At 44.4% G+C, this 72089-nt stretch overlaps 1 protein-coding gene and 2 long non-coding RNA genes across 4 annotated transcripts; 2 read left to right on the top strand and 1 right to left on the bottom strand.

Annotated features, from left to right (window-relative positions):
* The first annotated feature begins 31161 nt into the window (after nt 1-31161).
* Nucleotides 31162-52204, top strand: LOC139358523 (uncharacterized). The gene is made up of 3 exons (XR_011613626.1): nt 31162-31333; nt 50293-50512; nt 51936-52204. It is a non-coding gene; the product is annotated as an uncharacterized lncRNA (long non-coding RNA).
* On the bottom strand, nt 31771-56548 carry LOC139358522 (uncharacterized). The gene is made up of 4 exons (XR_011613625.1): nt 56470-56548; nt 33814-33933; nt 32252-32350; nt 31771-32085 (listed from the first exon to the last, which is right to left on the bottom strand). It is a non-coding gene; the product is annotated as an uncharacterized lncRNA (long non-coding RNA).
* LOC105486774 (forkhead box A2) lies at nt 54355-58687 on the top strand. 2 transcript variants are annotated; one of them, XM_011749832.3, is made up of 3 exons: nt 54355-54571; nt 55578-55647; nt 56686-58687. In XM_011749832.3, the coding sequence occupies exons 2-3, from the start codon at nt 55579-55581 to the stop codon at nt 57988-57990; spliced, it is 1374 nt and encodes a 457-aa protein (XP_011748134.1). In that variant the 5' UTR covers nt 54355-54571; nt 55578; the 3' UTR covers nt 57991-58687. The 2 variants fall into 2 exon arrangements, with proteins under 2 accessions (XP_011748134.1, XP_011748133.1); XM_011749831.3 differs by lacking the exon at nt 54355-54571 and having other exon boundaries at nt 55267-55647.
* The last annotated feature ends 13402 nt before the right edge of the window (nt 58688-72089 follow it).

Genomic DNA, 72089 nt, shown 5'->3' with positions numbered 1-72089 from the left:
AAAATTTAATGAAAAATATTAATCTACATTACCAAGAAACTCAATGAACACCAAATATAATAATCTCAGAGAGAGCCATACCTAGACACATCATAATCAAACTCTCAAAATCCAAAGACAGAGAGACTTTTGGAAGCACAACAAGAGAAGCTACTCATCATACACAAGGGATTTTCATGAGATTATGCACAGATTTCCTCTCCTAAACTATGGAGGCTGGAAGAGAATGTAATGACACATTCGAGGTGCTGAAAGAAGGCCAGGCACAGTGGCTCATATCTGTAATCCCAGCACTTTGGGAGGCTGAGGTGGGTGGATCAGTTGAGGTCAGGCCTTTTGAGACCAGCCCGGCCAACATGGTGAAACCCTGTCTCTAGTGAAAATACAAAAATTAGCCGGGCATGGTGGCACACACCAGTAATCCTAGCTACTTAGGAGGTTGAGTGGGAGAATTGCTTGAACCTGGGAGGCAGAGGTTGCTGTGAGCCAAGATTGTGCCACTGCATTCCAGCCTGGGCGACAAAGTTAGACTGCCAAAAAAAAAGACAAAAAAACAAAGTGCTGAAAGAAAGAAATTGTCAACCAAGAATTCTATTTCTAGGAAAACTATATTTACAAAAGTTAAGGTTAAGACATTTTTAGATAAACAATTTGCTTCTAGTCCTACAAGAAATACTAAAGAGAATTCTTACAGCTATAATAAAAAGACATTAGGCAGTAACTCAAATCTACATGAATAAAGAAAATACAAAATAACTACATAGGCAAATATAAAAAGTAGTTAAGGTGTATGTCTTTTCTGTAACACCTTCAATTCCTATCTTATTTAAAAGGCAACTACATGAAACAATAATTTTAAATCTATGTTGAGGGATATGTACAATGTATAAAGATGTAATTTGTATGACAGTGACAGCATAAAGGAGAGGGAATGGGCTATATAAGAGCAAAATGTTTGTGTACTATTGAAGTTAAATTGATATTAATTTGGACAAGATTGTTATAAATTAAGATATTAATTGCAATCCCCAGGGAAACCACTAAGAAAATAACTCAAAATAATATAGTAAAAGAAATAAAAATGGTACCCCGAAAATATTTATTTAACACACACACACAAATATTTATTTAAAAAACAGAAAAACAAAAAAGACATGAGACATATAGAAAACAAAAAGTAAAATGGCAGGCATAAACCCAACTATAGCAATTATAGCATTAAATGTGACTGAATTAACAACCAATCAAAAGGCAGAGGTTGAAAAAATGAATTAGGAAATGATCCAACAAAATGCTGTCTAACTGAAACTGTAGATTGAAACTGTAGGTTGAAAGACACACAAGCTGACAGTAAAAGAATGGAAAGAGATATAACCATAAGAGAGTAAGAATGTCAATACTAATATCAAGTGAAATAGACCTTTAGACAAAAATTGTTAGTAAAAATACATAAACAGATTTTATAATCATAAAGGCTCATTCAAGAGGATCTGTCAATTATAAACATGGATCCACCTAACAATAAAACCCCAAACTGGAAGAATTGAAGAAAAATGGACAATTCAAAAATAAAAGCTTTAGACTTCAATATCCCATTTCAATAGTGATATAACAACTAGGCAAAAGATTCATAGAGAAATAGAAAATTTGAACATTATAAACCATACAGGTTTAATAGATGTACCTATATATATAGAACACTCTACTCAACAACAACAGAATACACTACAAAAATATTATGAGCTAATAAATGAGTCAACAAGGTTGCAAGATACAAAATTAACATAGAAAAATGAATTATATTTCCATTCACTGCAATAAACAATATGAAAATGAAAATTTTAAAAAATTTTATTTATAATAGCATCAAAAATAAATACATGGATATAAATTTAACAAAGAAGCACAAGAATTGTACACAAAACATTACAAAACAGCAAGAACTATAGCACAAACAAAGCTGCTGTGATATACGATGCTGTTTTCTTCATTTGCCTTTTTTGTCATCTATTGGTTTATTAAACAGAAGTGATACAACTAATTTTGAGTTTAGAGTTTGTTCCAACTCAATGGCTTAGAGTATCACTTTGATAAAAATCAGCATCAAAAGCATTCCTAATTTTCAAATACTATGTATGGCCTTTTCCATTGAAAAATGCTGAATTTTGTTTGTTTTGTAAATCACACCAGGTAATGCAGTGCTCTTTGAATGCTGTTTCTTAATGACTCATTTTAGCCCCTATTTTCAGGGGTAGTGAGATAATGTGGTTTCGCCATTTTTTTTTTCTATTATTTGCTGTCAGATTACAGAGCATTATAATATTCTACTGTTGTCATATGTGCAGGTTTATGTCCCACGTAAGGAGACTTAGGGGGAGAGTAACAGAATGCCTGAAGCGCCTAATTCTGAGCTTTTGAGGTAGTCAACCAGTTTGTGATAGAATGATAATGGAATTTTCCTCAACTGTTATCAACTGTCATGATGTACTATCCCTTCCTCCTTTACTTAATTAAAATTGTAGGCTGACTTCTTTTTACCTACAATCTTCTTAATAATTTTTGATGATAATGACTCCTCATTTCTCTTTGCCCAAGGACCTCATTCTTTAAACAAAACTTGTGATTTTGCCGTTTTTCTAATAGGGACCAATATACTTGTGTATCAGCACAGTTTTTGTTTCACATTGACTTTATAAATTCCATTGACTTGGGTTATAATATTATAGTTTTATGATTTTTACTACTTGGGTAGGTCATTTGATTATCATCTGTGACAGAATAAGAGAAGTTCAGTAATTATTAAACTCTGAATTGAAATGGCTTTCAAGGAACTCATGCATTTAACTTAAAGATAGGAGCACTGTTACTTTCATCCAGTGTATTTGTTTATGGAAAGCAAAACCAAAGGCAGGCTGAGAAAGAAGAAATATTTAGATATTGTTAAATGCTCTGTATTGCTGTAATTTTAGAATTTGCCCATTTACAGGCTCCAAAAATAAATTTTTAAATAAAATATATTAGTTGACATAAATAAAAAACTGTGCTGTGACAACTAGTCACATGCAAAAGAATGAAGTTGGATTCTTACCTCACGCCACATATAAAAATTAACTAAAATTGAATAAAATGCCTAATTAGAAGAGCTAAATGTATAAAATTGTTAGAAGAATACATAGGCGTCAATCTTCATGACCTTGGATTGGGTAATAATTCCTTAAATGCAACACCTAAAGCAGAAGCAAAAAAATAAAACAAAATAGATAAATAGATGGATCTCATCAAAGTTAAAAACTTCTGTGCTGCAAAGGACACTATCAAGAAACTGAAAAGATAACCACAGATGGGAGAAAATATTTGCAAAGTATATATTTGATAAAGGACTCGCATCTACAGAACATTTACAAATCAATAATTTAAAAATGCAATTTAAAAATTGAAAAGATATTTGAAATTTTTTTCAAAGATATACCAATGTCCTGTAAGCACATGGAAAAATTGAAAACAATGTCCACACAAATGCCTGTACGTGAATGTCTATAGCAAATCCATAACACAGAAACACAGGAAAAAAACCAAATGGAGAAGTAGGTAAACAAAATGTGGTTAATCCATACAATAAAATTACTAGACAGCAGTAAAAATGGAATCAAGTACTGACACATGTTAATAGATGGATATACCTTTTAAAAGTTATACTAAGCAACTAAGAAGTTAGACACAAAAGCCGTAGGTTGTATGATTCCATTTATATGAAATGTTCAGAATAGGCAATGCAGATTACTGGTTTCTGGACCCTAGCAGGGCAGCAGAATAAGGAACGATTGCTAATGGGTAAGGGGTTTCTTTTGGTGATGATGACAATGTTTCAGAATTAGATCATTGTGACGGTCCCACAATTAGTGAATATACTAAAAACCACTGAATTTTACATTTTAAAAGGGTAAACTTTATGGTGTGTGAATTACATCTCAACAAAGAAGATCCTGAATGTTCTTGATATATCTGCCTTTTCATATCATTCTGCCACCATATCATCTTAAAATCAAACAATTTGGTGTGAACCTCCATTTATGTCACCACTCAAATCTCAAATTCAAAGGCAAGAGGAAAACCATGCCCATGATTTGCCTTGCACCATTAGGATAGTTTCTGGGACATTGAGCTCCTCAGCTTGCTTCCTAAATGGCTTTTAAAAAACAATTCCCCCTTCTACAACACTGTCATGGGCTCTTGTTCTGGGAAAGTTCACAGTGTCTATTAATTGTCTTGAGGCTTAAGAGCAACCCATCCTCATTTCACAGGTGAGGAAGTAAGTCTTATTCATTTTAGAATCATAGAACTTTAGGGCTAGTGTGATTTGGGAGAACATACAGCTTTTTATTTTATAGATGACAAGATGGGCATTTGGAGAAGTTGAAGGTCACACGAGAAATTGCGTGCCTCTCAATGAATCAGGGTAGAATTCTCCTTTCTGCCGCAACTCACCAGGTCCTGCTGCATTTTCCTCCACTCTTCTCTGGCTCATTCTATTTCAGCCCTAATGGTCTCCTTGCTGGTCCTTGAACATGCCAAACAGGTGCTCACTTCAGGGTCTTTGCACATGCTGTTCCCTCTGCCTGGGGTACTTTCTGCCAAGATATATTCACATCATCTGGATCCTGCCTGGATCTCACCCCTCAGAAAGATCTAAATCTAAAATTCCTCCCCCTAGCTTTTTTCCCTTCATCCCTTTAGCCTGCTTCATTCTTTGTCTTGGAGGGCACCTGAGACCACACCCTTGCTTGGTTCCTTCCCCATTCTCAGCCAGCTTCACTTCCTCCCAAACACTGCTCTCCTGAGAGCCCTTCCCCAGTCAATCCCAGGCAGCAGAATGTCTATCTCTATCTCAGACACTGCTTCTGGGGCCCACTGAAGACCGTGTGCAGGAGGGAGGCAGAGGTTCGCTGAACAGTGCTGCCCACAAGTGCTCTCTGGATATAGACTAACCTATTAAGAGGAAATGTTTGTGAAATAGCCAATGAAACTGTTAAGAAACAATAAGCAAGCACTTAAAAATGAAATCAGAGCCTGATCCGATCACTTTGGTAATTACATGATCTTTGGTTTTTAATGCCAAATGTCTGTTTCCGGAGATGCGTTCAGCCCTCTGCGAATCATGTTTACCTAACTAAATGTGCGAGGCGATGGTATCAAAGCCGAGGAGATCACGTGAGCTAGAGCAAACAGTCAACAGATGCATGCTATTTATTTTGTTTTTTAGTCTTTTCATATTTTTTCATAAACCACACAGTCATTTTGCTTATAGGTTATTCCAAATTAATCTTCACTGAAGCATGTTTCCTAAACTGATGACAATATGGTCTGCAAGGCAAGGTACACATTACAGGCAAGTATCTAAACTATGTCATATCCTTTGATAGCAGTGCACACCAACATCTACTATGACTTGCTTAGTACACTACACTATAGCATGGCAAACATGTTATTACCACCTTCTGAAATCTCTCTGGGGATATAACTGTTGCTTTAAAAGTCACACATGGTTATAGGTAAAATAGTCTCTGTTTTATTTTTTCTCTCTGTTCAAAAGCCTAAAAATAATATCTGAAAAATAACACGGTATATATACTCAACAATTGAAACAAGTAATTTAATGAAAACTTTCAAAGGGAATGTTCTTCAGTGAAAGAGTTGATTTTTCAACGAAGAGTTTCTTCAAATTCAGAATTTCTGATCCATGCCTGGATCCATCATTCAAACTTCCAAAGACCTGCCAACCTAACCATCACGGGTACACTGTATGACCGACTAAGCTAATGCAACTGCCAGAGCCCACCAATATATTTGTGGGAACTCAGTTTTAAAGGTAACAATGACCACGACAAAGTAAAAATGTGAAAATCAAAGTAAAACGCAACTCCTATCCTTAAAAATACATTTGCACAGTGGTTTGGAAATACATGCATATTTTTCCACCCAAGGCATGTTCTCTAAAATAGTTGTCCCTCAGTGTACTCCAGGGGGAAAACAATTATCTGGACCCTTGTGTTTGGAGAGGATTGAGGCCCATAATCCCCTTCAAAACACATAAGCACATTCCTGATTCTGAGCAGTCATGGTATAGGAAGGAGGCCCTTTTACTCTTATTTGACACCAAGATTCCCAAGCTTTCTCAACCATAGAACCCTTTTTTTAAGTAGTGAGTATTTAAATATCGCTTTATTTATTTATTTATTTATTTATTTATTTATTTATTTATTGAGACAGAGTCTCACTTTATTGCCCAAGCTGGAGTGCAGTGGCATGACCTCAGCTCACTGCAACCTCCACCTCCCTGGTTCAAGTGATACTCCTGCCTCAGCCTCCCAAGTAGCTGGGATAACAGGCGCTCGCCACCATGCCCAGCTAATTTTTGTATTTTTAGTAGAGATGAGGTTTCACTATGTTGATCAGGCTGGTCTTGAACTCCTGACCTCATGACCCACTCACCTCAGCCTCCTAAAATGCCGGGATTACAGACGTGAGCCACCACGCCTGGTCAAGTATTTAAATATCTCAAGGGATAAGTGTTTTAAATCATACTTTTGTATTTGTGATCATAGAACTTTTTAAGATTCTCCCTTGATACATTTAAACAGAAATTGGATGAGTTGTACATCATCAATGTGCAGATTGCAATGCTGCATCCATTTTCAAAACTGGACACTTATCCACTTTTATTTCCTTTAGAGGAATAAACCATCAAGTTTTACAAAAGGAGAATGTTAAACATTATCACTTAACCCTCTGTGAATAATTTTAAATTGAAACTCTAAAACTCTGATCAAAGCTGGAATTATTTCACACACTTGCAGTGCAGGTGGTTCAAATACACTTTTTGGCCTTTTTCACGTTAAATAAAGAAAAAGAAAAAAAGTTTTATTCAAGAATTGTTCCGTGACTAGAGGAAAATAAAACAATGGAAAATCGAAATCATAAATGTGAATATTTAGGTGCCAAGCATATTTGATTTTTTTCTCTGCTTAATGTTTTTCTAAACCTATGTCAAAAAAAAGCATATGATTATGTTGATAAAAATATACTATATATACAAAAAGAAATGATCTGAAGTGATATTTGGTATGTAGACCTCCCGAAGAAGTAGTTTTTCAACTGCATGTATTACCTAAATCAAAAATGAAAAATGTTCAGTAGAGTTGTGGGCCTCATAGAAAGTTCTTATAGTTGAAGCTCCCTTTGGCCCTCTTGTATCTGAGTTATCCAGGGAGCTGAGAACACACGCCACATCAAGCAAGCCTCAAACTTCCATGGCTCCAGTATTTAAACCTCATTTTTTAGCTTTTAGTTTTAATCCCCTCTGATAAAGGCACTTCCAGAAAAAATAAAGAAATTGAAGAGGTACATAGCATAAATTTTACTATGACTAAAAATCAAGCAAGCTTTACAAAAAAGTGAGCAATAATTGAAGAATCACAAACTTATTATTTTCTGCCTTTTCATTGATTAAACCGATGTTTCCTTTATTAAACCGATGTTTCCTTTGTACTATTAGGCAGAACCTACTACGAATCTTGGTTGAATGGTTTACAGTAAGATTAATAATGTGTGTAAAATTACAAGGTTTATGGTGGGTTGAAAATAAATGTTCAAGAATAAGTAAATATTCAAGAATGTGTAGTCACACGAGAAGCAAAATAGCCAGGTGAATTGCCGAACCTTTCAAGATGTCAAAGCATTTTGCCTGGCTTCGTTTCCTCTCCAGCAACTGCCATTCACCCCCAAAGCTGGGAGAGGGAACCAAGCAAACACCACCACCAGGAGTGGCAGGTGGCAGGGCCCAGCTGGCCTTTCTGCAGTGTATGTATCCACACTCAGCCCCTGCCAAATGTGCCTGCTCTGTGTTTAATCATGTCATGCCAACACTGATTCCAGCATGCAGAAGTGCAGGACAACAAATACTTACGATGAGGATTTGTTGGGGGGAAAAGGCAGAAAGACATGGGGCTGTCTTCCGAAGGATTTTATCTTAAAGGAGGCCCTGGATTCACATGCAAAACTTGACTCCAAACGTTGACTTCAGCTTTTCTTTGATGTATTTACACATACATACACACGCACTTAAATGCACAGATGCACAGGACTAGAGTGTGTGTCTCACATTTGTGAGAAAGAAAATCCCAGAACAGGCTACCTTTCAGCTTCAGTCTCTGTAAGCAACTCAGCCTGTTAGAGCAAGCAGTTCAGATCACTGAATAATGCTGTTTTGTTATTTTCTTTGACATGATGATGACAAGATTGGGACAAATGCTAACTTATTATTTTAGTCATTTATATGACATGTTTAATTGTGTGTGGTGCATCAAACTACTGTGAAAAGGATAAAAGGAATAATTTTCTCATGGTCAGAGACAAAAACTTGAATTGACCCTCATAGTATTTAGTCCAGTTGGCTCTTAAATTACTGTCTGCTAACTATAAGCTCATCAGTCCTAGAAATCAAAAGCCATATACACACACATAGGCACCTGCATATACATAAAATAAACATCTCTCTCTCTCTATCCCTCTCTCTCTCTCTCTCTCTCTCTCTCTCTCTCTCTGTGTGTGTGTGTGTGTGTGTGTGTGTTGATCTTGTGGGGAGCTCTAAATTGTCTGTGAAGGAGAAGGAACTACTTCCTGTCTAGCGCCATTAACAACTGCATTAGCATAGAAATGCATTGGGTGACACATTTTATAAATGCATAAGAAGCGGGAGACTGACGGTGTTTAGAAGGTTAAGGGACAGGAAAATCTGATCAGTTCTGAAAGTGAAATCAATAAGGAGCTCACGCCATCCACACAGTGCATTCTTAGATGCTTCATGCAATGAAACAGTCTGGAAAAAACAGGAGAAACCAGCAGAGGCAGCCCCGCTACCTCATCCAGGACAACCCATGGAGCACCTGGATACACACTGTTCCCTGAGGATCTCCAGACTAATGGACGGAGAGCCCCATGCCACATTATTAATCATTATAGTTATACCACCTACCTATCTTGTTGTCCCTTCCCTGAACCAATGCAAAGGTTTATCCCTCTGAAAGCTCTTCTGCTCAAATTAAAACCCATTTCTCTGGGCTCCTTTTAACTTGAATGCACAGAAGAACTCTGTCTCCTCTGCAGAGCATGAGGATGCCATTAAATGCAGCCTTTGGTCATTGACCGGACTGAGCAGAGCCTCCGCATCTGTCTCCGCCCAGCCCTAGCAGACTCAGCTACCACAGGACACAACTGCTGAGCTCCCTCCAAAGGGAGGCTGGAACATGTTTGTCCCTGTCTGAAATTCTCTGATTTCTTTATTATTCCCTGTGAGAACAAAGACAGTTAGGTTTCTAACAGCTCAAGGGGAAATCTGCCTTAATGAAATTTTTACATTATGTATAAAAATTTCTCTCTTCTCTAATCACTCTCCTTTCTTTGTTTTTTCTCCAGCAAACCTAATTAAGGGAGAATTATTTGGTCTGGTATAATGCCATGTAACTATAAAATAATAAATAGAATTTTCTGTCCCTTTTTCTTCCCAAATCATTTTTATCAAGAAGAGTCCCTATAACTTGGTAGGGCAGCATTACAGAGGTTGAGGAAATAGTTCTGATTTCACTAGGCCAAATGGGTTTCAGGTGATAAAAATCTCCCAGGCCCAGCCCCTGCAATTTTTGAGGAGTCATTTAAACGTGTGCGCAACACACCACACTTCTGCTTGATCCAGAGCATTAAATCCTCTGAAAATGTTTTTCATGAATTAAGAATAGCCATTAGGTGGCGAATCTAATTAGCAAAGACTCAGCTCTGGAGTTCTTCAAATAGCTGAGTAAATATTACCGTGTGTAATTGTGGTAATTCCCTATCATGCCTGCTCATACATCGTTAGTACTATGGAGCTAGCTTCACAGACCAGGAAGATGTTGTGCAAAACGAAGAGCATCTCTTCTTTCCATACCATTTTCTGATGCCAGGCCACTGGGGGAACCCCGCCTCCTCCATCACAAATCTCCACTCAGTTCCTCATAAAAGGTACATGCACTTGTTGAAAATCTCAGATTTCCAGAAATTACTCTGCATTTCTTTGAAGTTTTATATTCCTCCAAAAGAGATCTGAGGCACGGTGTCAATGGCTTTCCTATTTGTGTTTTATCAGAAACATCTGATGCAACAACCCTTCTGCTCCCCAACCGCATTGTGACTTTGTGGCCACAGTAAAACTGCAGTTCTCCTCAAGGTCATTTCTTAATTTGAAAGGAAATTCTACATTCTACTTGTTCAGTTGAATCTATAACAACTTCAGGTTTTTTAATTGTAAAATTCACTGAAATTTTAGAGTCAGTTTATTCCCCAGGGGTTGTTCTTTCCACTCACCCAATCATTTTGCCTCCACAATACTGGGCAGTGGGACAAGGAGCAAGCAGGAGACAAGCCAGAGGAGTCCCACAGTGCTAATGAGGAGCAGCACAGTGCTAATACTTTGCACCAACCTCCACCCCCAGACAGTGGCCCCTACACATTCTCTGTCACTGCTTTGCTGGAAAACAAGGCTGAGATGCCTAAACCTTCAGCTGCCGTAGTTCCCAGGGGTCTATTAGTAGTGGGGGCTGGAAAAGATGCCTCACCTCCTTTCACTCTGCCCTCTGTCAGCAGAGCCACCCCATGTTGCCAGCAAAGCAACTGGCATCACCTTCGCGCCCAGCTTCTCCTCTCTCTAAGGCATAGGAACGTGACCCCAGTGTGGGCTACAGGCAGTCAGACTCCAACATTTAGATGGAGGACCAAAAGGCCAAGATTAGCCAAAATCTCATGAAAAGAAATAGCAAGACCAAGACGGATGCTGGAGGGCTTGCCTTACCAGTTATGGAGACTTTAATGTTATACAGACTAATAAATCAAAATTCCAAATATTGCCACATGTATTAGAACCAGGAGCTTCACTGGCCAAGAGCAGAAGAAATGGATGTCCCAGATCAAGAAGAGAGTGAATTCTCCCTTCCACCACCATTTTATTCTGTTCTAGCCCTGGAGGGATTGGACAATGCCTGCCAACACTGGGAAGGGCCATCTTCTTGACTCAGTTTACCAATTGAAATGAGCATCTCTTCTGCAGACAGCCTCCAATACTCCCAGAAATATCTTACCAGCTATCCAGGCATCCTTTATCCCAACTAAGTTGACATATAAAATTAACCTTCATACTACAGGAATAGAAAAATAAATGACTAGGTCTAATGGAGCCAAGACATTGGCCACGCATATATGGAAACCTGGTGTGTGAAACAAGAGCCAGCGAGATGATACTCAAAATGCTAGCAGCAAATGCTAACCTAAGTGCCTCTATAGTCCATGGAAGTCTCAGGACTTTCCTCACAGTAAGTCATTGAATCTTCACAGAAAGCCTATGAACTGGTATGGAAGGCAGCCTGTAAGGAGGCTCCCATGGGTTCCCATCTCCTGGCATTCACACCCTGAATAACCCTCACTCTTTGAATGGGAGCTGGACTTATTAGGAAGAGAATATAACCTCTAAGAAATAGAGAATAGCAGAAGAAATGGAATGTGAAATGTATCTCTTTCTTCCCTACTTTAAAAAAATTTTTTCTAATTTTTTTTTTTTTTTTAGATAGGGTCTGGAGTTTTTCTTTCTGAGGCAAAAAATTCCAACTCCAGTTCAAGGATGTTTCTAACACTGATCCATGATAGAATGTTTTGCTGTTGTTTTGTTGTTTGTTTTTTGAGACAAAATCTTGTTGTCAGTCTGGAGTGCAGTGGCACGATCATGGCTCACTGCAGTCTCAACCACCCAGGCTCAAGTGATCCTCTTGCCTCAGCCTCCCGAGTAGGTGAGACCACAGGAGGGTACCATCATGCCTGGTTAATTTTTTAAAAAATTTTTTGTAAAGAAGGGATCTGACTGTGTTGTCAAGGCCGGTGTCAAACTTCTGGACTCAAGTAATCCACCAGTCTTGGCCTCCAAAATGCTGGGATTACAGGTCCAGTCCTGGGATATCACTTTCAAGATGAGGATATAAAAGGGCTATGGATGACACCTGAGATGCCTCTCTCACTCTCTTGTTCACTCACTTTGAGGGAAGCCAGCTGCTATGTTGTGAGCTGCCCTACAGAGAGGCCTGCATAACAAAGAACTAAGGGAGACTTCTGGCCAACAGCTAGTAAGAAACTGAGGCTTTTAGCCTGATTACCCATAAGAACAAAATCCTGCCAACAACTACATGAGTAAGCTAAGAAGAGGCTCCTCCCCAGATGACTCTTCAGATGACACTGCAGCCCCATCAGGACCTTGCTTTGCAGCCTTGTGAGATACCTTCAGCCAGAGACAGCCAAATCCCTGACCCACAAAATCTGTGAGATAATACATATTGTTTTAAGCTGCAAGGTTTGGGGGTATTTGTTACATGGCACTGGAAAACAAACACAGATAGTTCCAGTTATCACCTTCATTTTACAGATAATGAAGGTCAAGGACCACAGGACCACTCAATAAATGGGTTGGGAAAACTGTGTATGCATTTAGGCCAAATAAATTGTTCCCTACCACATACCACTTGTAAATTACAGTTGAATTAAATACCTGAATGAAAATAATACACCTTTTAAATTATTGGTAAGAAGCTATAGAAAGAGATATAAACACAGACTATGGGATTACTGAAACTGATAAAAAAATATAAATTATTAAAATAAAAGTTTGATGAATTCGAGTACATTAAAGTTCAGTACGTCTCTGTATTTCAAAAGACAACAAAAGTAAACCTTCCAACTGAGAGAAGATACTTGCAGCATGTTTAACAGACAAAAGGAGAGCATTCAGAATATGTAAATTAATAAGATAAAACACAACTCAATAAAAAAGGAGGCCAAAGACATGAACACTTTTCTCAAAAGAAATAGAAAAAAAAAAAACAAAACCAATAAGCATACAAAAGAAAAATGCTTTAATTAATAATAGGGTCAGGCCCTGTAGCTCATGCCTGTAATTCCAGCATTTTAGGAGGCCAAGGCAGGAGGATTGTTTGAGGCCAGGAGTTTGAGACCAGTCTGGTCAACATAGGAGACCTCATCTCTACAAAAAGTTTAAAAATTAACCAGGTGTAGTGGCTCATGCCTATAGTCCTCATTACTCAGGAGCCTGAAGCAGGAGGATCACTTGAGCCCAGAGATGGAGGCTGCAGTGAGCTGAACTGTGATCATGCCACTTCATTCTAGCCTGAGCAAAGGAACAAGACCCTGTCTCTAATAATAAGAAGAAGAAGGAAGAGGAGGAAGATGAAGTTAAAACCACAATAAAATCAGATTTATACCCAACAGATAGGTAAATATTTAAAGATCTGAGATTTCCAAGTCTTGGCAGTGAGGAGGAGCAGGGGCTCTCCCACGTTCTGCTTATGGGAATGTAAACTAGTAGTATTACTCTATCTGGATATTGGTTGGCTAGTTCTCAGACGGTAAAACTGTTGAAGATGTTCATACTCTTCATCCCAGCAAATTCTCTCCTACTTAAGTACCCTGGAGAAACTCATGGAATAATGTTTTCAGTAGTAATCATCATCATAACAACAAAAAACAGAAACCCAAATGTCCACGACATAGAGAAATAAATAAATTAAGGTATGTAATACTAAACAGCTATGAAAATAAAACACACATAGACACATCAATGTAGATGAATCTGAGAAATACCACATTGTGTTAGTCACTTACAGAAGAATATATATGGTGTGATTTCAGTTAGATAAAGTCAAAAACAGCATAAAACTAAGCGATAAATGAATGACATTTCTGTGGCACCTTGGGTTGGGAGGGTGCGGTGGGGATCTCTGAAGTAGGATTATGTTCTGTGTCTTAAATCTGCATGGTAAATAGGACTTTATTATCATTCTTTTAAGCTTATATTGACATGACACACATCCTTTTGTACATATGACATATCTGATTAAAAACAGTAAACCAAAAAGGAAAATGGAAGCCCTTTTTTCTGTTGGACTTAATCTGAAAAGTATCTGGATAGCGTCTTAGTATCCTAGTCAAATTGAGTAGGGAAAGACATGAGGAGGCGCAGCAGAGACAGGGAAGTAGGGAGGGAGGGCAGGGGACAGGAGAGAGACAAAGACCGAGGAAGATAGACCGTGTTCTGGAGACTTCATTTCAGTTGCTGATTCAAGCCATGCCTAAAGCCAGATCTACCTTCCTGGAAGTTTCAGTCACATGAGCCATTAACTTCCCTCATCTGCTTGAACTAAAATATGATGAGAATTTTAGTCACTCACACAAACACACACACACACACACATACAGACCCCTAATTGATCTAGAAGCTCATTTCTTTCTCTTTTTTTCTTTTTCTTTCTTTCTTTCTTTCTTTTTTTTTTTTTTTTTACGGATAGGGTCTCTCCCTGTTACCCAGGCTGGAGTGCAGTGGCTCCATGATAGCTCACTGTAGCTCTGAATATCTGGGTTCAAGCAATCCTCCTGCCTCAGCCTCCAGTGTAGCTGGGACTACAGGTGTGCAACACCATGCCCAGTTAATTTAAAACTTATTTGTAGAGATAGGGGTCTCACTATGTTGACTAGGCTGGTTTTGACCTCCTGGTCTCAAATGATCCTCCTGCCTCCACCTCCAAAATTGCTGAGATTACAGGTGTGAGCCACTGCACCTGACCCATTTTTCCTCTTAACCAGCCATTAATAACTTTGGTGGCGTAAGAGAATCACTTGGGAAGACTTCAAAAACCCAGTTATCTAGGCTGTAATCCGACCAATGAAATCAGAAGCTCTGAGGGTGGGACCAGACAAGGGCATGATTAAACCTCTACAGTTCTTACCAAGATGCAATACAATGTTATACTAGATATAGGCAAGATTCCAGGCACAGAACAGTGCCATATAACTGTGCCATTTGCTTGATGGAGGCAGAGATACATAAGACGTGTAGCATGTGAGGAGCATACAGTCTGCAAGATGGAAATCCCTATAGTGTACGTGCAAAATGTGTGCAGAGGCTATCATGAAGTGGAATACTGGTCCATTGTAAAAAAGATGGCTATTGCCCAGAGTAATCTATTTGTCCCTTCCTCCACAGTAAGGGATCTGAACTGGTCACGTGGGTACCCGACTGCATTACATCTCCCAGACTCCCTTGCAGTTAGACGCAGCCATGTGACCACACATTCTGAGTGGAATGTGAGGGGAGGTGAAGTGCATGCCTTCAGGAGTAGTCCTTAGGACAATGACTTGCGCCTCTCCACTGTCTCCCTCTCTCACTGTCTGAAACCTGACCACAGGGGCCATCGAGCCTTGGCCGTGGGGCTATTGATGATGTCCTTGTGCCTAGCAGAGGAACAACTTGGAAAGAACCCGGGACTCCTGCCACCTAGGCGAGTCACACAGGAACTGTGACGTGAAAGAGAAATGCACTTCAGGTTAGTGCTTATGGTTAGCTAAGCCACTATAACAAACACTGCCATGAAACCCTAAGGTGGACCTTTTAGTTGGATGCTCTGCCCTGATCCCTCTTCAGTAAAAGTTTTGTTGCCTAGCTGCTGGATGTGCTGGCCGCAGGCAGTCTACAGCTGCTGAGCCCTTCAGGGGTATCTTGCTTCCAGAAAGCTGCCTCATCCAAGGTCAGGGCCATTCCCAGGGAGACTCACATCCCAGGACTGACGGTGGTAGGCATCCTTGATCTGACAGTGGCCTGGCCTGGCCACCTTGATCTGAGCAATTCAAAAGGTTGTTCTGGTCCCAGCAGTTCCCATACTGCTGAGCTGGCAGCTGCTTCCTCTGCCTACTCCTGCTTCCTTCCCCCTGCCTCCACACGGCATTTGTCCTGAAGGAGATCCTTAATAAACACCATTCTTCATAAACTCTACCTCACGTCTCTTTCCTGAAGAAGCCAACCTGCAACCCATAGAAAGTGCTCAATACAAATGCCTGTCAAATGAATAAACAAAGAAATAAATAAATGAAATGAGCCTGGGATTTTCGTCATGCCAAAGAGAGAGCTGAATATAAAAGAGTAAAATCACAACTCGGGGTTGCTGAGTACTTATTCCTAACAGTAGGAAATACTCTCAGATCTTTAGTGTTTTAGATCTCTTTAGAAGCTTGTGTAGGATGAATAAAAGTTGAAGCTATTAATATTCCACATTAAGTCCCAAATATCCCAAACTGGAGAAGCTAGGTTAATGTTAATAAACATCGAAAACTATTTGCATGTTGGCTTTATTTGGGGAGAACTATTTCCAGGAACTACTTTTTTTCTTGCCATGTTCTGGTGCCAAAGATAGAGGGGAATTCATAGGTAGCCAAGCTCTCATGAGATCAGCTGAGGTTCTTGTACTGGACAGCCCCAGCCTGGAGCTCGTGGCTCTCTCTCCAACCTCCATGGAGTCTCCTACACTCCAAGCTTTCAAATCCGGAGGCACAGAGCTGGAGCACCACCATCCTGGATTAGCCTGTTGGTGGAGGACAGGAAAATAAATGCGGCTTCATTAAAATGAGGTCTCGGTATTTTCTATGGATTTCAGTTTAGAGTGATCTTTAAATCAAATTCCATAGGGACCAATATTTAGTGATATTCTAACTTAAAATTTCTTAAACTTTCAGACACCCAATGAGACAGAGACTGTAGGTTATTCCTCTAATAGTCATCTCTAATATTCATTTACTGGCCTTCCTTAGTAACAGAATCTAGTTCTTATCTGTATACATTGTCACTTAGTCAAAAGTGACATGCTCTGTAGTCCTTAACAGCCTGCAGTGGCCATGGACTAGTTTAAGTTAGTAAAGTGTGAATGGAAATGCCACATGAGCAGTGAGTCCTCCTTCCCCTTCTTGCTGCCTAGAATGAACAAAGAGCATCATCTTGGATGATGAAGGCGAGACGACCCACTGGGGATGGTGGCTTGGAGAGCTAGAAGAACCTGGGTCCTGAAAGATCTTTGTTTTGTTTCGTTTTGTTTTAGAGGCAGTCTCACTGTCACCCAAGCTGGAGTATGGTGGTTACTCACAGGCTCAATTATAGCCTACTGCAGCCTCAAACTCCCAGTCTCAAGTGATCTTCCCACCTCAGCCTCCTAAGTAGCTGGGACTGCAGGCGCACACCACCACACTTGGCTCCAGGAAGATTTTTGACATTCCCATACCACTTAAAACATTGACATTTAGGCTACTTTTGAGGAGTCTTTGTACTCACAGATCATAGAAATTACTAACAGATTAAACTTAGAACACAAAAGTACAATATTCTTTATGTAAAAAACTGAATAGAAAACTGCTTATAAAAGTAACATATAATTTGTTTCTTTTAAATTAAATTAAATTTATATTTTGGCATTTCATAATTTTTTGTAAAACTGGATTTGTTTTTCAACTTGTTACTTGAGGGTCTCTTAAGTAAACACCAGTGTTTCTCAGGGAGCATTTTGGAAATCTAACAGGCGTGCTATGCATGGTGTATGTGGGAAAATACAGCAGTTCAAAGGACACGCTAAAAGGGGACAATGTGCTTCATGTGATGACATGTATGTAAAATAGACCTATTTTGAGTAATGTAGTTTCCATTACACAAAGAAACACACAGGACAATGACTTGAGTGGACATTTATCTCAGTGAAAAGGGATGGCACCTGGGGGTGTGTCATTACCGGTGACATTTAATTATTTTTTCTTTTTGCCTAGCTCTATCTTCTAGTTTTTGGACAATCGGCTTGTATTTCCTGTGTCATTTGAGCATATGTCCTCTTCCCAACTGAGCCCTTTCTTGTTGTCCTCTGTAAGATGCAGGGAATTGAGCAACTGGGCCAGAGTCCAAGGTATACTCCAACCGGACGGCAAACAGATTTGGGGAAAGAACCTGCGCTCACCACCTCTCAGAAAACCACCTTCCCTTTTTCTTAGGTTAAAAAAGTTCAGCTAATTTTGTTTGTCAGTCTGCTCTTTCCATTTCTGGGCAACTGTGTGCTTCCTGCTTTTAACTACGTGGGCAGCTTAAGCTGCCTGAACCATGGAGAGGATGCTTGTGGCTTGTCAGGCACAGACAGAATCTGCAGAGGAGAAATCTCCAAAAGTTTGTATGTAGAGAGGTTTGCTGCAACCCGAGCTAAATGTGAGTAAATACAAGCTGATGACTGAGGCTCCAGCAGGCTGGGGTGCAGGGCCTCTCCGGGCGAGATTCTGCCCGTGGCCTGCCAGCCTCAAAGGTGTGCCCCGTATGTGGTGAGGTCTGGGCTGGCTGGTGTTTGACGGTGATTTAATACACAGCTCTACACACTAAGAGACTTCAATCAATGTTGTTGACTGACTGCCTGACTGGCTTTGACCTCGCCTGAAAGGGGATGAGGGATGCTAAATAAACTGAAGGTATTATCATAATAATACCTGCTGACCAAGAACGTTGTCAAGATGAATGAGTTCCTTTTGAAGGGCAAAATGTGCTTCTCTGAAGAATGACACCAGATGAATACTAAATGTAACATCATTTGAATAGAACTTTATATTGCTTCAACCCTGTCCTGATCACAATATCAGCTAGAGGTCTTCTGGAAATGCAAACACTCTTGTTGAGAAAGTTCAGACAAAATGTGACCTATCTTGACACCAGCGGTTTGTTCGGTCTTTATTATCCTGGAATCCCAAGATGGAATGGATCTTGGAAGATTGAACACGTTGTCACACCCCCAAGGCCAAGACTGCCCCGAAATCGTCTAGAGGTGAGTCCCTCCCTTCCCATTCCCCTCCCCCAACCCACCCCAGGAAGAGAAATTCCCCAACTCTCCTAGGTAACGATCCCCAGTGTCTGCCCCATCACCGCTGTCAGGATGACCTCTTTGTGTTTAACCTTAATCCTTTGAGAAATGATTTGTCAATTCCTTATTGTTTTGTCTTTAGTGGAAATAAAGAAAAACCTAATACTTTGTGCTTGTATTGAAATTCAGACAGACGGACAGACAGGCAGACAGACACCCACATATACACACACACACACACACGTTAATTCACCAACCTGGCACTTTAAAAGTTGATTTTGTCCTCAATTCAAGATAAACTCTAGCTCTTCACTGTGCCCTTATCTTTCTCTCATCTTTCTTGTGCTCCTACTACCTAGATGTTATGTTTAACTCAATGCAGAACTTGGCACTTGTTGCAAAAAACTGACAGGTAAAAAATGACATATGTCAAAGAACTAATGCCTTAGTTGTTTCACTTGGGTTTCTTTTCCCTTTTTTGCTTGGGATGTGGGACAGGCCTGTTGAAGGTGCAGACATGAAAGATAATTCTCCCGTGAGCCCAGTGATAGGATTATTTGCTGAGTGAGTAATGGCTCCAGGTCTCAGGCATGTGTCACCTTTGCTGACTGTAGCTCTCTACAGAACCCAGGAAAACCATTAAACAGTGAAATGAAGTTAGCCAATTATTTTATATGACTGAGGAACCTAACATTTTTGGCTGAAGTTTAAAAAATTTTTTTTGTATCAGAATAGTTGAATTGAATAAAAATGCACCCGAACATCAATGATTTTCCACTAACTGATATGTAGCTATACTTATCCAATCTGTCTCACGCATTTGTGATGTATTATATGAGCACCAGAATCAACCCGCTGTCATTATCTCTTGAAGTGCCTTACAAATGAAAACTGGAAAGAACAGTGGAACACTTGGTCAAGAGACAATGACTGTGATGATATAAAGAGGCTTAGGCAAAACTGAATCTGCTCCTTCTTGATCTTCTAATTTTTATTCTTTGGGAATGGCATCTTGGAAGAAGCTTATCTTGAGGTATGTGAAGAAGACTACTAAATTGTAGAAAGCTAATTTCGTTTGTATGATGGATATGTTTGGGATTACATCAAGGAAAGAGCAATTTTTTTGAATGTATTGATTTATAACTTTCAACCGTTGACATGTGTGGGTGACGGACAAGAAGACCGTTGTCTTCTCCCAGCCCGAGGTGCCACCGAGCAAAAGTTCCGTGGGAGGTTTTAATGACTAGGTTACAGGAGTAAAAACAAAAGCATCAAGGACAACCCAATGGCTTCCCTTACAGGCAAAAGATTTCCACAGGCTGTCAAAAGTGGTCAGTGATGTGTTGTTTTGCTGAGTTGTCATGCTAAGCCTTTCTGGAATGTTTCTATTAGTATCCCGTTTTCTGTATTTTTATCTATTTTTATCTATTAAAATCCCGTCTTTTCAGAAAAAGGATTTAAAATGTTTCTTCTGCAGCCCTTGAAACAATCTGGCTTATATATTCAGGTTATTTATTAAAATGTGTCTTTTCAAACAGTCTAGTTGGTACATTCAGGTTCTTTATCCAAAGGTATCTTCTCGATTATCTTCTGAGCTTTGAGAGCTATAAATCTCAGCTCCTGTAGTAGCTCCGTGGACCTCAGGAATTCATCAGCACAGTGCTGGGACCGGGGAGTCAGCAATCAGGGGATTCATGGTCCGTACAAAAGTTAAAAGCAACAATAACTCAAAGTATCATCACGCATTGAAAATTCCAGACATTATTTGTGATAAAATATGCCTACCTGGGGAGAAAGAATTGCTGATCTAAAACAAGTTCTAAACAATTACTGTGATTACTGTTTAGTTTTAATAGCATAATACTTAGGTAAATGTCAAATTAGCACATTGTTGTTATCCATCCTTTAGTAAACATTTTATTTACATGAGTCTCGGTCAATCATACAGTCAGCCATAGACATAACATACATGGACTTAGCTAAGTGCACTGATGTCTAGAGTAAGATCATTAGGGTTCAGAATTTTTTGAGCTACTTTGGGTGCAATTGGAGTCTCTGACTTCTGCATTTGAACAGTGGTCTGGAGCCAGGAGAAATGATTAAAAACTGATAATAAAGCTGAAAAACCAGAATTTAAATTATTTCAATTTTGTCATTTATGCACAAATCATTCTTTGAAACTTGCAGAATCCATTCTTCTGTATTTTTTTTCCAAAATATACATTCATTCTATTTAAAAGAATTAAACTATTTCTTGTTCGCTTTTTTGCACTTTGCTATTATTATTTGTTGGCATGATTAAGTGTGCAAAGTTCATTAAAAAGTGTTCCATGTTCATGTTTCTTTTCTAACCACTATTATTACTTGATTTATTTCATGATTGGTACAGAAAATAATTGTATCATAAGGTCCGTGGTTAAAAAATGACCAGCTTGAGGTGTCAAATCTGCCAAGCATTCCTCTACCTGGGACGGAGAAAGCCCCCAAATCCATAGTAGCTATGATGATGATGATGAATAGTGTTAGTGTGTGGTGCTGTGTAACCACATCCAGGAAAGACTTTTGTTCGTAGGCACCCACAGTAGGTATCAGAAATATGTCGCCTTCCTTCTCCATATCAATGCCTTGCCTCTGGTTCACCCTCCCCTGGCAGATATGATTCAGCACGCAGTGTTTGTCGAGTCCTTTATCACTGGCTAGGAGCTGTGCCAAGAAGCAGCCCTGCAGAGGAAGGCCAACTCAGGGCTGCCCGGTGCAGAGATAAGGAAACAGAACTCCACCGAGGAGGCCAGCCTCTCGGTCAGGTGTCAGCTGAGTGGCCTGGGAGCAGATTTTAGCTTCCTGGTACAGGTTATTTGTGCACACTTGACAACTGATATCTACAGAGGACGTCATCATCTTAAGTTTACAACTGGAGAAACAAGGGAACAGAAGAATTAAGAAATGTAAGCTGAAGGAAAATAAATCATAGAAAAGCTAAGAACCAGTCAGTGGTATTAATTTGGGGGCCGAAAATTTCCCTTAAGATGTTAATAATAGCTAGTTGTTATGTCTTGCAGACTTGGAGTAATTGCCTCTTGGCATGTAAGTCACCTTCTGCCACAAGCATTCCATAAACTCCAAGTGTTTATATTTATCGGTGTTTCTATTCAGACTCATCTCTGCATCACCTTTCCCACTCAGTGATGTTCCCTTGCCTTCCGATAACCTGCTCAAACCCAGGGTTTATCGTTTTTGAATCTTATAACATGCATGAAGCATTGTGATGGGCATGAAGATTGCAAAGAGACAAGCCTGGCCCCCTGCCCTGGATGGGTCATAGACAGATTGTGCCTCAACCACACAGACAGTTAATAGAATGAAATGTGACAGAACAGAGAAAGAGTGGTCTTTGCCTAAACTAGGTCTTGAAAGAAGGCTAAACAAAGAGGAGAGTGAGATAGTATGAGAAGCAATAAGAAGGCATTCCAGGCAGGGAACAGGAGGAACAATCACTATTTTGAATGCTGGTTTTATTCACGCTGAAACACGCAACACACAGCAATGTCATTTATCCCATCTCAATCTATGTAAGTTATGTTGTTTTTTAAATCATCTGTTCTTTTAAGTTTTTAAGATAATAAAACACATGCTCCCTTGAAGAGTTCTGAATTTTTAAAATTCAGAGCAGTATAAAGAAAGCAAGAGAAATCACCCAAAATTATGTAAACTGAACAACCAGTGTTAGAAGTTGGTAAATACTATCTAAAACATCCATCTTTGCATATAGACAGAAAGATAGATAAACAGATAAGCAGACAAACAGAAAGACAGCTAGAGAGAGATACACAGATGATCTCAGAAAATTGCATCACTGTATTTATACCGTTTTAATTGAATTAACTAAAGTATTTTTACTTTAACAAAAGAAAAATACGTTAAAGTAAAACATGATAAATCGCTAGAATTCAGATAACATTTTCCCACTGCAGGAAGTGATCATTTCTAAACAATTCTTTAAAGTTAAAATAAAATGAGTATGAAAACCTTCATGAGGTTAGGTGTGGTGACTCACATTTGTAATCCCAGTACTTTGGGAAGCCAAGGTGGGTGGATCGCTTGAGCTCAGGAGTTCGAGACAAGCCTGGGCAACATGGCAAAACCTTGTCTCTACAAAAAATACAAAAAATTAACCAGGCGTGGTGGTGCGAGCCTGTAGTCCCAGTTACCTGGGAGGCTGAGGTGGGAAGATCATTTGAGCTCAGGAGGCAAAGGTTGCACTGAGTGGAGATCACACCACCGCACTCTATCCTGTGTGACACCGCGAGATTCTATCTCAAAAAGAAAAAAAGAAAACCTTTATGAAAGTTTGGCATGGTGCAGTGCACCTGTAGTTTCAACTACTCAGGAGGTTGAGGCAGGAGGATCGCTTGAGGCCAGGAGTTTGAGACTGCAGTGTGCTATGATTGTGCTGGAGCATAGCCTCTGCACTTTAGCCTGGGCAACATAGCAAGACCCCATCTCTAAAAAAAGAGAGAGAAAGAAACAAAGAAAAGGAAAGGAGAAAAACCTTTATAAGATTATAGTCATTATTACTGAGCATACATTTCAACTTTTCACAATATCTGACTCTGGCTGTGAAAAATGAGGACATTAGCAAACAGAGTGTTTAAACGTAAGTTATTTGCCTTCTATATCTATGATGTTTCTGCTAATTGTCTAATTATAATTAATTGTCATTATCTCAGGCTTTTTCTGGGTCACTTACACAGCTTTTAGCCCTGTTAGGTATATTCTTTATATATTCTATATCTAAAACATCCATCTTTGCATATAGACAGACAGAAAGATAGATAAATAGGCAGACAAACAGAAAGACAGCTAGATAGAGATACACAGATGACCTCAGAAAACTGCATCACTGTATTTATGCCATTTTAATTGAGTTAACTAAAGTATGTTTACTTTAACAAAAGAAAAATATATTGAAGTAAAGCATGATAAATTGTTAGAATTCGTAATTCCTGTTATATAAGTTATGGATAGAAGTAGTTTCTCAATTTATGCTCTTAGCTTAAAAAAAAAAAAAACCTATTTCATACAAAGCCTTTGCTGGTGGGGAACTTTCTTCTGCTCCCTGCATTATGCCTTTTCCAGTCTGGCTTCTTCCTCTCCCTTTCCTGCACATGGTGCAGCCATTGTGTTTGCCCTTGTGTTGCTTATTTGGGCAATATTCCAGCTTTTTTTGCTTACGGAACCCCAACCTTATTCAGGCCTTTAGGGGAGATCCTTGATCTCAGATAAGATGTGCCAGATCAGTGGGCTGTAGTTATTTGTGACACAGTCCTGGCCAAAGTGACTTAAGGCAAATTCTGAGCTCTGCTGGGAAGATTCTGGGAAGGACTGATTCTCTGCAATGAGAGAATAGGAAGTGAGCAGAGGAGCACAGCCCCACATGGCCCCTACCCCTTCCAGTGACGGTGCCATGGGGATGTGATGCACTGAGCTACTGCAGTCATTTAGCGATCAGGAGGCCAGTTCTGAGAGAACTGCAGAGCTGCTGACCCAGAGCACTGGGGTCAATCAGTTGCCTACCTCTGGACTTGTTATATAAGGGAAAACAATCCCTGTTTGTCTAAGACATTGCTTGCCAGATGTTCAGATAGTTGCAGCTGGAATCATACTAATAGACAGAGCACATTATGTCTCTTCTTTTTTGCTGAAGCTTATTTGCATAGTTGCTTTTCCACTTTTCAGCATACTCATGAGTGAGTGGTTCTGTCTGGACTTTCTACCTCTGGCCTACTGTGACTACACTGTCACTGACTTTCTTCCCATTTTATTTGAATCCTAAGCATCCTACCCTCTATAGTATAATTTAGGGGCTGAGGATTGTAGTCAATCTATATGTCTCCAGAGATTTATTTCTGCAGAGATTTCATTTTGTTCAATGGGAAGTTATTGGAGAGCTTTAAGGATGGAAGCGATATGATCAGATTTACATTTTTAAAGATTCCTGTCTGCCATGAGGCGAGCATAGAAGAATGCTTACTTAGCAGTTCCAGTGGTCTCAAGAACTACAAAGAAATAATAGATAGTTTGGACCTTTAGGGAATCAGCTGGGGGGATGAGAGGTGTTTGAGGTTTTCATCAACAACTGTTGCTCGTGGATTGGACATGGACTATGTGGGAAAGTAAGAATAAAACTTGGGCATGAGTGGAGATGACATTTAGTAAAAATGAACATTGGGGAAAAAGGAAGATTGGGCAGTGGGTGGGTGGAACGAAAAACAGGAGTTCTCTTAAGCACAAGTGAGGAAGAAGCAGCCAGGAGGGCTCACTCTGGGGATTTTCTTCAGTTCCTTGGATGAGGTTTCTCTCCGCATGGGTTCTTCTTCTGTCTTCCGGTGTTGCATGTTGTGGCAGACAAGGTGGTTTTCTACACACTGGGCAATGTCTCCATGCCTCTTCCTTGCTAACAGATTCCCAACTTTGTACGAGTCCTAGGGAGACACTGGTCTACCTTAGAAACCGGTGGGATATCCTGAGGGTGAGGCTGGAAGTACTACAACTTGACTTCTTACCTCCTGTCTGAGAGGGTACTATGTGAGAATTTGTTCATTAAATAATAAGCCTCTAAAGACCTTGGGAGGTTATCACTTCCCTTTACCCTCAATTCATAGATAAGGAAATTGGAGTTCAAAGAAGTGAAGAAAGTCACCCAAAGTGACACAATCCAGAAGTGGGACAACCAGATGCAAGCCTGTGTCGTGTCTCACTGTGGGTTGTTCTAGCACACAGCATGTGTCTCCAAGATGCCACCAAGCCCATGGGAATGCTTCGTTCACCGAAAACAGCACCCAATTACCCCCTCTACATAACTATTTGAGACATACCAGCCCAGTGGAAAAATTATTCCCGCTGTGAACTTGCCATCCTTGTCTCCCAGCCCTATGGGACAATCTGTGTGGGGATGGCGCTGGGCAGTGATGCCCTCCCCTTCTTTAGAAGGGCTTCTAGCAGACTGTCACCCTCAATTCTACCCTCACTCCCTACCCACAAACAGTGAAGAGGAGATAGCAGGTACACGCTACTGAAAGAAACCATTACTTTTCAGAAATAGAAATAGACTTTAAAAAGAAGGAGGTCAATGAAAATGTATGGTATATTTTAAAGACTTAAAATTTGACGGAAAATGTCCTTTCTTATCAATGTGAGAGAAGATATCTGTGACTAAGAGCAAGAAACACTGGCCAGCTCAAAGAAGGCCTGTGAGGTGTGGACCTTCAGAAAGGCCCAAGCACTCTGAAGTGTCTTTGTTTGAACGTGTCTTCTTGTTACAGTAATGAGAAAGGTGTTGCCTTAATGAGCCATATAATGCAAATTTTAATGGTAAAATTAAATTTTGAATAAACACTAAGAAAAATCAAATATTAGAAATCCATTTCTTAAAAGCTTACAACGGTGACTTGTCAATGTGCTAGGTGAGCTTAAGTAAGATCATTTCAGATTATGTATGCAGTGCTGAACTATTTCAATCTAATTATGTTAAAATTGTGTTTTCATTAAGGCTTCTTCCTAATGCAAGAATGCTATTAAAATTATTTTCACTGACATTCGCCTAATAAGCTGGTTTAGAAATTGCATTTACATTTGACCAGGTAGCTGTTTTTAGAATTAGTGATGCCTCAGTGGGAACCAACCCCACCTCCATCCAGGAAGGGCTGGTGTGAGGATTAAGGGAGACACTGCCACAGAGGAAGCACAGTGTTCACAACCTGGCACACACTGAGCACCTTATGAGGCTGACACATCATTACTGCCATTCTCAATCTCCGTCTATAATTATGCCCTCTGTGGCAACAACTATGCAAGTAAACAGGGGCAGTTGTCAGGCTCCAAATTTTGCAGCTATTTCTTAGTTACAGCCAGACATTTCTAGCCACTGACCAATGCAGAGACAGAAGATGGGAAGCCACTTCCAGGGTCCCATCCCACCCCCTGGGCTGATTTCCTGGAGTATGTCTTAGTCTAGCCATTGTAATCCTCAATGATTAGTGAGAAGAGAGGGAGGGATAAGGAATGCTTAGGTATTAGTAAGACAAAAGTCAGTAACACTAAGATTGCAAGGTTTAGGTTCATAGCCATATAGCTACCTAAGCAATAGTTGTGAGAAATGACCCTTAGGACCAGAGCAGCAGTGGTGCTTCCTCTACCTACCAGATTCGAAGGACACATTGATTACTCAATGACTAATCCAATTATTTATTTCACAGGTACTTATTAGATGTTTATCATGTGCTAGGAGCCACTCCAGGTCCTGGAAACATTGCAGTGGACAAGGAAAAACAAGACCCCTTCATCTTAACCCTCTAGAGGGAAAGCAGATAAAAACAAGACAATAAACTTCAAAGGGTAATGGTCTTCCCTGTCATAGCAAAAGCATTCAGTTATGCTCTGTGGAACACCTGCTGGATTCCAGACTCACCTTCCCAGAAAAGTTCACCAGGGAACTTAAGAGGATGATGACTCTTACAAGAAAAGAAAAGAGGAAACGTAACATATTGTGAGTAGCAGTGCAGGGGTGCAGTAGGCAAGCTGAACCTGACTGGCAGGAAGGTGACACTTGGGCCAGGAACCAGACCCAGAAGGAGCCCACTGAATGCCATGTAATCCCACCTCTCCTTGCTCCCAAGCCACTTCCCCCAACCCTCAGGATACAGGTGAAGAACAAAAGGAGGAAAGGCTGGAATTAATCTTTCAACACAGGTTGGCATCATCAGATGAAGCCCAGAAGAAAAGGAGATACAGGAATGAGCATAAGGTGGGTGAAGAGTGGTCTGGAAAGACCCCAGGGAAGTTCTAAATAAGTGACGAGAGGAGGAGACCCTTAGCGAAAATCATTCATGGTTATTAGACTTTCCTGAAGGCATTCCTTTTAGGCTACCCGAATGTCAATCATACAACTTCCTGACAATGGCTGATTCTAAGGTGACCCCCAATTATTCCCACCTCCTGGTATTTACACCTTTACATAATCCTCTCCCCTTGAGTGTGGGTGAGACTCCTGACTTGCTTCTAACTGGTAGATGAGTCACACAAGATTATACACAATTGGAATATCCCTCTTGCTGGTCAACTCTGCTTTGCTGGCGTTGGTAAATTAGCAAGGAGTATGTTGGGGGCCATGTTGGGAGGCCCACGTGGAAAGGAACTGAGATGGCCTCACCCAGCTAGAACCCAGCTAGAGACTGAGGCCCTCAATTCAACAGGAGGCAAGGAACTGAATTCTGCTAACAGCCTCATGAGCTTGGAAGTGGATCCTCCCCTGGCTGAGCCTTGCAATGAGATCCCAGCCCCAGACAACACCTTGAATTCAGCCTGTTGTGGGTCCTGAGGCAGAGGGACTACTAAGCTGTGCCAGGATTCCTGACCACAGAAACTGTGACAGAAAAAAATAAAAATAAAAATAAAATGTGTATTTCAAGCCTCTGAGTTTATAGCAATTCGTTATACAGCAATAGAAAATGAATACGGTGGCATTCACGAAGGTTGATACAGCTGCTAAAGTGTTCAGAGAACCAGGAGAGCATCACCGGGAAGGACGAGGTCTGGAGCCCAGGGAGTTTCACGGAACATAACGTAATGTTTTTGATATGACAGGAAAGACCTGAGCACAGCAATGCTAAGAATTTAGACTTCTCACTTGTGCTTTAAGAGATTGTCAGAGAGACTGAGGTGACCAGGTGGTAAACAAGAAGTAGTGTGGATTAATTTAGGAAATGTAGAGTCAAGGCCACAGATGGAATTTTTTGCTTATTAAGAAAAAAAAAAAAAAGGCTGGGTGCAGTGGCTCATGCCTGTAATCCCAGCACCTCGGGAGACTGAGGGGGGTGGATCTACTTGAGGTCAGGAGTTCCAAACCAGTCTGGCCAGTGTGGTGAAACCCTGTCTCTACTAAAAATACAAAAATTAGCCAGGCATGGTGGTAGACTCCTGTAATCCCAACTACTTGGGAGGCTGAGGCAGGACAATTACTTAAACCCACGAGGCGGAGGTTGTGGTGAGCTGAGATCATGCCACTGCCCTCTAGCCTGGGTGATAGATCAAGACTCCATTTTAAATAAATAAATAAACAACCCTGATTATAATAAGATAACATACAACTATGATTTTTTTTAAAACAAAGTTGTACAAAAGGGTATAAAATAAAAAGCAAATTCTTCCTCCTCTCCCCTCAGATTGTCAGTTCCATAACTGAAAGATTACGAGTTGTTATAACTTATTCTCTATCCTCCCAGAAATTTTCTGCATGTATCTATGCATATGTGTGCCTTTGTCTGCAAAGAGGAATAGACTATATCTCCCCTTTCCTTTTCTCGTGGCACTGTGTTTTGGAGACCCTTTAGTGCCTGCGCATTCCAATTAGCCATCCTTTTTCATGGCTGCTAAAATTCCTTTGTATGAGTATGCTTTATGTAACTAGTCTCCTGCTGATTAGCATGATGTTTCCATGTTTTCACTATGACAATAAATGTGACATGAAAATCTTTGTTCACTTCTACAGTTGTAGGATGAAGAACTAGAAGCAGAATTGTAAGAGAAAGCATGGGTTACCAATCTATCCACAAAAGCTATACTGATTTTATTCCCACACCTCTACAAAAGCATATTTTTAAGCAAAACTTTGGCCACTACTGCATGTTAACAAATTTTAGAATCTTTGCCAATTTAACAGGTAGAACTAGTACCTAGGGTTTTAATTTGCATGCATCTGATGTTTTCGAGCTTCTCACAGTTGGAACCTATTTAAAGGATCCAGAATCCAGGACAGAAGTTAGACACTAAGAATAAGCCTTTGGCCAGGTGGGGTGGCCTATACCTGCAATCGCAACACGTCGTGATGCCAAGGGGGAAGGGTCACTCAAGACCAGCAGCTTGAGACCAGCCTGGGCAACATAGGAAGACCGTCTCCTCCCAACCAAAAAAAAAAAAAAAAAATTAGCCCAGCATGGTGGCATGCGCTTGTACTCTGAGCAACTCAGGAGGCTGAGGTGGGAGGATCACTTGAGGCCAGGAGTTTGAGGCTGCAGTGAACTAGGATCACACCACAGCACTTCAGCCTGGGCAACAGAGTGATACTCCAACTGAAAAAAAAAAACAAAAAAATTAAAGAAAGACATGCTTTTTGATAAAGGGAAAGAAGAAACAATATCATTTCAGAGCATCTTCTCAAGGGTAATGTACCCAGCACGCCATGGGTGGTCATGATCTTGGCAGCCACCTCATGAAAGCTTAGAAACTTTCTTCCTTATCTCAAAATTGCTACATACTTTGCTTAGAGTAAGATTAGTGCATTATGAAAGAAGCAATATGCATCAGGCACAATTAAAACATATATTTGAGTACTTGATGAATGTCAAAAATGATTTGTAATCAAAATGTCCTTCTACAGAGTCTTCAGGAAAGAACTTATGATTCTCAGGTGATCATCCTCCTAAGTGTGGCCGTGCTTGAAGGTTAAAAGAGCCTAGACACTCTTCTTAAACTTTTTGTTCTTTCAAGCTAAAACTCCATCCAGTGAAAATTGCTTAACGGGGTCCCTCTATGTAAACCAATAGATGTTATTTAAAAAAAAAAAACAACTCACAGATTTATATAAAAAAGGAAATGCTTAATTCACATGTATTCAGTTTTGGTTTTGACTGTTTTCAACAGCTTTTGAAGTAGCCTATGAGCTCACAAAGCCCTCAGCTCAGTGCAACACAAACATACAGCGAAAGCAAAGGGGCTACTCAGGTCTCTCCGTCTCGGAGAAAATGTGCCAAAGACTGGATTATTTTTTAAATCTATTTTTGCAATGAAAGGAAGCCACAGGCATCTGAATACTGGCTCTCTAGCTTGACACCTAATTTCTGCCAGGGCATGAAGAGCTCCCTTCTGAAACGGCACCTCTGGAATTTGGGTTGGTTTAAAACGAGATTGGAGCATTTGGGTGGCTTTTGTTTTTGTTTCCCGGTTCTCCTTCAGGCTGGTATTTCTTTCCTCCAAAGGACACTGTGTACTCACCACAGGGACTCCTGATTATCCCAAAACACAAATCCTGATTCATTTTTTAAAGACTCATGATTGAGGGCTCGTCCTGTATTTTTGTTTTCCCCCAGCTATAGTCTACCTGAGCCAACAAAATGAGTGTATTCATTTTATTTTTAAAAACCTCCTAAAATCTTCAGTGACTCTTTGAGTATAAAATATTCATACCTTGACTCCAAATTACAGTTGGGAGCATAACCACTCAACAAGTACTTTTAGTTCAGATTCATTTTAGATTCATACAAGCAGAAGAAGGAAACTTGGGAAACACAAAGTCTCCTTTGAAGGAAAGAAATCCTGAATGAAGAAACAGGGGGATATACTGCCATCTTAAACCAACCCAAACGCCTCTGCCGCAGTCGCAGTTATTTAGGGTGGAGGAGCGGGCTCTGGCAACTAGAGAAGGTGGCCGCAGCACGGGGACACCCGAATTGAGGAGCTGTTTGAGCAATAAGCTGATTTAGAGAATTAAGGTAAGTCAATCAAATGTGACTGTGTTCCAGCTACATCGACTTTTATCAAAAGTTATTCAGCACTTGTGGAAGCTGTTCTGAGAGTTTAGCCACATCTACTGCAGACAGCTAGAAAGATGATTTTACTATGAATTTGGATGCCAAAAAATATAATCTAGATATTCAAAACCCACTTTTTGATTTCCGTGAAGTGCTACCTGGCAGGTCTGGTTGCAAATCATTTTGCAAATGCAAATCCCAGTCTCAAAAGTTTCAGGAGTTTTTCTTGTTAGTAATCCTCATAATTATTGCAATCCTGGTATAGATATTTTTAGAATAAAAAAATAAAGAAGGCTCCTGGACTTTCAGAATGGAGACATTCTGCTAATTGGAGATGGGATGTTTTATTTGACAATGGTTTGAAAGAAATTCACCAGCATTTATGCAGTCTGCTGGGCTATGAGGTCTTTAAAAGGTACAAACATAGTAAAAGGCAATTTTTTTTTTCTGCCAACAAGATTAGACTTTGCTAACACTTTAGCCAACCTAACTAAAGTCTTACTGGGAAAGGTCACATGTGGATGCCTTTCAGGGATCACATAACTGGAAGTCCAGAGGTAGGGAAGGTTTTGAGTTTGTTTGATACTGGGGCCCAGTAAGAACGTCAAGGCCTCTGGATTCTGTTTTTCTCGTCTTCTTTCTGTGTGGTCAGCATCATGCAGGGTTGCAAATGGATCCCAGCAGCTCTCATGATTATACGTTTCTTCCACCACCTTCAGGAAGGGAGAGCAGAGATGACTTTTCAGAAGAGTACTACAGCTGTTTTTCTAATACCTGCAGCCCCTGTGGCTTACATAAAGAGTTCACTCTTGAGTTTATACCTGTGGCCAGGGGATAAAGTTGAACCCATTAGTTCAAGCGTGGGCCCAAGACACTTACCAGCACCAGAAACTCCAGGCAAAGCCTTCTTCCTTAGCAGAAATCTTCTTTAGGGCTGAACTAGAAAATCCAAACCAGGACACCCATCCATTCCAGTGCCTAGAGGAAGAGCAGCAATTTGTAGCCACCAAAATCTTCATCAAGAAATTAGAATGTTAGAGTAAGAAACACAGAAATCCAAGACAGCCAAGACAGCATGCTGGAGGCCCTGTTTGAACAGGCTAATATGGAATAGATGGATCCATCTCAAGGGGCTAGAACCAGGTAGACACCACGTCCAAGGCCTTATCCCAGCCAGTCCTGCAGTCTTAGTTCTCGTTCCTCATAGAGGGCATTCACCTCACAAGAGTCACATGACCCAAAGCATAATCTCTGTGCAGTGGAACTTCAGCCAGTGGGAGGACAAAATCTTTGAGTGCAAATTCAGTTAGCCCAACACCACATCCCTTTGTGCCAATGCTGAGAGTAACCAGCAAGACAATTGTCACTCACTATTCTAGCTCTTCTACTGACCCACTGATTTCCCACTAACAATAACACTCTCTATCTTGATTCTCAAGTGCTGCTATCTGGAACTGAGTTCTAGTATAAATATGCTAATGATGCTCATTCAGCAGAACCAAAGAGGTTTGTCCTGGGCAGCCACAGAAAAGGCAGAAACCTCCAGCTTTTCACTCTCCAAAGCCTGGCAGGTAGCAGCACCATGAAGGGCGCCAAACTATGGGAAAGTATTTAATTTACCTAGAGATGAAAAGGAAGCTGCCAGGTCCCAAGCATCCTCTCTTCTCCGGCTCCTGGACGCCACCCATTCCTGCCCCCTTCTCAGTTGCCTTGCATCTGGATTACTGCAAAGTCCATCTATTTTCCTATTTCCAGTGCAACCTCGCTCTACATTCTAGATGTTTCTGGCAGGTTAATCCACCACTTTAATCATGTGACTTCAAAGCTTTGAAAAATTCCATTACTCCTCATTTCCTATTAAAAAAGAATCCAGGATTTTGGGCCTGGCTTTCAAGGTCCAGCACAATCTGGCCAGTCCCTGACCTCCCTGACCATCTCTCACCTTCCCCTTATGCTCTGCCCATGTTCCCACCCTACTATTCGGTCACTATTTCCAGAACATGTCTACATCTCTGCTCCGTATTATTTCTCCTGCATTCCTTCCAAATGGGATGTTCTTCTGTCTCTCCCATCCAAACCCAGCTTAAATGCCACTTCGCTGAGCTTCCCCTCTCAAAAGCAATTTGCTTGCCTCTCATCTGGCATCCCGAACCGCCATGTGTTGGGTGAATTTATAGGTGTATGTGTGAGGGAACAGATCATGTGCACCACGGCTCATCCACAGAAGGGCCCCAATCAATATTCATCATATGAGTCGGCAAGAATGTACCATATTCTAAGCCATCTCTTATCAAATTACTGCTGAGTTCATCACTTCCTGCAAAGGGAACATTGACATGTATGTCTAACAGGTATATTACTCTCTGTATTCAATTGCCAGGGCTGCCATAACAAAGTACCATAGCCTGGGAGGTTTAAACAACAGAAATTTATTTTCTTACCATTCTGGAGGCCACAAGTCTGTGATCAAGGTGTCAGCAGGGTTGCTTTCTTGTGAAGCCTCTCTCCTTGGCTTGCAGATAGACGTCTTACATGTTCTTCTCTCTGTGTGTGTCTGCATCCTAATATTAAATAGGCCCCATCCATTAAATGACCTCATTTAAACTTAGTTACCTCTTTGAAGATTCTATCTATCTCCAAATATAGTCACCTTTTTGGGTACTGGGGGTTAGGACTTTAACATATAAATTTTAGGTGGACACAACTCAGCACATAACAGCATATATATCACACACACAAAGTGCATATACACATTCACGCATAAACACATATTTGCCATTTTTCACACTAAATGTTAACAAGGTTGAATATACCAAAATAAAGAGTAAGAAATCTAGACAATATATGGAAATATGTGTAACACAATGTTCGGTTTTAAAAGACGATAAATATCTCATTTACTGTCATGGTTATTAGGTAAAATACATAGTATAAAGCATATGAATTAAATAATTTTATTTTAGCATGGTAAGATTTAGTTTTATTTGTGTCTTGATTAAATGGTACTATAGCAGGACTGACATTCCACACCACTGTTCCCACGTGCCAAGAACAAATGAGTTCTTTATTTCCTATAATCGGACTCGGCTTTGAAGTTCCTCCCACTTTTTTCCCTCTAATGCCTGGGGGAGGCTGCACAAGCTGGCTTGTGGAGAGAAACAGCCTCCTCTGTGTAAGCCACATCGGTCAGCCTCTTAGCCTATCTATTCTAAAGCCACCTTCCACTACAGCTGTTTATCCTTCTTGTGCCTCTTCAAGGTGCCTCCAGGAAATGCTTATGTCCCTTCAAGTGTTAGGGAGGCCTGGTCCCTATGCAGAGCTCCTGTATTTGTGGCTCCCAGGTAAAAGGCATCTCCTCTCCCCTGGTTGAGACATTATCTTCTGGTGCCACTGCAGAGTGCCGGTTCGGTCTGGTTCTTTGGGGGCAACTATGTGAGCTCCCTTTGCTGAAGTGTCTGTCGAGCATGGGCCTGGTTCAGGACTACTGGGGGGAGGGTCCCTCTCACTTTGGGGGGACTGTGGATGCAACCCACAACAGGCACAATGGCCTCATCCCTCAGGGACTGCACTCACCGCCACAGCACTCATAGCAATGCCCGGCTCTCTTCCTCACCATGGAGGACGTGAGGAAGACTCAACACACAGTGTCAAAGCCCCGCATCCCAAACCCATGACCGTCCTTGCTGTTGTAGAGCTGCCGTGTTGGGGAGTCGTGCTGGGGAGGGAACCAGGAGCATGTGTTCAAGTGTCTCTGGAGTCTCACAAAACACCTCCTAGATGTTTCCACACCTTCCCTTTTCCTGAGATCGGCCCTAAGGAAGGTTGGCCTGGGCCCCAACTACTCCTCTCCTTCTTCCTCTGGCCCCCCTCTCAGAAATCAGGGAGATGTTCCTATCTGCTTCTTGTTGCATGCATGCTTTCACATGGCCTCCTGTAACTTCCCCTTGCCATGGTTCATGGAAAACCTCTAGGGTCTGAGTCTGTCAGTCCTCATTCTGGATATGTAAGGGAGGAAGTGGGAGTTTAAAATTTTTTTCTCTTTCCCCAAAACCTAGTTTTAAGATTATTTCTCTGCTGTGGGCTCAAGAAGGAGAAAACTAAACCTCAAAGTAAGTCAAAGGCATTTTGTTCTTAGCCTTAGACTCTCAAAGAGTGGCCCCTGGAATAGGAGATTAGCATCGCCTGGGGGCTTATAAAAAATGCTGACTCTCAGTTCTCCCCTCCTCACTCCAGACCTTCTGATTCAGAATGTGTAATAAGACCTCTGGGTGGCTCCTGGGCACTAATGCACTGATCTAGGAAAAACTCAACCTGTCCCTAATGGATTCCCTTTCACTTTTATAGTGGATGGGTTGAAAGAGAATATGGCTGATGAGGCGACAAAGGCACTGGTTTAATATTTTCAAAAATAAAAATTTGTTCTCCTATTCATCATTAGCAGATGTGTATCTCTGCAAGAACCAAATCCCTGGGAAGAACCAAACCCTTTCCACATCCAGAAAGGTTTATGGTTTTTGAGATGAGTTCTGAGACCTGTTCAGCATGCACTTCCCTGTGTCCATGGCCCCCAAGCTGTGGGACAACCAGAGCCTGGCAAAGCTCCTACCCTTTCCTGATCTCATGCCAGCTTTACAGTCTCTGGACAGCCGAATGTGTTCACTCTATTTTAAAAGGTTAAGCTTCTGAGCCTCAGTAAAATTAACCAATTCGCTCAGAGTCACCTAGCTGCCAAGAGACAGAGCTGGGGCAAAGCTGGGTCATTTGAGTCTATGTCCAATGTCTTTCCCAAGCTGTTGAGAAGGAGAATGCCTAGAGTAAGCTTGTTTCTCTTTCTTTAGAAATAACCACTAAAAGAAAAAAAAAAAAAGAAGAAGAAGAAGAAAAGAAATGCTTTCCTTGAGTTAGAGCAATTCATCTTCTGTGTAACTCAGCATTTTCTGCGGGAGAAAATGATTGCCCTCTAAGATATCAACTTAAAATGTTAGGATTTTCCTTCATATAATGATGATGTTGATGACAACAACTAGTTAAGGATCCAGTTTTACTGGAGGAAATATTAACCACCCTCAAAATAAATACACCCTTGGCACCCTTTTCTCCTCCTGGAGCAGGCATCTGGCGGCACAGGTGAGTGCTCCGGAGTTTCAAGGCAAGGCCTGTAGCTGCCGTGGATGACATCTGTTTCATGATCCTCCCTAAGGGAGCTTCTCAGGCACCACACAGCATGTGGTGTAAGTCAGACCACTTCCAAACCAAGTGAAGAATCATTCAGCTACTCTACACCATGAAATAGCCAACATACAGAGAAACCCTATTGAGTGTTCTGGATACTGGTTAGTATCTACAGCAGGCCCATTCTGAGTCACCACCATGTACATTGCAGGTCTGATCTCCATGATGCCTGGAGGAAGGAGAAAGCATGATCTTGTTTGAGGAAGGCGAAGAAACTGAGGCGTAGGGAGGTTAAGTACCTGCCCAATGCTACTCAGTTCATAAGTGACAGAATCAGACTCAAATCAAGGTCTTGAGTCTAAAAGTCATGTTCTTTCCCACTACCATCCATCAATTTCTCTCTTCAACCAGTGAATACTGTTGGTTTAGACCACCTGTTAGGCTAGATGAGAAGTCTCAGGGAGGAGCAATTACTAACAGAACCCTGAGGAAAAAGAATGCCTGGCAGGAGGCTGACAAGAGACCCTTGGGGATAGGGAAGCAGAGCTCCACAAACATCAAAGGTAGTGACTAACAGAGAAGGTCCTGCCCACTGTGTTGACACAGTTGCAAGGAAAAGGTGATGTTGATGAGTAAGACCAAGCTAAAGCAAAGCTGAGCTTTTTCCCAGCCCAGTCCCAGCTCCTTCTCACACAACCCTTTGAGAAACAGTGCATTCAATGTGCAGGACTGGTGTGCCTTCACCTTTTCTTGTCAAATTTTAAGTAAACCCAACCATAACCCTTCTAGGTACTTGGGATATGCTGCAGTTTTAATAAAGACAGACCTTGGAACATTGTAATGTAGAGCTTCCTACCAATCTGGTGGCCAAAGGTAGTTACCTTCACATTTTTTCTCACAAGAAAATGTGATGATCCATGCAATTGCAGACTTAAAATCAGGAAATTGGATCCCTTTGGGTTTTGAACTCCTAGGAAAGGGGGTTCTCTGTAACAAATTGTTTAAGGGGAGGAACCAACTTCACCAGCCATCTCTCAACACCTGCAAACACCACCTGTCCACCAGCTGGTGCAGCCTGCAAGCTATGCCATCTACCCTCTCTACCCTCCCAAGTCCAAGCAAGATGGAGGCCTCTGCTCAGATGCCTTATGACTGGCTGCTGCTGAGCACTGTCATCCACTCAACGTCCCCAGAGAACGCAGACCCCGCCACAGACATCAATGGTGGAGATGAATAGCAATTCCTCTGTGAAGACCCTTCAGAATTCATTATGTGGGTTGTTCTGAACACTCCTTTAAATATGCAAATCCCTTCAGTACCGCTGTACTCGTGATGGAACAGAATATGAATCAAAGGCTCAGCTCTTTTTATGCTCAGATCATAAAGTCTGAAACATATTAGGTTTATGAATGGGGTTTTTTTTTTTCAACGAGAGGGCATAGTTAAGGCTTTACTTACTCAGTGCTGTCCGAAAGAAGCTTAGGAAAGGGGAAGTAGTACTTCAAATGTTATCTATTTTTAAAAATTAAAATGATTAATGTCTAGAACATAAAAGTCTATTATAGAAAAGGCCATTGGGACGGTGATAAAAATGCAGAGAGGGTGGAATCTCCAGATAAATTCTGAAGAGTCTGGTGATGGATTTAAGGTCCCATTAACCTCATGGGGATCAAATCAAAGGCTTTTGGTTAAAAGTAAATCTGAGACTCAGGAGTGAGAGTTCTTACAAGGACAGGAGAAATTCCACCAGCACTTTGTAGCAATGGCCCTGAAAACTGGACGACTCTTCTCACACATGGTGGGAATTATCACAGTCCTGGTATTTTGCACAAAAGTGCTTCTGCTCAAATTATAAGCGCTTTCCTCTGCAGTCTATTTGTGCCCCTGAAGGGGACTATACCTGATAGTCCCCTTTCTTGCCTCTGGTGTTCAGGGAAGAGCTAGATATGCAGCCTTTCCTTGAAGATTTTCCGTGATGGTAGTATCTTATCAGGAGTCCCTATTCGCTGCAAGTGAATCACCACATCAGGAAACTCAAAGCAGGGCAATCATTTACCTTCTATTTAATAGGGAACACAGTTCACCATTACTCAATACTCTAGCTGACTCTTTCACCACTGAGCATTGGAAATGCATAGTTCTAGAAAGTTTCTGTTCAAACTGGGCATTTCCATCTGCCTCCTTCAAGTAATGATAATAATAATAAAATTAAATTAAGTTAAAAAAAAGCCTTGGCCAGGCACGATGGCTCATACCTATAATCCCAGCACTTTGGGAGGCCAAGGCAGGCAGATCACCTGAGGTCAAAAGTTTGAGACCATCCTGGCCAACATAATGAGTGAAACTCCATCTCTACTAAAAACACAAATATTAGGTGCTGGGTGCAATGGCTCATGCCTGTAATACCAGCACTTTGGGAGGCCGAGGTGGGCAGATCACCTGAGGTTGGGAGTTTGAGATCAGCCTGACCAACATGGGGAAATCCCGTCTCTACTAAAAACCCAAAAAAAATTAGCCGAGTGTGGTGGCGCATGTCTGTAATCTCAGCTACTCGGGAAGCTGAGGCAGAAGAATTGCTTGAACCCAGGAGTCAGAGGTTGTGGTGAGCCAAGATCGTGCTATTGCCTCCAGCCTGGGCAACAAGAGTTAAACTCCATCTCAAAAGATAATAATAATAAATAAATAAGTGAATAAATAATTAACCAGGCATTGTGGCACACCTATAATCCCAGCTACTCGAGAGACTGAGGCAAGAGAATCATTTGAACCTAAGAGGTGGAGGTTGCAGTGAGCCAAGATCTTGCCACTGCACTCCAGCCTAGGCGACAGAGAAAAACTCCATCTTAAAAAAAAAAAAAAAAAAAAAAAAAAAAGGCCTTGGTCTCAGTGAGCATCTTGAGGGAGGAAGAAGGGTTCTCCATCCCACATTCAGCTACTGATCCTCCAGGTGGCACTGACCTCACTGTTCCTAAATGTTATCCCTAAAAAATGGGGCAGTAACGTTTCTGAATGCTGAGATATCTTTCTGATACCTCATTGAATAGGTCCAGAGGTCATTGGCAGAATATCACTTTTGATGAATGCCGGTGACTCACCACCCATGACTCTGAAGATTCAAGTTTGAAAAGTTGATTCTACCTTTTATTTTATTTATTTATTTTTTTGAGACAGAATCTCGCTCTGTCACCCAGGCTGGAGTGCAGTGGCATGATCTCGGCTCACTGCAAGCTCTGCCTCCTGGGTTCACGCCATTCTCCTGCCTCAGCCTCCCAAGTAGCTGGGAGTACAGGTGCCAGCCACCACGCCAGGCTAATTTTTTGTATTTTTAGTAGAGACGGGGTTTTACCGTGTTAGCCAGGATGGTCTCGATCTCTTGACCTCGTGATCCGCCCGCCTTGGCCTCTCAAAGTGCTGGGATTACAGGCGTGAACCATCAGGCCCGGTCAAGTTGATTCTGATTTCAATGAGTTGAAGGGGACTCGTGGCATCTCCACACTTGAGAATGCAGTTTGGGGGTTCAGGAAATGTGATTAACATTATATGTCCACTGATCTCTCCCTTCAACTATTCTTAAGGATATTATTCAAATTTAAACCTCACAAAAATTAAAACACAGGTATCATTATCCTTGTTTGATGACTAAAGAGCTGAAGCTCTGCATGGATGAGGCCTCTAAGCTCTTGCCATTAGGAAATGGAGACTAAAACTTAGATAATATCCGAGCCCCGATATATCCCCCATGCCTACCTTCCACCTGCCAGCATCTGCACCTTTGTGCTTCAGGGTAATTTCTAGCAGCAGAACTCTATCCTACCCACAAAGGACTGGAAGTACCTGGAGAATTAAGACACCTGAGCAGCCACTATCAGTCAGTGACTGACAGGAGTTGGTGCATAAATACCTCAGCTCTCCTACCCTTGCAAGGGACAACTCTGAGGCACATATTCTACTCTGGCTCCCAGAGGTCCCAGCAGAGTTAAGCACCAGTGTCCACAGTAGTAACCCACCTGATGGCAGGCCCCTGCCTGGCTGCCTTCCCTTTCCTCTCTCACCTCCTCACTCCCCTTCCAGCATTTCCTGGCCAAATATCCTGCTTGCACTCAAATCTTTGCATCAGGGTGGATTTCTGAGAGAGCCAAAACTAAGACACAGAACTTTTGAGCCCAGGTTTTAAGTTTTCATTTTACCTGACACTATCCTGTCTGTGTGGGTTTGGAGTCTGGAGAAATCATCAGAGGCCTGATCTACCAGAGAGGTATATCTCTCCTTCCAGAACTGAGCTGTGTCCAATGTGTGCAGAAACTGGAAGAGATGTTCCCACACCCATCCTCTCTACCGGAGTTAGTGCTACAACCTCCTGAGTGGTTGTCTCAGCTGGGCTCCAAAAAGGCAGCCTCTCAGTTGGAGTTTAGCATGAGGTATGTTTACAGTCAGTGGGATCAATTGGCAGGGGTTGGGGAGATGGAAAGAAGGCAGGAGTGAGCAGAGGGAGAATCTGGTCCGCAAAGCAACCTTGGCCCAACCGTATGGTGAGCTCCAGAGCTAGTATAGTTCTCAGAGCTGTCTGAGTTTGGCTGAGATGGCCAGACCCTTGTAGCCTCTCATCCATCAGGACTGGATTTGGGCCACCCTAGAAAAGACCATGACCTCAAGAGAACTGCTCTCTGCAGTTGAGTTGACCCCTGAAAGGGCTGACAGTTGAAGGCAGCTTGTGGTCTGTCCTCTCAGCAGCAGACCCACAAGCCCAGTGACACTTCAGTTTCCACTGAGTAATGATCCTGGTTTCAATCTCACTTCCCTCCACCTTACTGAGAGAGGAGCTATTGCAAACCCATCCTGGGCATTTCTCTCCTGCTTGGAACACTCTGTGACTCTCCATGCCCGAGAGAAGAGGCCAAACTCCCTAGCCTGAAAGCTCCTCAGACCAATTTTCTCTCTTCTCCGAGCTGTTCTTGCTGCCCTTCCCAGGAAGCTCCTGCCCTAACACCCACTGCCCAGTTGCCCTGTCTTTGTGCTGGCATTGCCCCCCAACCCCAACTCCAGGAGCCCTGTGTCACTTTCAGCCTGGCAAACTCTTTCTTTTTCTCCAGTGTTTGGCTTAAATATCAGCCCCTCAGGCAAGAAGCACCCCTCCCTTCCAGCCAAGGGAGAGTGAATTGCTATTATCTCAGGGGTACACAGTCCTGCTGCTGCAATAATGAATTTTGTTGTGATCATACCTATTTCTGGTCTACTCCCAGCCATGTGAACTCCCGGAGGACATTCATGCTGCCTCATGAGCTGTGATGCGAGCTCATGGGACATCCTAGAGATTTGATATTTGTCAAATGAATCTTGGCTGAGCTTCTCTGGGAAACAAACAAACACACCTTTAAATAAGAGCTAAGGCCAACATTAGGTCACACCCCTGTCACAACTGTGGCTGAAATTGAAAAGGAGAGGGCCATCTGCTGTGGGGCTTTCAGCAAGTTTCTGCACCTGCAGCTCTTCATCATAGACTGCCCTTGGGGGCCCAGAGCCACCTGGTATACTCTCATAGACAGCTTCATGTGCCTGGATGTGTGAGACCCCTGCCCCCAGGAGGGCCCTTAAACCAATGATGGGTGCAGCAGTGAGCCTTACTCACACACCTGAGTCCCCTTCATGACCAGTCTGAAGCTCCTCTCTGCCAGGCATGGCCTGAGATGGCCCATACTGGGCTTCCCTGCCTTTCCCACTCTCTTATAGACCTCTCTGGGAAGCACACTGACTTGGTAATTCTCATGCACAGGAGTCCTCTCCTCAGGCTCTGCTTCTGGGGAACTCATCTGAGACACCAATAGTAATAGACTGACTAAAGAACTATGGAATATACACACTGCACTGCAGTTAAAAAGAAGAGGTCATTCTATACGTGTGAACCTGGGAAGACCTCAAGTCATACTTTTGTGTGGAAAAGCAACTTGAAATCTGATAAGTGAGTTAAAGTACTGTTTAAGGAAAAGAAAACAATGAGTAATGCTATTGGAAAGTTAAGAAGTGCATTCTCCTCAGCAAAAGAAACTACCATCAGAGTGAACAGGCAACCTACAGAATGGGAGAAAATTTTTGCAATTTACTCATCTGACAAAGGGTTAATATCCAGAATCTACAAAGAACTCAAGCAAATTTACAAGAAAAAAACAAACAACCGCATCAGAAAGTGGGCAAAGGATGTGAATAGACACTTCTCAAAAGAAGACATTTATGCAAACAACAGACACATGAAAAAATGCTCAGCATCACTGGCCATCAGAGAAATGCAAATCAAAACCACAATGAGATACCATCTCACACCAGTTAGAATGGCAATCATTAAAAAGTCAGGAAAAAACAGGTGCTGGAGAGGATGTGGAGAAATAGGAACACTTTTACACTGTTGGTGGGACTGTAAACTAGTTCAACCATTGTGGAAAACAGTGTGGTGATTCCTCAAGGATCTAGAACTAGAAATATCATTTGACCCAGCCATCCCATTACTCGGTATATACCCAAAGGATTATAAATCATGCTGCTATAAAGACACATGCACACGTATGTTTATTGCAGCATCATTTACAATATCAAAGACTTGGAACCAACCCAAATGTCCATCAATGACAGACTGGATTAAGAAAATGTGGCACATATACACCATGGAATACTAGGCAGCCATAAAAAAGGATGAGTTCATGTCCTTTGTAGAGACATGGATGAAGCTGGAAACCATCATTCTGAGCAAACTATCGCAAGAACAGAAAACCAAACACCGCATGTTCTCACTCATAGGTGGGAACTGAACAATGAGAACACTTGGACACAGGAAGGGGAACATCATACACTGAGGCCTATTATGGGGTTAGGGGAGGAGAGAGGGATAGCATTAGGAGATACACCTAGTGTAAATGATGAGTTAATGGGTGTAGCACACCAACATGGCACATGTATACATATGTAACAAACCTGCATGTTGTGCACATGTACCCTAGAACCTAAAGTATATATATAAAAAAAGTGCATTTTCCTTCTGAACACCCACCCGTGTGCACTGCAGCCCTGGGCTCTGCCTCCCCTGTCTGGTGACCAACCTGTCTTCTGTGTTTCCCAGCAACGAGCAAACCAGCTGTTGATCATGGGGACCTCTGCTCCCACTCGTCAACTCAGAAAGTCCCTTGGGAAAGGGAGCAATATTTTTTTTATGAACTATGTAACTATGTTGGTGAGCTTAAACAGTATGACTTTCTTGGTTACCTGCAATGAATCCAAGTGACTTTTTTATAGCTGATGGGTGAAACTTGACAATGGTTCCACCCCCAGAGTAGTTCCCCCACCGGGCTGGCCTGAAGCAGCCCGGCATGGAAGAGGGGTGTCAGACTCGCTCTGGCAACTGAGGGTCCCTCTAGAAAGACGGATGGAGGAGGCTTCTGCCAGATTCCTGTCACCTGGAGAACATCACTTGGATGAAAGATGGCTTTACAGATGGGAAAGGAGGGGAAGTGCAGAGACCATTAAAGGAACAGAAAAGGAAATCAGAAAGTGGAATGGTGAACAGCATGTAACTGGGGAGGGTAAAGGGGAAGTTGCGAAAACATTTGGAAGCTGAGGCTTCTAGGACCAAGCGACCTCAGGAAGAGGGCAGAGAACAAAGGGAGGCAGTGTTAGCATGTAGTAAAGAGTTTAGAAAAAAAAAATGGAAGAATGGAAAAGTTGGGAGTTATTAACAGTAACAGTTATTAGCCGTAAAAATGAAATGCTGACTTTAACCTTCAAACGAAGGGAAAGCCATGGATTTGAAGACAAGGTCTGGCTCTTGGCTGGGGAGAATCACAAGTGGGTAGGACATGTTTTCTAATTCTGGAGCAGTCTTCAGCCCAGAGCTCAGCACAGCTACTATATCATGTATAGAGATGAGAAATAATCTTTTCAAATGTGTGGTGTCATTTTGAGCAAATGTGTTTATTTTTTTAAGAGGGCTGTTTTAAGTAAGAGTTGAGAGGATAAATTATAAAACATGGTATAATGCATCTCTCTGTGTAAAATGTTGAGACCTTTCTCAGCTGTAATGCTGAGAAGCTGCAGAGGATACAGGAGAGAAAAGAAAAATAACCAAACATTGATTAACTGTTCTCAATATGCCAGACGCTGGCTAAGCCATCACCATGAGCCTCCACTCATGTCATCTTTACTTAGTCTGAAGAGGTGACTTCTGCTATTATCCCCCTTTTCCAGATGAGAAAACTGAAGCTTCCTTGCAAGGAGAGCTAATGGGCCCTCAGCCCCCCATGTATACTGTCACTCAGGCTTTCTAGGTGAGAACCCAGAGTAAGGAATGCATTTTCCATCCTGATGCAGATACACACACATTTATAACAGAAACAGAGGTTTTCCAAGACTCTGTTTACTATGTGAGATGCACTGAGAACTTTTATTCCATTAATTTCTTTTCCAAAACTTGTAATGAAGTAAATTGCTGTCACATACATTAATGGGTCACAAATGGAAGTCTGAAAATCTTCCGTCTAGGATTTGTTATTATCTGATTCTATCTCTCCGAAACCAGTGTTCACAGGTAAACTGGGTTTTTAAATACAAGTAACATAGAATCTACACTCTATTCTCCCATCCACCCATCTATCCACTCACACGTCTACCCATCCATCCATTCGATAAACACTGATTATCACACAGACTTATAGTCCAGATTCCTCACTACAGGAACTGATGCTATCGCATCAACTCTCTGCTCCCGAAATGGAAAAACTCAAATCATCAAACCATGCAAAAAAGTCAGTAAATGGCAGATATACATCCTAAAAACATTCCTGAGAAATTATAGATGCTTCCAAAGCTAACATCTTTGTGCATCCCTCTATCTCTCCACCCCCAGAAAAAGAAACTCTTCCTTCAGACAACCAATCACAAAGACAAAGAAACATGCATGATAAGTGAAAACGATCACCGTAATGTTCCAAGATGGTATTGGAGGCATCACTCGGCATAAAAAATGAAAACTGAAGCCACGCATGCCCAGAGTGTGCTTGCATTTCTTGCTTCTGAATTTGTTGTGAGTCCTGCTAACCATGACCACAGGCTGTTTAAAATTACACCGTTTGCCTTATTTAATTTTCTTCTGCAGTCATAAATATTAATTAAGTGAAGCCACATAGAGCCTGCATTTCAATCCTTTCACTTCCTGAGGACCATAAGCAATTAAGAGCCACAGCAATTTAAGTACTAACTGGTTCTTTAGGTCTGCCCCGTGACAACCACTTTTCTTTTTTAAATTAAGTCAGATTTATTAAGTCTTAGTGGTTTCTTTTTCCTACCTAACTTCTCCTGGCCTGTGGGTGTTCCCAATTTCATTTCTCCTCTTATAAATAGGAACTATTTTCCTGCAGGAGAGGGGGCCTGCTCATTTTCTCTAAAAGACGATGCAGAAAAGCATATGTTTTGATTAATAAGAACTAGAAATATTTATGTGCAGCATGTCAGCTAGCTGGTGGCCAAGACCGCACTTCTCAGTGTTTGTTTATAATTATTTTACAACAAAAACAAAAGAGATTATTGTACAATGTAAGGAAGATATAAAGTAAAATGTGGAAATCCTCTCACAATCCTCCTAAGTCCCGCTCTCTAGGTGTATCATTATTAATAGTTTGATGTGTAAACTTCAACCGTTTTCCATGCAGTGACAGAATCAGGGTTCGTTTTTATAAAACTTAAATCAAATTACTCATATCCTGCAACTATTTAGCTCTTCATTATAAAATCATCACACTTTTTATATTATTTCATAGAGATATCACTGCTTATAATAGCTAGATGATACTCTGTAATAAAGTTGGGTTATTGTTTAACTATATTTCACTAGCAATAAGATCTTGGGTATGTTGTAGATAAACTGTGCACATACACACATTAAATATATACACATATATGCATACACACATGTATGAATGCACACTATTCCAATAACCTGGAAACTTTACCTCTGAGTATTTTCTTTTCTCCCAGGTTTCTGATAATTTCTCCATCTCACTAAAGGAATGCCTTTTGGGAAAAAAAGAAGTTATAAAATGAAAACAGGTCAAGATTTGGGTCAGAGGGCCTAGGTTGTGATCAGAAGGGTTGGATGAGCCATCAATGTCTCTCACCCCAGTTTCCCCCAAAACAGAGTGAGCTCCCTCATGTAAAAGGTTTGCATGAATCATCAAGTCTGGAGAAAATATTAGCCTCTACCCTGACTTCTCTCTAGTCTTTGAGAGCTCAGTTATTTGGAGGAGGGTAGGTAGAGGAAACTCTTGGGTAACGTACATGAAGAAAGAATTCTGTATTTCTAAATTTAATATGTTAAGAGGGAGAAAAGAATGAAAGAAAACAGGTGAGTAGAGACAAAATAGTCTCTTTTCTTTTCTCCTTAACTATAAGAATGGTAGTAGTGGGTGTCAGATCAGAGAGCTCCCATCCCAAGGGTCCCTGATCCATGTTTCTCAACATTAGCATCTACTTAGCAGTTTATTTTGAAGAATTAGAGAATGAATTTGCCAGATTTCACACTTAAAGGGCGCATCTAAACTCCTAAACTGTTGAAAGGTATAGACTATTCAAGTAGACTCCTCCGGAGAATATTACGTGTCACTTACATCATAATTTTTCATACAGCATAGTATAATTCATTCTCAAGCAGCATCACATATTCCAATCTTCCAGACTAAAAGAGGCAACCTATGGGGTGATTTAGTAGCCAGGTGTGAAAGGGACAATTGAAAAATAAGTTTGCATGTTATATCCGGTTCCATCCAGGAATCTCAAAGCCGCTTAGTGTAATTTTTCACCAGTTTTATTATCCGCAATCCACATTGCCTTAAAAGCACACATTGATTAATTCTTGGTCTAAATTTTTTAGTGTTTCTACGTTAATTATTTATGTGCCTTTATAAATATGGTAGGATTTTAAAAATTTGCCCACAGAAAGAAATATTTTCCTCTCTTTTCGCAGTTCGTATGTGAAAGAAAGGAGCCTTTACAGAATGTATGCTTCCTTCAAATTTCCCCAAAAGGAAAAATTGTCTTATCACTAATTATGAATGCATATTGCAAATGAAATAAGCATTAAGGGAATGGCCCAATTTGTAAAATTCATCTCTTCTTTGAGACACAAATTTTAATTGCTGAGCATTTTCTGTTATATATGTTGGGAAAAAATTGAGTGGTACACTAAGGAGAACAGTTGTATTTCTTAACAGAGGGGTTAGCTGTGAAGTCTATGGGTTCAGTTTTAATTTTTCCTAATAATGTTATTTTATCATGCATGGGTAGGTAGTGCCAACTCAATGTCAGTCCCAATTTTGTGGAGGAGAATTCCCACTTCCAGTTGCCATCACAAGAGACTCAAGTCTTTTCCAGGAGGACCATGAAAATCTCATTTGAAACTCAATAAGCAGGAATTTCTTCCTCACTTTCCCTTCTTTTTGATCTTTCTATTTTTTTTCTTAAATGCATATTTGGATCAAGGAAGAGGTTCAGGGGTATGTTTGGGAGAGGTCAGTCCTATCCCTTTTTTCTTTTGAGTAGGAAGCCCTGCATGGCCTTCAGGACCAGCCCAGCCCCAGAGGTGGGCAACTGAGCACGATCAGTCTGTGTTCTCTGGGGCCTCTTCCTTAAGGAGAAAAGTTAAAAGAGTCTTAGTGAGTGTTTGCTGATGCAGTGAGGTTGCAGCTGACACTACTCAGTCTGGTCTTTTTATATATATACTTTAAAAATGACGTTTCCACATTGTGAACTGATAATTGCCACAGGTCCCCTTTCCTACCCAGTCAACCAGGGAGGTCCCTGTCTCCGGAAAACACAGCATAGGAGGGGGAGTGTGGGGTGAGCTAACAATGCACCATAGGGGGCATGGGGGGTGGGCAATTCTGCTTTGCGGGAGGACCCCTACATTGCTTGGGCTGCACGGACAAATTCTGACTTCTGTGGGCTGGGGGCCATGAACTGTGGCTGTGAGAAGAGACGGTGCGGCTCACAGCAGCTGAGAGGGGAAGGACATAGATGTGCTAGGGAACCTGCAGAAGCTGAAAAGGCACCTGTACTTCTCATTTTATCAAGTCACATATCACCACCCAGCTAGGGACAGACTACAGGATCCATGAGAGAAACAGGTCTTTAAAGCTGTGCTATTCCACCTGTGGTCAGTGGACCAGACTGACAGTATCAGCATCCCTTGGAAGCTTGTTAGGAATGCAGAACTCAAGCCCCTCCCTGCGGAATCAGAATCTGCATTTTAACAAGATCGTCAAGGGAGTCCTATGCACATAAGGGTGTGAGGGGCCATCCCAATCCTGGTTCATTGGCCCAGTCCCGGTGGGTCACTGTTGCTGTCATATGGTACTCCTCCTTGAAGCTCTCCTTTTTGCAGAGAACTCTACAATCCTTCCTCTGGAATTACTCTTGGGAATAAAATTAACAAAGAGCTAAATAATGCAGATGCAGGTATTACAAAGCATTAGGAGCTATGTTTGACACAGGACGAGGCTCCCAAGCAGCACCCACCAAGTACAGCAGCACCTCTGGCCACCTTCATCCTTCTTCCTCCTGGAAGCCAGAAACCCCTAGTTATCCCTTTGATAGGAAACTGATATTGTAGAGGAATTGCCAATGGCAACAGGACAGAATTGGGCTGCCGCAGGGCTGCTTGTTTCCCTGATAGCTGAGCCCTTGGTTTTCCTATTGATTCCAGGTCAAAACAGGCATTTCGTCTTGGGTTTTCGTCCATCTCTGCCAGCAGCCAGACTATTTTAGAATGGTGAAATGTATAATTTTCCCTTTAGAATAGGATTTTAGCACTTGGAAATTCCAGGGTCATGATTGGAAGAAGCCTTGAAAATAAAGAGGCTGGGACCTGTGGCAGCCTCTGGAGGAAGTAAAAGAGGAAGTAAAAGAGGAAAACAGACTTAGTCTTTAGAAGCCCATGGCTTTGCCTATTTGTCCACCATCTGGAATATAGTAAGTGCTCATTAAATATTTGCTGAATGAATCCAAAACATATAAACTCCCCATCCTTGTCGTTGCTTAATATTACAGCAAGTTATATATAGCTCTTTTGTGTTGATTCAGCGCCTGTGTACCATTTGAGATGGAAACGAGAAGCAAACAACTGCTTCCTAAGCATCAGCCAGGAAACCCAGGACTTAGTGGCTTCTTTCTGATCTCCATGTCTCTCATATGCTTCATTATTTCATACTTGTTGAAAGTGCATTTGTTTATCCAGCTAAGTAATCGGCAGCTCATAGGACTAATGGAACCCTTCTAAATTACCCCCCTGTGTAACACAGAGGGTTCCTAAGAAAGAATGCCTGGGTTTGGATTCTCCAGGTAGTCTGTGACTGACGCCCCATGACTCCTGTCCTTCATAAAGCTTACTGCTTTCCTGTTGGGCAGGAATAACTGAGATTTCTCCCAAGAATAACATCCAAACGTATGAAAAAGCTCCCAGGGCCACAAATGCAGATGCGTCTAATTTAAGCATCCCTCAAAGAGTTTATTCTCACTCATGTTGGCATGTTGTTATTGCTACTCAAAGTTGTCATTTTTTATTTTTATCTCTTCCAATTATTTTAATTACCTGCTATAATAGTCCCACATACCAGAAATGTGCTAAAAACGCAAGAATGGTGAACAGGATGTCAAGTATATACCAGAAATATTTGTCAAACCCTGACCCAGCATGGGCAGAGCACTGGCTTTCTTCACAGACCTACACAGATGGCAGTGGAATCTGCAACTGCTCAATCCATCCACTGAGAAATCCCATAAAAGATGGACAATCCGTAACTGAAACCCAAACTTCGGCACAACGATCAAATTCTACATGCATAAAGCAAGAGCTCTGTGTGCCAGACCCATCTTAAAGCCACCCCACCCAGAAGACAGAGTCTGTCTCCTTCCCCTAAACAATGCGCAGAAACCACCCTGGTAAGTCAATACCTGTGGTTGACACGAATATTTCTTCTCCTCCTCTCTCAACTCAGGGAAGATCACAGTTCATCCCCTGATACCAGTAAGACAAAATAATAATGGCTTGTTTTGCAGAACTCAAACCTGTCGGCAGTTTGTATGGTGGCTTCTCTGATCTCCTTTCAAGGATAACTGAATGAATATTTGCACAAGTTAGTTTGCCAAAGTTTCCTTAACATCAGGTCCAATATCCTTATTACATATTTCACCATAAAATAGTAAAAGAGAATGTAATAATAAAGTAATGATATAAAACGATACAACCCATACTGCAAAAAAAAATAGATTGAAGATATAATTCTACCACCCAAACAAAATCAAGGTAACTAACATCTTATTTATTTAATTCATTTTATTTTGTCATTTAAAAAATGTATGTTTCATCTTTTCCTGTGGATCTTGTGGTGGAGAGATAGATTGCACGCAGGTGCACAGAGTATTTAACTTAAAATGTTGCACCTTGCCTCCCCCTTTATCAGCATTTTCCTGAGCTTTTGCTGACGGCTGCAACATGTTGAATTTTTTTTATTCTTTTACATAAATACCCTCTGATAAGGTGTTCTTAGCTAATGACCTTTTCAATTGCCCTCTCCATAAACAACTGGTGTTTTGACCATCCAAGAACCATGAAAACCAACATAAGTGTTTGAAGGTGTGCTCAGTGCCAAGTAGACAAATTCTGATGGTCTGATTTTTTTTTTTTTTTTTTTGAGATGGAGTTTTGCTCTTGTTGCCCAGACTGGAGTGCAATGGCACGATCTCAGCTCACTGGAACATCTGCCTCCCGGGTTCAAGTGATTCTCCTGCCTCAGCCTCCAAAGTAGCTGGGATTACAGGCATGAGCCACCATGTCCTGCAAATTTTGAATTTTTAGTAAAGACGGGTTTTGTATTTTTAGTAAAGACGGGTTTTCACCATGTTGGTCAGGCTGGTCTTGAACTCCTGACCTAAGGTGATCCGCCCACCTTGGCCTCCCAAAGTGCTGGGATTACAGGCATGAGCCACCGCGCCCGGCTGATTTTTTAGTACATTTCAGAAATAACAACCCACCCCCAAAAAGTTAAATGTTGATTATAATCCTTGACACATGATATGCCTTTTCTTTATTGAGACTTGAGATTCATCCATAGAATGAATAAGGGGTGTTTGGTCATCTGCTTTTTTATCAATTAAAAAGCTTATATGAAAGTAAAAATGCATATTTTCCCAAGACTGTGTTGTCACTTTTCCATCCCCTCTGCCTTCATCTTGCCTACATATCTGCCTTATGTTGCTCTAAACACCTTAGGGAACTTTGAGCAAGGCCTTGCCTGAGTATTTATTCTCTGAAAGGTTTTAGGAATTGGAGTATTAATGGGACCTTTATTGTTTTTCTCCTTAGGTATTTAATGGGTTCTCACTTAGGAAAATTGAGTTCTGTTCAGTGATACCCCTTCTGCACTGGTTAGTTTCATGTGACAAAGAGAGCTCTAGGAAGGACTTTTGCTAGGGGAACGCAGGATTGTTCCAGCAAGATGAAGGTCTAGAAGACCTGGATGGCCTGGGTGTTTTCTTCCCAGGGAGAGCAGAGGAGGCCCGGATTTGAACTCGAGTCTTATGACTTCGCCATTGAGGCAACATCCAAAATAAAAATAGCGTGCTAACCCCAAACACAGTCCTCAGTTATAAAGCAGCTTTTTATTATAGAAGCCGGCGGTGACCTAACAAAATGAAAAGGAAAGGGCTTTGTAGGTCTCAGCCCTACGTGAGGGTAGACTAAAGAGGGATCGGGAGAAACATCTACAGCCCTAGGTCCCCGCGAACTTTTTTCTGGAGAGAATCTCCGGGAGCAATCTTCAGCATTCAAGCCTGAGCCAGAACTCTGGATAACCCTTAAGAAATCGGAGCTCCGTTGCAGTGAGCTGAGATCCGGCCACCGCACTTCAGCCTGGGCGGCAGAGCGAGACTCCGTCTCAAAAAAAAAAAAAAAAAAAAAAAAAAAAAAAAAAAAAAAAGAAATCGGAGCTCCGGGAAGGAGGAGCTCCAAAGACCGCTGAGCTGGAAGGGAATGAGAACCCCAGGCTGTCTGAACGTCCCTGCTTCCTTCGCAGCCCGTTGGTGTCCCGCTCGCCGCTGCCTAAAGCTAAAGCTAACCGTAGACCCCGCTCGCATTCCCATGGGGTGGGCGTGCCGGGAGGGTGCGGGAGTGACTGCTCCAAGACTCTAGGCGGCGTCACCCAGCCCTACCCTACCGGAGCTCCCAGAACCTCGCCAGGGTGCAGGAGGCCGGTTTGGGTTCGCGCAGAACTTAGGGGTTGGGGGTCCAAAAAGGCCGAGTCCCCCAGAAGGTATTTTCGGAGCGACTGGGAGAGCGGGGGAGAAGGTGCTTGAGTGCCGGAGCTGCCGGGTTGGGATCGCGGGGGTAAATGAGGACTTGGGTCGGTCCCGCGGGCCTGGCGGCCGACAGGGGGCACCCTGTCACTGTGGAAGCCCCGCCGAGCGCTCTCTGGTGTCCCTGACCGCGGCCACCGATAGAGCTGGGGTGGAGGTGGGGGCTTGCAAAGTCAGCTCCTTGGAAGGGTAGCACCCCCTCCTCCTGCGGCTCTCCAGCTCGCTCCTTCTGTTCCTGGAATAATTTCTGGGACCAAATTTTCAACCAGGAGCAAAAATAGAAAGGGGAGTGGGCACCCACATAAGCTCACACTCTCATACAGCACACGCACAGACTAGGTCAAACATAACATTGAGTTTTGGGGTGTGTGTGTGTGTGTGTGTGTGTGTGTGTGTGTGTGTGTGTATCTGCCCTGGCCTGTGGAGAAAGCTTTTGAAAAATTGCTCATTCTTTGAGCTCCAATGCGTACTTCTCTTTCCCTGCCCTCGGTGGAGTGATGAAGTTGCTCCCATGCACGCACTAGGTGGGATCCCGTGGGAAATGCTAGGGATCTAGCCCCTCTGACTCCTCTGCGCACACCTCCACGTTCACTACGTAGCCGTACACACCATCAAGCCCCTTCCCTGGCGCACCGGGCTGACCTGCCCCTCGTGGGAGCCTTCAGCACTCTGGGGACCGATGGGCACGGCTTCCGCGGAGATGCAGACCTTGAATTTGGGGGAGAATCCTGGCTCAGCGGGCTTATTAATGTCCTCATTATGAATTGTCCAAACTATCTGCATTTCAGCAGCAAAGGGTGCTGCTGGCGGCTTCCTCCTGTGGCCCAAACCCTGCGGACCTGAGAGTCCTCGGGTTGGGGAGGTGGTTCCCCTGTGCCTACTGCTCCCTGCTCTCTTGCCTTCCAGCCTCACCCTTACTCAAGCTTCAATGCGAAGCTCCGTGTCTGCCATGTCGTCTGTCTTCTGCCACCATCGCCCCCAATTTTGGACAGGTGGGCTGGATGCCCACTATTTCCTATGCGTTCTCTGTGTCTGAGGGTGTGGGTACAGGGCTGGATCCCCAAGGCCCAGCCAGTTTTTCAGAACCAAGAAAGAAACTCCACATCCAAACACCTGCAATATCCCCCCACTTCAAAACTGGGCTCACAGGCTAACCCAGAACAGAAGACAATTTTTGAACCCAAGAGCTGCAGGGGAAATAAAAGTATACGATTTCTGGAGTTTCCAATTTTTATAAAGCAGTCCCTCTGGAAGACAGAGAGGACAGGACCCTCTTGAAGTCAACTCCATATGCCCCATCATTGATTCCTGGATTCTTCCCTCCTTACCCCTCCCTCCCCACCTCCTGCCCTGTTTGTTTTAGTTACGAAATGCTGTGGGCACCTCGGTTGTGACTGAAAAGTAACCTTGAAACACGCCGGCCTGAATATCAGAGACCTATCTCAGCCTCCCAACCGTCGGCCGCTGCTGGAGGGGCTGCTTGCACCAGGCTCCGGCCGCCCCACTGCGGGTCGCTGGCTGCCGGGCTCTGAGGAGGCCGAGAGCCCAGGCGGCCGGACCGTGCGCCCGGCGCGTCTCCCGAGGCCGTTCCGGGTCTGAACTCTAACAAGGAGGGGCCTCGCAGGAGCAGCGGCGGGCGAGTTAAAGGTGTGTACACAGTTTTTCTAAATAGGACAGCACTTTGCAAATTGGCTGTCATGGGCTTGCTGTTTTGACAGAGAATGAGCACTGAGAGCGAAGAAACCCGGCATAAATAAATCCGGCTTTCATAGGGATCTGCGGGGCACTGAGGCCGGACTCGCGCTCCGACAGGCGCACCGGGCGCCAAGGCGCGATGGAACGGGGCGGGGGCCTGAGGCCAGAGCCGCCCCCGAGGGTGGTCTCCTCCCAGGTCCCTCCTTCCTCAGGGGACTCGCCGTAGACCCGGGAGGAAAGGGGGCTCGACCAGGGATCCCGTGTGCCCGATCGCCCGCCCGGCCCGCTCCCCTGGCCTGCCCAGGAGTGCGGGGCGCCGCGGCGGTGGGGCGGGCGGCAGGCGCGGAGGGGCAGGTGCGGAGCGCCGGCTGCGGCTCCCTCTCACCTAGGTGTGAGCTGATTATTCAAATGGGCTGCCCCGGGTCTGGGGATTGGAGGCCCGCGCCAGCGCGCCTCGCTATATCACCAGCCGCCCACGTCACTGCGGCACTTGTCGGCTCCGCGGTCCACACCTCCTCCTCCTCCTCCTCCTCCTACACCACCACCACCACCTCCTCCTCCTCCTTCCTCCTCCTCCTCCTCCCCACCCCACCCCCCCCAACCAGCCCCCGCGCCGCGCGCTTCCCGCCGCCTCGGGGCAGCTCTGCACTGCCAACCTCAGCCGCCACCCGGCAGCCCGTGAGCGCGGCGGCGGCGGCGGGCGCTCCCTGCCGCGGGGCGCTGGCCGGGGCCTCCTCCGCTCCTCGCCCCCCCCACTCCCGCCCACTTCCAACTACCGCCTCCGGCCGGCCCAGGGAGAGAGAGGGAGTGGAGCCCAGGGAGAGGGAGAGCGAGAGAGGGAGGGAGGAGGGGACGGTGCCTTGGCTGACTTTTTTTAAAAGAGGGTGGGGGTGGGGGGTGATTACTGGTCGTTTGTTGTGGCTGTTAAATTTTAAACTGCCATGCACTCGGCTTCCAGTATGCTGGGAGCGGTGAAGATGGAAGGGCACGAGCCGTCCGACTGGAGCAGCTACTATGCCGAGCCCGAGGTAAGCGCTCGTCTTTTCCAGGGGGAAGTGGAGCGGCGGCGCTCGCTCCTTCCCCAACCTCAGGACCGCTTCCCTCACTGACACCCCCCCACCCCCGCCCCACAACCCCAGCCTTTCTGGGCAGCCGCCTTTTCCGCCCTCCTTGGAATCAAATGGGTCTCTTTTTTATACGACACACTGTTAGCCTTGAGATAATATTAACTTTGTGATCAAATATTGACTTGCGGCGCCTCCAAATCCTCTTCGTGGCCGAGCCACGCACTATCCTAACAGAGTTATGTTTGGCAGCGCGCGGCTGGGGAGGGGTGGGAGGTCGACCGGCGAGGGGGTGGGGAGCTGAGGAGGAGAAGATGGGTAGGAGTTGGGGGCTGAAGTGGAGGCAGAGTCAAAGACTAGTGGACAAAGAGAAAGAAAGTTTGTGCCTGCAAAGCTCAGCCGCGTGTAGTTTAGGTCTCGGTTCCTTCCCTATTGCCCCATTCAGTGCCTCCGGCAGCCCCCGCACTCCGCACAGGCGCTGCCTTTCGGATTCCCTGGAACAAGGGAGGGGGTCCCGGGAGGGAGACCAGACAGAGGGGATCAGGGACAGTCTTCACTGGAGGCAGCCTGAGGCGCCCCGCGAGGTGTCCCGCAGGTTGTTTGCTGCGACCGAAGGTGGCGTCCGGGGACTTCGGGCCTCGGCGCCAGCTCAGTATGCTGGTAGGAGAGTTTGGGGAGACTCTGGGGCAGGGAAATGCATTTGGGGTTCTGGTTTGGGAGTACTCCATGGGACCCCTGTTCTAGAATCTGGGCGAGGTGGAGAAGGGCTAGGAACGGGCCACATACCCAAGCAGCAATCCGCTCTCCACCTTCCCAAGGGTGATCGATCATGGCTCTCCCTGGATGAAACAGACAAGGAGTCCGGAAACTGGGCCACAAGGGAGGAAAGGGCTCCCCGGAGGCCTCCTCGGAGGCGGAGGCCTGGGCGGTGGGTGGGAGATCTGGGCACCCTCGAGCCGCGGTGCTAACGCTGTCGCCTCCCTCCCGGGGCTCTGTCCGCAGGGCTACTCCTCCGTGAGCAACATGAACGCCGGCCTGGGGATGAACGGCATGAACACGTACATGAGCATGTCCGCGGCCGCCATGGGCAGCGGCTCGGGCAACATGAGCGCGGGCTCCATGAACATGTCGTCGTACGTCGGCACAGGCATGAGCCCGTCCCTGGCGGGCATGTCCCCCGGCGCGGGCGCCATGGCGGGCATGGGCGCCTCGGCCGGGGCGGCCGGCGTGGCGGGCATGGGGCCGCACTTGAGTCCCAGCCTGAGCCCGCTCGGGGGGCAGGCGGCCGGGGCCATGGGCGGCCTGGCCCCCTACGCCAACATGAACTCCATGAGCCCCATGTACGGGCAGGCGGGCCTGAGCCGCGCGCGCGACCCCAAGACCTACCGGCGCAGCTACACGCACGCAAAGCCTCCCTACTCGTACATCTCGCTCATCACCATGGCCATCCAGCAGAGCCCCAACAAGATGCTGACACTGAGCGAGATCTACCAGTGGATCATGGACCTCTTCCCCTTCTACCGGCAGAACCAGCAGCGCTGGCAGAACTCCATTCGCCACTCGCTCTCCTTCAACGACTGCTTCCTGAAGGTGCCCCGCTCTCCGGACAAGCCCGGCAAGGGCTCCTTCTGGACCCTGCACCCTGACTCGGGCAACATGTTCGAGAACGGCTGCTACCTGCGCCGCCAGAAGCGCTTCAAGTGCGAGAAGCAGCTGGCGCTGAAGGAGGCCGCAGGTGCCGCGGGCAGCGGCAAGAAGGCGGCCGCCGGGGCCCAGGCCCCGCAGGCTCAACTCGGGGAGGCCGCCGGGCCGGCCTCCGAGACTCCGGCTGGCACCGAGTCGCCTCACTCGAGCGCCTCCCCGTGCCAGGAGCACAAGCGAGGGGGCCTGGGAGAGATGAAGGGGACGCCTGCTGCAGCACTGAGCCCCCCAGAGCCGGCGCCCTCTCCCGGGCAGCAGCAGCAGGCCGCGGCCCACCTGCTGGGCCCGCCCCACCACCCAGGCCTGCCACCTGAGGCCCACCTGAAGCCGGAGCACCACTACGCCTTCAACCACCCGTTCTCCATCAACAACCTCATGTCCTCGGAGCAGCAGCACCACCACAGCCACCACCACCACCAACCCCACAAAATGGACCTCAAGGCCTACGAACAGGTGATGCACTACCCCGGCTACGGTTCCCCCATGCCTGGCAGCTTGGCCATGGGCCCGGTCACGAACAAAACGGGCCTGGACGCTTCGCCCCTGGCCGCAGATACCTCTTACTACCAGGGGGTGTACTCCCGGCCCATTATGAACTCCTCTTAAGAAGACCATGGCTTCAGGCCCGGATGACTCTGGCAACCCGGATCCAGGATAAGCGAGAGAGCAAGTGGGGGTCGAGACTTTGGGGAGACGGTGTTGCAGAGACGAAAGGGAGAAGAAATCAATAACAACCCCACCCCAACACCCCCAAGACAGCAGTCTCCCCTCACCCGCTGCAGCCCTTTTGTCCCAAACAGAGGGTCACACTTGATACCCCACGTTCTATATAACGAGGAAAACGGGAAAGAATATAAAATCAAAAAAAAAAAAAAAAAAAAAAAAGCCTCCGGTTGCCACTACTGTGTAAAGACTCCTGCTTCTTCAAGCACCTGCAGATTCTGATTTTTTGTTGTTGTTGTTGTTCTCCTCCATTGCTGTTGTTGCAGGGAAGTCTTACTTAAAAAAAAAAAAAAAGAAAAAAAACTTTTGTGAGTGACTCGGTGTAAAACCATGTAGTTTTAACAGAACCAGAGGGTTGTACTATTGTTTAAAAACAGGAAAAATATAATGTAAGGGTCTGTCGTAAATGACCAAGAAAAAGAAAAGAAATGCATTCCCAATCTTGACACGGTGAAATCCAGGTCTCGGGTCTGATTAATTTATGGTTTCTGCGTGCTTTATTTATGGCTTATAAATGTGTATTCTGGCTGCAAGGGCCAGAGTTCCACAAATCTATATTAAAGTGTTATACCCGGTTTCATCCCTTGAATCTTTTCTTCCAGATTTTTCTTTTCTTCACTTGGCTCAAAAAATATACAAACTTGGAAATTATTTCAAGAAGGAGGGAGGGATACCCTGACTGGTTGCAGGTTGTATTTTATTTTGGTCCAGGGAGTGTTGCTGTTTTCCCAACAGTTTATTATTAAAATTTTCAGACATACCAAAATTGAATGAATTTTACAGTAGGCACACATGGACCCTGCTCCCGAAATTCTGCAATTAACATTTCATTATATTTGCTTTATCACATACTTGTCCATCCTCCCCTCCATTGGTCAATCCATCTTATTTCTCTAAATCCACTTCAAATTTGCAGATACCAGTATACATCCCCCTAAACACTAAAGCAAGTACATTATTAAATGGAATTCATATGGTCTATGGTTACTTTTTGAATTTGTGGGTTAACTTTACACACTATGAAATACACAGATCCCAGGCAGACCATTCCAGTAGGTTTATTTTTAACGCCAGTAGAAGATAACTCTCCACATATCACTATTTTCCACCTTGGCTGTTTGAATGTACCGTGTTGTTGCCGTCTCTTGGGCCCCACAGCTGGCTTCTCTTGGGGGAAGCCTGGATTTCATGTTTTTGCTGTACTTCCGATCTTGGGCCTCCCTTCAGGTCAGTGAGCCTGGATCAAACTTGCAAATTTGTGGTGCAGCACTTTGCCTGTTCACCACTGTGAATAGTGGTGGAATTGGGACTCTGCCTGGATCTTCCAACCTCCTCTGTATACAGGCCGCCACCCTTTCCCACCCTTCTCCCCAAGCAGGTATTGCGCACAACAATGGCAGACCTTGCTAACTCAGAAAGACCTTGCTAACCCAGAAATGGCAAGACACTTGGTGTAGGGAAACAGAAGACCTTATCCTGGAATTGGTTTGAAAGGATAAATCAAGGTAACAATCCAAGTCTGTTTTTTAAAAAATAGGGTATATTTGGGAGTGAGGAGGAGGTAAGGGGTGTCTGTCCAATCGACCATGACAGTAGTGGAGATGCCACTGTCGGCAAATTTGCTCCCCATCTCCCTCCAAAACTCGCCCTTGCAAAGCTTCTTGTAAGTTAGGTAAGGTTAGCAATCCAGGTTTGCAGGGCCCAGGGGATATGCAGGTATTTTGTGAGCCTTCAAGGACTCTCTAAAATATAACGAAAAATCCCAGAATGAATTCTTATACACCATGCTGCCTCTCCCCACAGACGACCTCGCTGGCCTAAAAGGGCGGCCAACGGCAGTGAAAACCAAGCCCGAGAGCGCAAAGAAGAGCCTGGTGCTGGTTTTGCCCAGGACATCTGCCGGCTGGGCGAGGGCAGGATCAGTGTCGTAGCGGGTTCGGCAGACTCGGGAGCCACTCCCGTGCGCAGTTAGCTTGCGGTGGGTAAAAACACTCTGAAAGCCTGGAGGACTTTCTGCCTCAGGTTTCTAAGTTCAGGCTCCTTTCTTCAAGATTAGAACTTTGGGCTTCTTGGCCATCCAAACCTGGAGTGTCCCAGCTACGCCCCAGACCTGGAGACTGGCTTTGCTTGCTATCTTGCTGGGGTCTTTGCCACCCCATCCCCCACCCCGCCGTCATCCCCAAAAAGCCTGGCCTTCCCATGCGCTTGAGGGGGGGTTGGCATTGCCTCCGCTTCCCCCCCACCCCACTGCCCCCCTCCCGCCTCCAAATCCCTTTCTTAACATGCCACATTGTCCCAAAGAACACAAGGAAGAGAAATTGGGGAGGGGGGGATCCGGAGGCCACAGCCAGCAATCAGGCCGTCTCTCCCCCTAGCAAGGACACACACGTCGTGAGCCCGGCCTGAAATGTGTTTCATTATCACATAAAAGGCTCCCGTGGCGAAGGAGCCGAGAGGCAGGGCCGGGGGCCGAGTGGGGGACAATGGAGGCTGAAAGCGCTGCCCTAACCTGCTATGTTTCGTATGGCACGCCCATTGTGCGAGGGTCGTTTTAAACTACTTAGCGCGCCCCCCTTCACTGATCCCGGCCGATAAGATATAGTTCTGTCCGAATACATAAAAAGGATGTCGGGGAGCAGGCGCTTTCGGAGGCTTTTCTGGGCTTCTTGTGTCTTTCACGCCCCCCTCCCGCTTAAATCCCTCCCCTAGCCCGGGTTCCGAGCTTACGAGCTCACAAATCGCCTCTGCGCGCTTTCCCCGACTCTACGCATTGTGGGGTGCAGAGGCTCTCCCCCCTCCTTTTTTTCCTTTTTTCCCCACGCCTTCCGCGCGCCGGTTTAAGCAACCATGATCTGTGAATAAACAAAGTCTGTAAACAACTGAAAAAAACATTCTAGATCCGAATTCCAGGAGGGTAAACTTTCCATGCCACGTCACACTTCAGCAAATTTGCACAGATATTATATTGCCTCCCCCTCCTTTATTATTCTTTTTTTTTTTTTTTTTGCCAGGATCCCATTGTACTTAACTGAATTTTATAACGCTGATCGATATCTTGGTAAAATATTCATTTTTAAACTAGCGGGCAGTGAAATCTTTGCTTTGTGTGCTAAAGTCAACAGTCGCTTGGTTTGAGCTCAAATAAATGCGGGGATGCCTCGGCTCGGAGCAGTCTTCCTCCTCCCTCCGCGCGCTGGACGCTCCGCGGCCCGCCCGCCCGCCTGCCTGCCCGCCGGCCGCCGCAGGTAGGGAGCGCGCCCACCCGAGGGCTGCGCCCGGCTCCCCTCCTCACCGTCCGCACCCCACTCCTGTCCGCGCACTGCCCCTCCCCCAGCCAGTCCTTCTCCCTTCCAGGGCTCAGACTCTGGGGCGGGCTTGGCTGGTGGTAAGCTCAGCCAACGGAGACTCAAGGGGTTGGGGTTTTTTTTGCAGGGGGTTCGGAAAGTGCATGACTTGGAAGGATGAGGGGTCGTAGAGTTGCGAACTCAGACCAATTAGGCTCTGAGCTCAGAGCAGTTTGGTAGGGCCCAGAGGAAGCCACACAGGCCCCTCGAAGAGCTCGGGTCTGGGGATTTGATCTGAGAGCAGCGTGTTTCCGGAGAAGAGTGGAGGGTGGAGTGTGGGGAACCCCCTTGGCCTTAGAATCTAGGGTGGGGGTCAGCAGAAAACGATGTGCGTGGTGCATGGGAGTCTGAAGAGGCTGAGGCCCGAGCGTGGTGACACCCTCCTCTTGGCGTGCAGGGGTTTGAGTCCAGTCTCAACTCTTTCTCGGACACCGGCAGGCCGAGGAGACGGTGGGGGTCGGCATCAAACAGCAGCAGGGGAGGGGCCGCGCCTTTCCAAGATGCGAGTGAACCTCAACTCTGACTGCAGGAAGCGGCTGGTGGCCTTTGCGCACCGGTGTGCTTGGCTGCAAGCAGGTTGGGGAGCCTCTGGGGTTACGAGCTGGGTCCAGGAGAGAAAGTCAGAAAGCAGACGCGGGGCCATTTATCATCCCATTCTCCCTGCAACCCAGTCGCCGATTTCCCCCCTTCCACGGGCAGGAGCACGCTTGCGCATGCCGGGCTTGCCCTCTGCGGTTCCGGAGGACGCGAGTTCGTAGGACACAACAGAACCAGCCACATCTTTCCTCCGCCTGGGGAAAGGCGTGGACCTCGGAAAAATAGTAGTTCTGCTGCTGCCCCTTGAAACCTCAGGACTCTCGGTTTTCGAGAGCAGGGCATGGTAAAGGTGTGTTTCCCCAGGTGTCTACCTGCACCCCCCATCCCCGCCCCCACGCCAGATCCACAATCTACCTGGGGTCTTTACTTTAAACGCCTGGGTAGTAGGCACTGTGACAGGCCCGTGCCTGACTCGGTTACTCTGGGTTTTGGTCTGACGCGACAGGGAACTGGTACGTGGAAATTGCCCACCACCCCGACCGGAAAGCTTTTCCCATGTGCACCGCAGTCACCAGACTTCGAGCCCAAGTGGGCAGAAATCTGTTTCGTTGTTAAGCAGGGTCAGTGTTATGTAGTCACCTTCCTGTGTGGGGACCCTGGGTGGCCCCTCCTCTCTTTCCCTGGTGCCTTGGGCTGTGCGCCCGTGTCCACCGCACCCGAAGCCTGCTGGGAAGCGCGCCCGCCGCCCTTCCAGCCCTGGCTCGCCTCGCGTGGCTGGTTATCTTCCCTGAACATGATGGAACGCCTGCAGGACACACGACAAGGCTAATCGTTTTTAAATAATTAATGCCTCCCGTTCCGCTGGTAATGCGCGGCGTCGAATCCGTCAATTACTTGTCATTAGACGGGTGTCGCCCCACGGCCTTCCCTCGGGCCTTTGATGGCCCCGGGTCCCCTCGCCCAGGCCACTCCACGGCCGAATTCAAAGGTGCCGTGCCTTTGAGAGCCGGGTACGGAGTAGCCATGACCCTTAATTCAGTGCGAGTTTTGAAAGAAAGACCCTCGCTGAAGAGATGTAATCTTCCAAATGGCCAATTTAAACGCCAGATCTTTATCGCCCGCCTTCTCCCCGGCTTCATAAAGAGAAGCCGCTCTTCAATGCTTTGGGGGCCTTTTAATGTGGGAGTGGGGCGAGGAGAAGCAAGAGATAAGGCTCAATAGGGCAAAGGAGGAGACGTTAGCCCGAGGAGGTACCTGAAGTTACCTGGGGGCAACACGTTTTCTTCCGGGCAGTGCATGCTTCTACACATCCGGGGGTCTGGAGGTGGCCCTGGCTTGGAGGGAGGGGTAGCCCGAGATGAGATTTGGAATGTGCAGACACCAGTTAATGTTTCAAAAAAGCAGTAAGGCCTTTTCTGACTATGCACCTTCACCCTGCAAGAGAAGGCAGGAAAGGAAACATTTTCCTCCCAAACACCACGAACCTGGAGTTGCAAGCAGTTGGTTCTGGCTAATGTCGGCAAAGTAGTACACATCAAGTCCTGCCATACAGAATAGACCACCTCCACTCCCACGCACACCCTAGTGCCATTAGCTCTAGTTTGTTGTCCCTGCTGTAGCAAAAGAACAAGGTTTCAGACCTGAAATCCTTTGCTGGGTGGGGGACAGCATGGACACCAACCCTGGCGGCGGCACCATGGCAACCAGGCCAGCCAGGGGTTGTGGAGTAAAATGTAAAACTTTAAAACACACAAACAGAAAAAAATAATCAATCCCCAAAGTTTGCAACTTGACTTAATTACACTTCTTGCTGTTTCCTTCCCTGGTCAAATGTTCTTTTTACATTAAATAAAGATTCAAGGGTCTAGGGATCTTATCTTTATCTGTCCCCTTCTGAGCGAAAACAATGCACTGTATCTTCAGCCTTCCTTAAATGCGAAGACATCTCCACTCTAGGCTTTATAGCTAACTTTAGATCAGAAATTTACTGTAGCCTCCATCCCCAGGACGGGCTTTCCTCTGAGAAGAGGTAAAAGGAGATGGGGGTGGAGAAAGATAGTGAGAGTCTATTTTAACAATGGATGGAAAAAGGATGAAGGCCTGTGACCCGCACCCCACCCCCACCAGGGTGCTGGGCTGTTCTTTCGGTCTTCAGCTCCACACACGCAGCCTTTCTAGAGCAAATCATCCTGATTGGGATTTTTTGAAAAATTCTTTTTTGATGAGAGGCACCGGATGTGGGCAGGATGTTACAGGCACCCCCAGAGACAAGCAAACAAAAATAGGGTAGAATGGATGAATGTCCTCAGCGGATCTCAGCAGGGTCTCCAGCTCCCAGCAGGCCTCTTCTCCCTTTAACAAAACTCCCAGGGAGTTCCCTACCCTGGAGCACTCCAGGGGGTGCCTCGGAAGCCTAAATCCTGGGCCATCTTCCCCATTCTGTTCACAGCCTTCCTGCCCACTCTCTTATCCCTTTTCTCCTTTCTTCTCTAAAACAATCATGTGTGTCCCCAGTTGCCCCCTCCCGCTATTGTATTTGTTGATGACCTAACACGCTCACACCAAAAGCCACACACAGAAAACCAACAACGTGGGATGGGAGGAGAGACCAATTATGACTGAGGCTAACAAGCAGGGAACACCCAAGTTGAGGCCGGCTGTCTCCTGGGAGACTGATGGAGGCTTATTTTACAAGCTGTAATTCCGTCGCAGTCCCTCTTGCTAGACTGGAGGTGATGCCTATTCTCCCCTCCCCCTCAGCCCCTGCACCCTTGGGGCCTAGTCCAGATCGCTGGTATCCTCTGCAGAAGAAGCTGCCACCTTGTGCTAAAGTACCACTCATGTAAAGGTAAAGAGGACAGGGAGTTTTTACAAGCATACCTTCACAAAAATGTGCTTATTTTTTACATTAGTTGCTATTTGTCAGAGCTCTGAGCTCACTGCCAACATTCACATGGACTGGTCAGATGTCATTGTCACCACTCCCCCCCGCCCCCCGCAGGTTCACATTAAAAAGCATTGACTTACTTGTTCTCTCTCTCTCTCTAAAGAAGGGGTGATATTTCACTGTTAGATAACACAACTGATAGCTGGGAGTGCTAAAAGAAGCAACAAATTAAGTTACATTCATTCATGCAAAACTAGAGGTCTCACTTCCCACCAGGGCAAGTGCCTGGAGTTTAACCCTCTTTTGTTAATTAGAGGCAGCAATATTCCCAGCAGTGTCAGGAGATGATGCTGGCATTACTATACTTCCTTGACTTAAACATCATTAAATTTATCGAGAGAGAATATTTCAGCCTCACAAAAGTATGTGCAACGGAAAAATACTGGCGTGTAATGCACAATTATAACTTTGTAACGAGAATTGTGTGCTGATTTTTAGTTCTACTTGCTTATGTGGTTCAGTCTCTGCTTCCTTAAATGGTTGGGTCCTAATTTAGTTTTTAATAAGTAAGTCAACTTTCCCATTGTTTCATTTATTTGAAAATAATAAGACACAGGTCCAAAAATAAGCAGGGATATTTTTGAACTAGGGTTGGTAATGATCTGAGCAAATAAAAATAAGATTGCATGCATGTAAATTTTGACTTGGTATTTCATGAAAAATATCTCAATTTATTATTCCTTCTATATTTACAAAGCAGAAGTAATTATATATTGAATTTTGTTTGGAAATTGTTGCTTGCTGAAAGGAAAGCATATATATAATTCCTAACTTGATTTCATGAATGTTAAAAGTGCTTTATTTGAAAACATAAAACAATCTTTGGAAGTATTTGGAGGAGAGGGCTTGGAAGGCACTAAGGCCTGAGGTAGATAGCTAGATAATCGAAAAGGACAGATGATGATTAGATGACATTTTCTGTGAAGGAACGGGGTGAGGTTCCAGGGCAGGAGCTGGGTTATAGAGAGCTTCATATGGAAGTCAGAAGCATCTCTAGCAGAAACGTCAGGAGGTCAGCATGTGCGCCCTTCGGTATAAAATATACAGCTTTGCTCAAGCCTTTTGCTTGCTTTACTTCCACAAACCCATTTTAAGTTTCAAATAAAGGAGATCAATTTCACTATATATTTTTCATTTGTTCTGTGATTCTGAGCTACATTAATTGGGGCGGTTCACACACAGGAAGATGTAACTTCAACAAATCTATCCCCTGCTAGCTAAGAAAATTCTCTCTCTAGAAAAGAGAGATTTTTTCTCCAGAAAAGTTAGTCTATTTCTTGGCAGAAATTTTGTTTTACCATTTTAGTGTTGTCAGTGGCCTTCATGCCCCCATCCACGTCCTGCCCTCTCTTATTTTGAATGGAAACACTAGTCAATCCAATGACCATTGAGTGGGGTTTTTCTAGGTGCCAGGAACCATGCAAGGTATCTTCCTGAACAGGATCTCTTTTAAGCTTCCCCATGTCCTGTTGGTGGAAATCATAATTTACAGGTAATGGTCTTGGGACTGAGGGAAGTTAGGGAACTTGCTCCAATTTCACAGCGCAGCTTTGAGCTGGAGTCTTTCAACTCATATTCCCTCAACTTATTCTGGCTTCCCAGGACTCTGGGCCACAGAAAATTCTTATTTCAATGAAGTAGGAGGCCAGCCTTCACCAGAACTCTGGAATCTGGAAAATGAGCAGGGACATCTGAAGTGTTAGGGAAAGTCTGGAAAGAAACTGGGAGATCTCAGAAGAGCCAGGCTTTGGTACCCCCTGGAAGCATGGCACAAACCCCAGGGACTGTCCTAGCAGAGATGAGGATGGGTGATGTTTGGTATCAGGCTGGATTCTCATTTTCTCTACTGGGGTAACACAGTCAGAATTCTTATGTGGCCATGGTCCCTTGAAGTTGACCAGAAGTTCATTCAGGCCTGGACCACGCTTTTCTCCCAGTGATGCTTCCAGGGCCAGCTAGCCAGTGCTGGAAATGGGGAGGCAGCAAGCAGGCTCTTACATTGCGATTAGAAGGGAAAAATGCCAGAGAGGAGAGAAATGTCAGGGGCAGAGACTAAGGGCTGACATATAAGTTTAAAACAATCCACATAGCCAAATCATTTCTGAGCTACAGCCTATCTGCCTTATTCCCTACTGGGGGATTCTGGGAGCAAGGGCTAGGAATGTCCTAAGAGGCTCTTGCCTCTGACCTCCCCCTGACCTGCACCTGGTGGCCTGACAACACAGGTGACAGCATAGCTGGAATGCACACGCTGCCCACAGCTAGTCCCCAGCACCCCCTGGCCCCAGCCCCAGTGACAAGCCTCCCCCTCCCACCCCTCACATATATACCAGTGCAGATCTCCATAAACACCTGCCTCTGGGGTTTGCCCCTGAATAGGATGCTGGCCTAGGCACGTCAGCCTGCAGCCCTCAGGGAGGGAGGATGCTGCCCAGCACCCAGTAGGCCTGTTGACTAGAAGAGTGCCACTCCAGCAGAGTACAGTGGCTAGCTTGTGCCAGGCTCTGGGGACACAGAGTGGAAACGAGCACTAGCCCTCCTCAAATCGGGGCTCAGGCTTGGCTTGGAGGTCTCCTTTACTTTTTGATATCCGGGAAGCTAAGTTCCCTGTCCTGTCCATTTTTAGTGGTGTGAGATTCCCTGCAGACTTAGCATCTTCCATTTCGGCATTTCAGAGACAGGCAGACAATTGGATTCTAAGGCCAGCTCCTCACACATTGGCATGTGTATGGCCAACTCTTGGAAGTGAACAGAGTTCTAGATAAAACTGTATTCTCACTCCAAACTGGATAACTGAGTGTTAGACTAAGGTGGGGGCACAAGAATGACACAGTTACCCACAATCAGGTTGTGTGCTGAGTATTGTAAAAACGGCCAGAGAAGAGGAGAATGCCAATTTTGGGGGCTGTTTATGGGGGCGAGACAGCAGAGGGAGGAGTAGCCAATCTATATTTTGTCCTCTTTCCATTTTAATTGCCAGCTCCCCCAATCAGCAGAGTTTACCAATTAAAGGCCAACCTCTCTTGATTTCTTTGCTTTAAAGGACATTTCGATTCACCCAGGCAGACAATTAAATCCCCCTCGTGCCTCTCCCTTCCCAGAGCTCAGGAACAAATGCATCCCTATCTTTTCCTAGCATCGAGCAGTGGGAAAGAGTTGATCTCAGGTGCTCACCTGCAGTTATCAGAATGCCAGACTCATTTAGGGAGCTCAACTCTGGAAGCTGAGGCGATCCCTTCATTGATTGTGGCAAGCGCTGTTTAGATTTTGCCCTTGCTCAGTAAACAACTAAAAGTAACTGCATGATTTCTCCCCTGCATTCCGCAATCTCTCTCCTCCTTCCCTCCCTCCTCTCTCTCACACACCACGCGAGACACACACACACACATGCACACCTTCCCTTCCTCAGGCCCAGGCCTCTGGGCTCCTGGTCATCACAAAAGAACAGGCAGATCACTATCCCTGTATAACACCCTTAGCTAAGGGCCTCACCACTCCCAGCTGCTGGACGTTTTGCAGGGTTTGGGGTGGGTTCTGTGACTTCTTCCCAGGACTTATGACTCTCCCAAGGTGCATACCCTCCCACGTTCCCAAGCCCCCAACCATGCCACATATGGAAGTCCCCACCTGTCTAGAATGCTTTCCAGAGACTTTCCCGACCATTCCCCCCTTGCCTCCCTTCCCCCACCCCAGCCCCTCTCACTGTTTCCTGCTGCAGCTCAGACCCAGTTCAATGAAGTTGAGGGTGGAGGGCAGATTCTGTCTGCGGTGCAGCAGCTCTGCTTCTAGCTGAGGTAGCCATGTCTCAATACAGATCTGTTTTGGAGGTGAAAGCAAATTAAAATGGCAAACTCACTCAGTGATGATCAAACTTCTAAGGTCCTTAACAAGATCTCCATTTACTCCTCAATTACTAATAGAAAAAGAGAAAGATGTACTCTATTGTCCACCATTTGCATTCTCTGAATAGACTGTGTGTTACAATTAGCCCCCCTCATTAGCTCCGTCTCTAAGAATGGGTTTGCTGTGAAGCAATTGTGAGGAGCGTGCGTACTCTGCCATCTATTTGTGTAAAATAAAGTAGGCATAATTGCCAGCCTTCCAAAACAATAGAAAACCTTAGTACAAATCCTAAACAATGATAATTTAAAATTTAATAATTCTTTTTTTTAAAGCCAAGTGATAAAGAATAGTTTTCTTGCAGACATTGGACAGTCAGCCTGCCTTGACTGTGTTTTTTAAAAAAATTAAGGGACTTTCTCTTTCAAAGTCTGTTGTCTTTCAAATGGAATTCTTTTCTTGTTTGCCTAAATGCCTTTCACATGATAAAAGATATTTTTCAAATTAGATCACCTCAACTTAAAATACTGTTACCTATTATCAGCCAGCCTGGAGCATAAAGCATTTTAAGAAGTCTCACAGATCTATTTTATTTTTTAGAGTTCAGAAGTTTCATGGATCCTTTTCATTTTTTAGGATTTTTAAAATAAAACAAATATTGTAATTTGTAAATTCTTAGGATTTGAGATAGAAATATTGCTCACAGTATCGAGTATTCCACATTAGTCAATAGCGAGCAGGTAAATATATATATTTCTAAATGAAGGGTAGCTCTGGAAATTAGACAGCCATTTTACTACATAAGGTATTCTTGGACAAACCAAGAAAGTATGTCCTTTCTTTTTCCAGCACAGTTTTGTAAATGGAGTATAAAATGTATTTGGAGTTTTGATAAATTTATTACGTGCCAAGTATTTCTTTGCACAATGTCTGTCTAGTTTGTGCCCTGGGGGCAAAACAATGTATCATATTCTTGCATTACAGTTTTGTGGTGGCTGCTCACAGGCAGGTCACATCATCCTACTTTCATTGTCATTGGCAGTGCTATTTTGTTGAATATCAGTTTTGATGTGATTAATGCTTATTTCCCAATTTCACCTTGCATTTTCTTCTAAATTTTATGTTTGATAAAATAGCTCAATAGTAGTAATTAAACCTCTCCTCACAAAGGTATATCTTTATATTTCTCAATGCTTGTCTTTCTAGCAATGAAATCCACATTAAAAACATTTCTGGGAGAAGATAATTTATTTGTTATTTTTGGATTGTTTAAAACTATTAATACAGTATGGAAAAATAATGCTGGGTAAAAATAGAATTGATTCTATATCAAATAGGAATTTGTTTCCTTTACTGCCTTCCTTTTGGCAATGTCTGTGCAGGTCTTCCCACACTTTGGCTAGTTCAGTAAATACATTCAGTTTAGATATATTTTAGTTCGCCACGTCTGAAGCTCAGGCAAATTGCCGCGCTAAGTTTTGAAAAATAATTTAGGAGAAACTTGCACATATTTTGAGGACGCGGGGTGTAACCTCCCATGGCACCGAGACAAGCGACATTCTGTTTGGTGCAAGGGGCGAAAAACACGACCTAACGGTGTTTACATGTGTATTCAGCCATGAAATTGAATATTATCAAAGTTGAAAAAATGCAAATCAAATTAAAACCAGAGAAAATTGTCTTTGGAATTACAGCGGCCTGGAGCCCCCAAGTGTTTGCTTAAATTGAATCATTTAGAAAAGAAAAAACATCTAAACTGCCCCCTCACTCTTCTCTTCCGCTCCCACCCCAGGCACGAACTTTGTTCTCTAATTCTAGTAGGAAATGTATCAAAGTTGAGGCACAAATAACTCGCTCTAGGACAAATAACGTTGGAATATATATACATGTGTATATAAAAATTAAATGCCGCCCTCTATCTAGGTGTTCACAGAGTCGGACCAGCTTCCGAAATAAAGCAGCACCCACTTTCCTCATTCCTGGGTGAGCCCCTAGCCGCGGGCTGGCGGCCTGGCTCAGGCTCCCCGCGAGTGGCCCGGGGAACTTCGGAGCAGCCTTCCTCGGGCTCGGGCCGCGGGAGCTGGAGCGGGAGCGGGTGCTCGGGCTCGGGGAGGGCGGCGGGAGCCCGGGTACCCGGGGCCAGGCAGCCGGGGCCGATCGGGCGCGATGGGGTCGGCAGAGCAGCCGGCCGAGCCCCCGAGTCCTCGCGGGTCCGTGGAGCTGTCCGGGTTTGGCGAGCTCCTGCTGCCGAGATGCGCCAAACACGGAACCCGGGTTGGCCCTCCGGGGGGTTCTCCTCGCCCCCTCCCAACGCTCACTTCGCTGACACAGGACTTCCAAGGTTCTTAGTGGAGGAGACCACGAAAGGAAAATGCCTGCCAAATGTCACTGGGGATCGGGGGAGAGATCGAAAAGAGCACGAGGCAGACGGACTGTCATTCTCGCTTTTCCCCCACAAGTTCTAGAGAGCACAGGGAACCGACCCTAGGCAGCCAGTCCCCACCCGGCCCGGCCTATCCCACCCCAGTCGCCATGGGCTCGGTCAGCTGTATTCCTCTTCCGCCCTCCCCATCGCTCTCCCGCCTCCGGGAGCACTGGCAAGTCCGGAGTTTCTCCTGCAGGTGCCAAGGTCGGCCCCGTCCGGGAGAGCCCGCTGGGCACCGCGCAGAGGAGGGCCGGGCGAACAGGCAGACGGCCTTGGGGCAAGACTGGAAGCGCAACCCCGCTGCGGTGGGAGCGGGACCCAGGCAGCCACGCCCATCAGTCTTAGTTGGGGACACCAGAGGGGGCTAGGATGTGCTGGCACGGCCCTGGAGACACTTTCATCCCATTTAGTGACCTCAGGATTTTCGTTTCGCTCCCCTAGCCTGCACTTTCTCTTCTTCGAACCCTCGTCCACCCTGCTCCAGCCCAAGCTGCACCGTCTCCGACCCGATATGTCAAAAGGAGTTCGAACTCTTTTTTCCTCTGGGGAGGAGAAAGAGTGGGTGGCCTCCGCGTCATTCTGTCTTCCCTTCCTCCTCCTCAGTCTTGATAGAATCGAAAGGCTGCCCTTGTTCAAGAAACATAATAACTGCACTCCAGCTGACTCCGATGGGGGCGGGGGGCCGAGTAGTGGAAGCGCATTTTATTTGAAACCTGTCCCTGTATTTTCCTTTCCAGGAACCCCTTGATAAAGACCAGCTCAACCACGGCTGAGAAAACAGACCCAGGCTCCCCAGAGCGGTTAACCCGCCCGCCTCTGGGCAGAGACTGTAATTGGGGTCGTGTTTGGGAGACTCGGGACCCTATTTCCAAGGAGAGCTGTGGGGGAC

Source organism: Macaca nemestrina, chromosome 15 (genome assembly GCF_043159975.1).
Source record: "Macaca nemestrina isolate mMacNem1 chromosome 15, mMacNem.hap1, whole genome shotgun sequence".
Classification (NCBI taxonomy): Eukaryota; Metazoa; Chordata; class Mammalia; order Primates; family Cercopithecidae; genus Macaca; species Macaca nemestrina.
Note: the sequence above shows the minus strand (reverse complement) of the source record. Positions and strands in the feature narration are given on the sequence as shown.

Coding starts and splice junctions, on each gene's coding strand:
- LOC105486774 (XM_011749831.3), top strand. CDS start 55,561: ATGCACTCGGCTTCCAGTATGCTGGGAGCGGTGAAGATGGAAGGGCAC. Junction 55,648..56,685: donor GCTACTATGCCGAGCCCGAG/GTAAGCGCTCGT, acceptor CTCTGTCCGCAG/GGCTACTCCTCCGTGAGCAA.